Consider the following 60,948-nt stretch of genomic DNA (forward strand, 5'->3'; position numbering starts at 1 on the left):
TGTTAGCATTTCTCATTTATAAAAAACTAGACATGTCAGCGGTACCTTAGCGTACGAATTCAATCCGTTCAGGAGGCGAGCTCTTAAGGCGGAATTTTGTATTGCAAAATGCATTTTCCCATAGGATATAATGTGAACGCAGATAATTTGTTCCAGCCTTCCAAAAATATTACCAATATTACCAATTACCAACACCAGAATCATATTTTTGCATATAAAAACAATCAAAACATTTAGAAAAGACGTAATTAGTAAATGAAGTAAAATATGAAATAAATAGACATTAAACCTCACTTAACCTTAATTTATGATTCTTCTTGGCACCGACTGCTTTAAAAACCAAACCCGAAGTGGCTCCATAAACTTACTGCTACTATCCCTGTTAACATTCTTCATGGGTCCGGTGCTATGTCGTCACTAAATCTGGCACAAAATACAAAGAAACAAAAAGAAGTGAACTTTCCTCGCTTGGCTTCGACTGAGGAAAACAAGTATTGAACGGTTCCTGGATGTTCCTGGATGAGACCGGCTTGGTGGCTCGATGGTTAAAATGCTTCACATGCCTCTCACTTTACAATCACTAAATTTTTAGTTAGTTACCACTGCAACATGATTTTCCTTTGCTAAACGTGACAACTAGCTTCGATTAACAGCAGAGTGCTTCTTAACCAGTCTTAATAAAAGCTCATTTTAAATCAGTGTGTGTAAGAAAGGCTTGACTGTTCTTCCTAACATATTACACTTTAGCACAAAGCAAACCCTGCTAATGGCTCCATGTGCAAACTCCATGAAAATGTGTATTTTTTTTTGTTCTGCATTTCAGCGCTCAGTTCTGCTTGCCATTGTCGTTCCTCATGTAAAATTTAGACTGCACATTAAGGCCTTGTTAAAATTCACTTTCTCCCACGCACTCTCTTTCACTTCTCTCCCATTTTCACTTAAAATATTGCATGCTTTTGTGAAACGGTATCCATAACAGTAATAAATACTTCCATGCACACTTATCGCACATCTACTCCTGTCTCGCTCTTTAGATTATAAAACAAGGGGGAAAAAAAGAAAACTCGCCTCCTCCACACTTGAGAGAAATGTTCCCCTTAATGACAGCTGGCAAGGAATTTGATTGACAGATTTGAACAATGGGTAATCTGGACCGGTCTTGGCACACACAATGAACCCATAATGAGGTGTGTGTGTGCGCATGTGCAGGAGAGAAAGAGAGAGAGAGAGAGAGATAGGGATAGAAAGATCGGAAGAGAGATAGTGAGAAAGATATGCAGAGAAGGAAAAGGGAAAGAGAGAGATGTGATGAGGGTAAGATGGGTGAGACAGATAAAGAAAGGAGAGAAGGTAGAAAGGAGAAAGTAGAGAGATGGAGGAGACAGAAAGGTGGGAAATGTAGAGAAAGAGAAAAAGAGTTGGAGTGGAGAGAAGGAAGAGAGATATAAAGAGAGATAAAGAGACTAGAGCAAGAGAATAAAAGAGAAAAAGAAAGATATGAAAGCGATAAACAGGAGGAGGCAGAAAGATGAGAAGCATGACGAAGAGAGAGAGAGAGAGATGGAGGGGATGATAAATACAGAGAGCAACATGGGAAAAAGAGAGCGAAGAGAGACAGAGAGAGGGAAAAAGAAATAATAAGATAGAAAGGGAGATAAAGATGGAGAAAGGGGGACAAGAAGCTAGAGGACAGAAAGATGGAGAACGGGTTGAGGAGAAAGGGGGGACAAGTGATGGAGTCAATTAGAGTTTTAGTTTTTGAAACGTTCCACCGGAACTCCTAACCACGTAGCCCCTTGAGCTCCACAGTCACACGCCTCTCTGAGGCAGCCAGATGCTTCGTACCTGATGTCAAAACATCCCACAGCTCCAGTGCTGGTGAAGACTCCATGACAGTCTCTCCATGCTTCCATTTAAACTTCCTGTTTAGCGTAAACATGAAACTCGTCTCGGGTAGAACGTTTCATTTGTTCAGTTTTTGCAGTCGAGCGGAATCGTTGCAGTGGAGAGGCCAACGCCTTAATTATAATCTCATTTTGAGATAATGGAGACACGTTGAAGATGATGATTCACTCTGCAGGTGCACACAGGTGGAAAACCTCTACCATAACTACTTTTTAGCCATATTCCATTTTCAGTCAGGACTTTGAATGAAGCTTCTCAAAAACAACACAATGGCTTTGATTTGTACATGAGACAAGTAGAAAAGTACAACCAAGAAGCACCACCACCAGAGCTTCCACATCCCTCCTCTATTGTAGTTAAAAAGTCTCTCAAAGAAAGCGAACAAACTTGTAACTTTTTCACATCACTAATTAACGGAATTGAGTCTTGAAACTACTCTTAAGGATTTACTCTTTTTTCTCCTTTAGAGTCCCCAAGCAACTGTCTGATCTCTGATCTCTGATCTCTGACAGATCTAGCCAGCCTGAATCTAAAGGAATAACCATTAATCCCTCCTTCAAAACCCATCTCAGCTTCCATTGCCTGCTTAATTATCTTTTTTTCAGAACTTAAGTTAAAAAGCTTTTGCTTCCATTTTAATATCAGTCCTTCCATCTTTTCCTCTGTAGCTTTACTACTACAAACTTGGGAATGTCATAATGGGTTGTATCACACATCAGGGCATTTCCCAGAAGTCGTCCCAGTCATCGACACAAGGTCACCTACTGTGTGGGACTCAGCCTCGGGAAGACGGGCATCCTAGAGTAGAGGCTTTGCTTGTCAACAGGCAAGAACTTCAGGTCAGCCCAAGGCCAGTAGAGGCAGGAAAATGTGTGTATTATTTATAAGATAATGGTTATGAATGCTGGTTGGAAAGGCTGCCTGAAAACTTTTGCCTAGGGCATGGACAAACTCTAGAATCATCTCTGCCTAAGAGGGGCCGGGTGTGTTGAGAATGCCAGTTCCCTCTAACCTGAGGTGTGATGTGGGGCGTCAGCAGCTCTGAGATTAGTCTTTTGAATAGAGTTGAAACACTCAGCAAGAAGTTGTAGAATGTGTAAAAAGTTCAAGCTACCCTTTCTAAATTTCAAGTCAAAGCCATCAGACACAGAATTAATGATAACATGAATCCATTAGGGTTTTTTTTTTGTTGCAATTGTTCTTTCCTTAGAACTACTTTAGATATTAAGAACCTGTAGTACGGAGAGGAATCACAAGCATACATGTATCCTAAATCACAACTGCATTGTTTTAAGGATGTAACATTAAATAGTTACAGCATTTGATACAGGCAAACATGCACACACACACACAATGTACCTTTTTCATATTGGTTAATATTAATGTTGCATTACCCATAACGTCATGATGGTGGCGATGCATTCTGATTTAGCCCTTGGTTCAGTTGAGCCTCAACGTTTCTTCCTGATGTCTTCTCAGGGAGTGTTTCATTGCCACCATCACCCTTATCTTGCTCATCAAGGGACAAACCGAAAATTATAATTATAATTAATTTATGCTAAAACCATCATCCACACAATCTGGTCAGTTCACAAAACTCTAACTAGCCAAGCCAAGTGTCCGTCCTGCGCCTTATACAAAGTTACAGTAAAGTTATGCTTATGCTTAACTTCTTCATTTCTTCTAGTGAAGTGTTACCCCGTTAAAAAATTAATTCAAGGTAATTTTTTTCCCTCTAGAAAACATGAACCAAAGTCCAGGAGTAAACTCGTCCTAACATCAGAGGGACACAACTTTAAAAGACTTTAAACAGAATTAATTGAAATGCAACATAAATTAACAAATATGAGCCAGATTCATTAAACTTGTCACAATAAATGTTAACGTGGTTAATGTATTCAAGGGATTTTCATTTAAATACTCAAACACTTAATACAATTATCATTTGCTCACATTATAAAATATGATATTTTCAGTTACAGCACTTTAGGAGTTTACAAATATCACTGTTCTATGAGTGTCTTGAATCGTTTCAGGATCACATCTTTATTCCTCGACACATTAATCACTCATTCGTCGTCTACACCTCTGTGTCTTGTATACAGGGTTGCGGGGAGGCTGGAGCCAATCCCAGGAGACTTAGGGCACGAGGCAGGGTACACTCTGGATAAGGTACACTCTGGATAAGGTGCCAATCCATCGCACACACACACACGATCATAATCTGCATGTCTTTGGATTGTGGGAAGAAACCAAAGGATGAAACCCACAAATCTCTGATTACGTTCCTTGTAATGCTGTCTTTTAATCAAGCTTTTCTTTTGCTATCCTTTGGATCAGTTAAAATGTTTTAGCGTCACTCTGCGTTAAATTAGTGCAAAAGTCCATTAAAATTAAACAAAAAAAAGTCCTCCCTTTGACCATTTGATTTAATTCCTTATTTGTGTGCCAGGGGAAAAAGATCTACAGCACTATATTTCAGTGTACTTTTAGATTTCATCATGTACAGTACTCCTATCATTGTTCCTGATCTGCAACCCTGGCCTTGTGTTTTTTTTTTATTTTTTTATATCATATAAAATGCAAGCTATTTCTTTTGATCTTTACATCTTTGCATTTTAAACTTTCTCTAGTTCTACACTCTTGCACAATCTGGCTCATGATCTCTGTTTCACTCTGAATATTTTCTCTCTCCTTCTTTAAACCTTCGCTCAAAGCCTCGGTTCTTCTAAAGACACTCGACACTATCCTCCTCTCTCGTCTTGTCGGCTGTGTTTTTTGCCCTCTCATGTCTCTGTCCTGTAATTCAAAGCTAACCAGAGCCCCCTCCTGACGGAAATAGGTAGAAACATCTATATTAAAGCTTTGTGGAAAAAAAAAAAAGATATTTAATGAGAAATAAAATAATGATTAGCAAGTAAAAGTATAAATATCTTATAGATTCTTGATTAAAAAATAAAGAGAGGTGCGGAAGTGAGGAAGAAAATAATGCGTACTTACAACAGATGTTAATGTGAAGCAAACTTGGTTAATGTGTTGTTTTTTGATGCTACTGGTCATGATTATTATTCTGCTGCGAATTCTAATGTCTCTCTCTGATTAGATTTTTAAAATGTTTAAGTGTTTTTTTTTATTTATATGTTTGTTATTTGTATTAAGTAAATATTTATATTATTTAAATCGTACATGGATGTACATGGTTAGAGATAAGATAGAGACGGAGCCAGTGCTTGTATCTTATAGTAGTTAGAATATCCTGAACGTAAAGCGCATTTTTAATTTCATGTAAAACCAAATTTGTAAAACGTTTTGTCTAGATTTGAAACGGATTACAGGAAATCACAAAACCATGCAAAACTGCAGAATGGCGGGAACTCCTATAAAACTGACAGGGGCTGGAAATTAAGACTAAAGTGTCCATCCCAGTGCAATTATACAGCTCATTTCTCTACATGTTTTTTTTTTTTTTACTGGAGAGATTATTGACCGCTTTGCCCTCCATCTTTCCTGCTTAAATAATTCAGACGACTGAAATGAAGAGTTCTTTAATCCGACACTGATCCGTTGCCTCGGGAGAATAGCTGCAGATTAGCCCAGGACTCGGGAGTCGCTCAGCTCGTCTAAAAGATGTCAAGCTCACATATGCTATTGTCTGGCTTGTATTAAAGGTCAGGCATGTCCTTGTGAGTGAATAAGAGCTTCTAAATTTAAACACAGGAAAAAAAATAACCGGCTCTACTGCTGTTCTCATGATGCCCTTGTAGACTTTGCTATTAATCTTTCTGCTGAAATTATATCATCATCATCTTCAGGATCAATACAAGTAATTTCTAAAGGTCACTATAAGGAAAGGGTTTCTTTGTGTTCACTAATAATGATACTGAGAATATTATTATAGTACTGAGCAGTAATCGATTAGGAGTGTCGCATTGGAGAAGGGTGTGTTTTGTTACACGTCCAATCAACTGGAAGAACATTTTATTCAGCCCTGTTCCCTTAAAACACAAGATGAAAAAAACAATTTTATCACCTGTCCCTTATACACAAATCGCTTGTGGATATTTTAAAATATTATGTTTTTTTTTTTCTCTGTTTCACCGAAGTTCTTTCACCACAACATCCCTTATACAGTAACATGGTGTTTGACATTTAAATCACATAATGTAACCTTTTACAAAGTGTATTGTGAAGTGACACATGCTTAATTTTATTACTGCTGGGGTCCCTGCAATGGCAGTAACAGAGTGGACATGTCCCTGTCTAGGCTTCAACATTTCCTCAAAAACCCTTTTAAACACATTCACACCACTCGCAGCAGCTGCAGTATTGCATCCCTGCTTCACTGATCAGGACAGAAAGAGGCAACACGATTTGCTCTTCAATTTAATTCAATTCAATTCAATTTAGTTTTAATATGTAGAGCTTTGAACAATAGGGTGACGGCGGGAAGTAAAAAACTCGCAGAGATGGTAATAGGAAGAAACCTTGAGAGGAACCTTACTAAACAGGAAACCCATCCTCATCTGTATAATATATTTTATTGTTTTCTTTTTAAGTTAATTAGACAAAAATATTCATGCTGCAACATCTCATCATGTGCCTATAAAAGCCTTAACCAAAAAAAAATTTTTACCTCTGACATTGAAGACTCCTTACACAGTGGAACCTTGGATTGCGAGTACCGCGGTTTGCGAGTGCTCCGCAAGACGAGATAAGATTTTTAATAAATTTTGACTTAAAAATGCACAAGTCTTGGTTTACGAGTATCATGTATCATGCATGCGCTTCTTGTTTTGACGCCGAGCATCACATGATTACAACTAGAGGATGGGTTTTTCTCTCTCTTGCACAGCAGAATTGTGGGTAATCGTCTCCCATGCTGGGTCTTAGTGCTCGTCTCTTACTGGTATAATCAACATCCGCGCATGTACTGTTTACTTTACCACTGTGACCATGTGTGTGTGTGTGTGTGTAAGTAAAGGTAAAGTTCAGGTTCATTTGTTTGTTTGTTTTACTTTACAGCAGTGATTCCGTTAATATGCGCTCACACGAGTTTTATTAGCCATGTTCCTTGATAATTTTTCTGACAAAACAGTCTTTCACTTTAATGTATTTATGTATGTGTGTGTGTGTGTGGGTGTGTGTGAATGTGAAATTTAAATAATAGAGAAGAAAGGTTTACTGTGTCAGATGAGAAGGTGAAGTGCAGGTAAATTTTTTAATTATTTTTTTTATTTTTACTTAATTTTGTATTAATTATTTTTATGTATTCTTTTTTTTTTGGCTGTGGAACGAATACTTTGAGTTTCTATTATTTCTTATGGGAAATTCGATTTAATTTATGAGTGTTATGAACAGTACTACGAGCTTACTTCTGGAATGAATTATGCTCGCGTGTATATATATACAGTGGTGTGAAAAACTATTTGCCCCCTTCCTGATTTCTTATTCTTTTGCATGTTTGTCACACAAAATGTTTCTGATCATCAAACACATTTAACTATTAGTCAAAGATAACACAAGTAAACACAAAATGCAGTTTTAAATGATGGTTTTTATTATTTAGGGAGAAAAAAAAATCCAAACCTACATGGCCCTGTGTGAAAAAGTAATTGCCCCCTGAACCTAATAACTGGTTGGGCCACCCTTAGCAGCAATAAATGCAATCAAGCGTTTGCGATAACTTGCAACGAGTCTTTTACAGCGCTCTGGAGGAATTTTGGCCCACTCATCTTTGCAGAATTGTTGTAATTCAGCTTTATTTGAGGGTTTTTTAGCATGAATCGCCTTTTTAAGGTCATGCCACAACATCTCAATAGGATTCAGGTCAGGACTTTGACTAGGCCACTCCAAAGTCTTCATTTTGTTTTTCTTCAGCCATTCAGAGGTGGATTTGCTGGTGTGTTATGGGTCATTGTCCTGCTGCAGCACCCAAGATCGCTTCAGCTTGAGTTGACGAACAGATGGCCGGACATTCTCCTTCAGGATTTTTTGGTAGACAGTAGAATTCATGGTTCCATCTATCACAGCAAGCCTTCCAGGTCCTGAAGCAGCAAAACAACCCCAGACCATCACACTACCACCACCATATTTTACTGTTGGTATGATGTTCTTTTTCTGAAATGCTGTGTTACTTTTACGCCAGATGTAACAGGACACGCACCTTCCAAAAAGTTCAACTTTTGTCTCGTCGGTCCACAAGGTATTTTCCCAAAAGTCTTGGCAATCATTGAGATGTTTTTTAGCAAAATTGAGACGAGCCTTAATGTTCTTTTTGCTTAAGTGGTTTGCGCCTTGGAAATCTGCCATGCAGGCCGTTTTTGCCCAGTCTCTTTCTTATGGTGGAGTCATGAACACTGACCTTAATTGAGGCAAGTGAGGCCTGCAGTTCTTTAGATGTTGTCCTGGGGTCTTTTGTGGCCTCTCGGATGAGTTGTCTCTGCGCTCTTGCGGTAATTTTGGTCGGCCGGCCACTCCTGGGAAGGTTTACCACTGTTTCGTGTTTTTGCCATTTGTGGATAATGGCTCTCACTGTGGTTCGCTGGAGTCCCAAAGCTTTAGAAATGGCTTTATAACCTTTACCAGACTGATAGATCTCAATTACTTTTGTTCTTATTTGTTCCTGAATTTCTTTGGATCTTGGCATGATGTCTAGCTTTTGAGGTGCTTTTGGTCTACTTTCCTGTGTCGGGTAGCTCCTATTTAAGTGATTTCTTGATTGAAACAGGTGTGGCAGTAATCAGGCCTGGGGGTGACTACAGAAATTGAACTCAGGTATGATAAACCACAGTTAAGTTATTTTTTAAGAAGGGGGGCAATCACTTTTTCACACAGGGCCATGTAGGTTTGGATTTTTTTTCTCCCTAAATAATAAAAACCATCATTTAAAAACTGCATTTTTTGTTTATTAATATTATCTTTGACTAATAGTTAAATGTGTTTGATGATCAGAAACATTTTGTGTGACAAACATGCAAAAGAATAAGAAATCAGGAAGGGGGCAAATAGTTTTTCACACCACTGTATATATATATATATATATATATATATATATATATATATATATATATATATACACACGCTACCATTCAAAAGTTTGGGGTCACTTGCAAATTTCTTTGTTTTTGTTTAGTGATTTATTTTCTACATTCTACAACAATACTGTAGATTTCAAAACTATAAAATAACACATATGGAATTAGGTAATTACGTAACAACAAGAAAAACAACAGTTATTTGTTATTTTAAGACACAGAGGTCAGGCTTTCTGTAATAGTTCTTGCAAAAACAGTATTGTCAAGAACAGTATTGTCAAACTGGCTCTCATGAAGGCCGTCCCAGGAGGGCGAGACCAAAACCTACCTCTGCCACAGACGAGAAGTTCATTTACTGTAGAGTTATCAGCCTGAAAAATGACCAATTAACAGCACCTCAGATTAGAGGCGTTATGAAGTCTTTACAGAGCAGAAGTAGCAGAAACATCTCACCATTAACTGTTCAAAGGAGATTAATGCATTTTTTGGACGGGTTTTTTGTAGGGTGATTACTTTAGGGCAGTTACCTTTAAGAACTAGTGATGAGTAGATGCACAACTGTCAGAGATGATGCTGGAGAAAATAAATCAACATCTTCTGACCATAATTTAGGAGTGCTGTGGTATAAATCAAACATTTTAATTTTATACAAAATGACTTGACTCTTTCTTTGTATATAAAGAGAAGAATGTATAGAAGTTGTTACAGAGTAGATTATTTTTAAATGCATTATACCAAAGAGAAAGCCCTCATAACATAAAACAAATGTATTTAGAGACGATTGATGAGTGATTGTTAGACTGTGATAAACAATGTGAAGCTCTAAAGAGTAGAAGAGAAAAGAAAGAAGCAGGTTTTGATTGCAGATGTACACTATGTTTAAGAAAATAGCCAAACTATAATTTAAACTTTGTTGTAGGTAGCTAGAGATGATTCCTGTGGAGTCTGTGGATTGTAGAATGCAGGATTGTACATCGGCGGTGGATTCATCGGTGGCGGATTCATCGGCTGTGGATACATTGGCTGTGAATTTGTCGGCTGTGTATACATTGGCTGTGGATTCATTGGCTGTGGATTCATTGGCTGTGAATATATAACCTGTAAGGAAAAAATTTTGTAAAACACCATCAGAACACTTAAAACTTTGTTTAAACACCCTTTACATAATAAAGGTTGATTACTTCAGGCAGTTAGACTGCACTTTATCTTATTCAAAAATGGCTAATGAATACAGTATGCTTCAGCCAGTATTTTGGGCAACCTTTCCTTTTTTTAAATTAATAAAATAACACTCCTTAAGGTTGAAAGAAAAAAGAAACTACAGGTGAACTTGATAATGACACACTGCATGTGAAGATGTTGAACAAGAACTACATAACCACACATGTAGACAATTAAACTCAAAGTATTTAAGAGACATTGCAGCTCATCACATACTGTATATACAGTATCACCCTTTAAGACAAAGTGTGATGGTGCGCGGTGTGATGTGAATCCCTGCAGTGAGCACTGGGAATGGGCCAGGGTGTCCAGATGCAGCAGTGTTCAGGGTGAGAAGGAACCCCCGACCAAGTGTTAACGAGGGTTCTGAAAGCCTTGTGGAAGCCAACAGTAGTACTATTAGCCTTATAGAATGCATACTGTCGTATTCGTGTTCGCCACATTGAAGGCCATATAATATCTAAGAACCCTGTCGGTTCTGAAGGCCGTTCTGCTCAGAGAACCTTTCTGAGGACCCAGTCTTCACTGAGGCACCTGAGCCATGCCCTGCTCTTCTTCCCAGGCTTGACTCTGTGTATGCTCTGCCTACCATTTGGTGTGCATGCTTCGCCAATTATAGGTGGTGGTACGGCATATATTCTGTTGTCTAAGAGGGTCAAGCCTTACTAAGGACTTGGGGGGGTTACGTCAGGATTAGCATTGCATCCAGTCTATAGTTTCAGGATGGACCTGGACTCCCAGAGTGCACCTTGGTCACATGCCGAATGCACTTACCTGAACTTTGTTTGACAAATTTATGCTTTACCGAATTATAAATATTCTTAAGTTCAGTTTATAAATAAAAAAAATTATAATAAAAATAAAAATTGCTCGCTCATTTATCAAGTTGAATTTATTTAACAATTGTGCTTGTCCTGCAGGCATATACGTTCATACACATATACATATACATTCCACTGTATATGTATATTATATGCATATTGTAATGCTTAATATTAAATATTACTCACTGTGGTCTCAGTGCAGCAGGTGGCTTTACAGGCAAAACCAGAAGTGGAGATAGAGATGATAAACTCAAGAAGAAAGAAAACAAACAGCACTCCATAGATTCCATTCCACTGGCCCAGACAGTCAGACAGACAGACAGACAGTGAGACAATTACATTTAAAAGGTATGTAAGTAAGTATATATATAAGTATATAAAGATTTACATTTAAGTGGGATTGAGGATAATAATAATTATAAGAAGAAGAAGAAGAAGAATGTAAGTGGTTGGAAATTGCATAAAGAGCCGTAAAAATGGCACTGAATACATTCATTTTATTTTTTAGTTTACAAACACTTTAAAAAACACTTTAAAATATACAAACAAAATAAAAAGTCACCCTATCTGTAAATAGAAATGCAAGAGCAAAAAATTATCTAAAGATAGCTACCAATTAGAATTTAACTTTATGTGTCATCAGTGAAATGCGTACCAGATGCTCAGTGGAATAACCACAATGGTAGTTGCTGCCATAGTAATAGCGGCGGCATGGCATGAATGTTGACCCATATAACATGTCCATTACAAACAGACTGAGAGCTAGACCTGCAGCCACAGCGCTGACCACATTCATTCCCAGTGCAGCTTTCACCTAACAAAAGACGAAATATGAAACAGTAACGAATAACAGGATAAACACTTTTTTCATTAAACTTCACATTATAGCAGAGATCTTCTAGACTCTGCATTCTGATTGGTCAGGAGATTCATTATAACAGAAATATCACACTCAACATCATGCCACTGTACTGAATATTAGCACGGTTGTGATGGTCATAAGCATAAAGGCAAGTAGTGGAGGCATCACAGCAACGCTTATATTCAGTACAACAGCATGACCTTGAGTGTGATACTGCTTTCATCAAACAATTCCACAAACATCATTTATTATCCACAGGTTATGATTTGTTGATCTGCAAGAAGCAGATCCGTGAAGTGAAACTCTTCACCAATTAGAATGGGCAGATCTGCAGACAGTTATGGAGTCACCTCTGTGTGCGATCGCTAGGCGAAGCGGCCCAGTCAAGCCCAAGTCTACACAGGAAGTGGGCATTCTGGGGAGAGAGAGCGAGAGAGAGCGAGAGAGAGAGAGAGAGAGAGAGAGAGAGAGTGCAACACGCCATCTAATAACCATGCGCTCTATATTCAAAGAAGCTTTTGTTCTAAAAGCCCCCTCCAGTCTCAAGGAGACGGAAAAGATTTGTTTTGTGTTTTTAGTTATCTTTAATTTCTTTTAAGATCTCAATTAATAAACCCACACTATCTCAGAACGGGATGGTCTTCCTGTACGTGTCACAAGCAATCTCAAACATTCCTATTTCGCCGACCCACTCAGAAGCCCTGCATAAAGGCTCTTATAAACATTATTACATCTCGTAGTGAAGCTACTGAACCCGTTCCACATACCAATCAATGTTTCACTTCATTCTACTGCATTAAAACAAAAACAATGTTGTTAAAATTTAAATAAAAAATGGCTAAACAGCAGAAAGACAAACTGGAAATTATTAGTCCATGTTTACATACCACACAGGAATTAGACTTGTTCGCTGCAGCAACTGACAGAGCGCCAGAAGATATAAACTGTTTAAAACAAAAGCAACAACAGTGTTTATCAAATGCTAACAAATGAGCAATATTTTTCAAATATTATGCAAGTGACTTTAAAACCCTATTTATAATATTGCTTATTTGTTAGAATAAACATAGTAGATTTATTTTCTATTATTTTTTTTAGATGTACTGAAGGAAGCCAATGAGAATAAAGCCTGGTAGTGGTGTTCAGCAGGTTTGTTCAAATAATGTCATGTAACCTCAGCATAAATATACATAATCATCTAGTCCACTAAACTTTAAACAACGTTTGGAGCAACAGTGAAAAAAAACAATCAAACAAACAAACTAACTAATTAACTTACAAACATCCTAACAAAACACAGAATTTCCCCCCCCCAAAAAAAAAATATATATATATATATACACACACGCACGCACACACACACACACACACACACACACACACACACACACACACACATGTTGCACAAAAGTAAAGTTAAAAATGATTTGGGCTATGATTTGTAGAAGTGGAAAGATAACTTACGAAAAGTGATCCCAACAGAGTGATTCCACTGATGAACCCTGGCGAAATACTGGATGTGGATAAAACGATACCAAACAAAAAAGTCCAAATGCCAATCATAATCTGTACTGTCTATGGAAAAAAAAATACAAATAGATTTATTTACAGGTAAAATATTTACCTTTATTTAAAAACTACCATAAAGACATTTTGGAATAAATGTATCTTACCCCTAATGCTTTGGGCTCGCCTTTCATAAAAGCTGTGAGTTGGGAGAGTTGGTAATTAGGTGGAGCTGTTACAGGGTTCATGATGAGGAAGAGGAGTTGGATCTCTAGAAACAGACATAAGAATTTTAAGAAGTGTTTTCAAAGCCATAATGTACAGTGTATGAGAATACATACAATTAGTAGCATATTTATCCATTTCGTTAGTTAGTTCATTTTTTTCCCCTTCGTTTACCCCACTCAAATCTTAAAGCTGTGGGCTTGTTTTGTTTCGAACAAAATGCAACTTGAACATAAAGATTTTCTAGTAAGCAGTGTAACTTAATGTAAATATAGTTTATTTGACCTAAACATAACAACATGAATCTACAGTATGTGTAGAATTTTTTTTTAGATTTTTACCTGATGAGACACGTTGTTTGTTTTATGCTGCTTGGCTGTGTTTAAACCAGTGGAGGTTTCAAGTCATTTCTTTTTTTAACCTGCTCAAACATGTGTTTGTGGCTAACTGCCCTCATTTTGGTTAGACATGAGCCAGCCTATGATCTTTAATGTTGTCACAAATTCCGACACAACCTTTACCATTACAAAAGCACATCAACAAATCTTTCTGTTCATTTTAAACATTTCAGTTTAAAATTATGTCTATACTACGGTTATTCCCTGAATTTCTTCTAAAAAAAACACATAATATTTTATCTGATAAACAATGATGGTGGTCGATGACTTGTGGTCTTCCTGCAAAAATAATTCAAGGAAATTTTATCTTCATTAAATTAAGGTATTTTAGTGAATTTTGTGAATTAGAATTTAAGCTTATTTGTTAAATGACAACCATTTCATTCTATTTGCAGCATTCATATGTCATGGTACAAGGCAAAAAATATATTAGCCATCTGCTCACTGCCAAAACTAAAACACGGCTAACGACATGGAACGTCCGAACTCTTTAAAACTGGAAAGTTGGCACAATGCCGCATGGATATCCTCGGTGTCAGCGAGGCCCAATGGACAGACACTGAAAAGATGACTATTGACAACAAGACCTTTGTCTACTCTGACACGCCACCGACCACGTCTGCGGGGTTGGCATTATGCTTTCACGTCAAGCAGCGTCGTCCCTTCTCAGCTGGTGTCCCGTTTCCGACAGGATTGTCTCTGCGCGACTACAAGGGTTACACGCGAAGTTAACGTTTATCCAGGCTTATGCTCCAACGAAAGGTGCCACTGACGCGGATAAGGTCTCCTTCTACGACGACCTGGCAACCGAGCTTCGCCGTACCCCGCGGCATGACCTTGTCATCCTCGCTTGCGTTTTCAACGCTCAAAACGGCCCTGAGAGGCAAAAATTTGAGCACGTAATCGGCCCACATGCAATGCCGATATATACACGCGCAAAACAAGACTGGGACCAGGCGCGTGATGATGCAACTCGCCAAGCAACAGAGGTGAGATACAGCGACCTGGACCATCGAGTCAAACGAAGTTGCTGACGAAACAAACGCAAGTGGATAGGCCGCAAGGGCATTGAGGCACAAGAAGCAGCAAACCGAAACAACTTGCAGATTCTATACCGCATAGTTCGAGAGCTCGTCGGCTCCGTCACGGGACGAGGGGTGCCGATTAAAGACCAAGACGGCAAGCCACTTCTTATGCAAGAAGTGCAGGACCGACGTTGGGTTGAGCACTTTCAGCAAGTCCTCAACCAATCTGTGCCAACCACGGTCTTTGACCCTGGCATTCTCACCCCTGTGTCTGATCTACCCGTCAGCCTTGACCCCATTACTACAGCAGAAGCGGAACTGGCGATCCGTACCCTCAAGAATGGTAAAGTGGCCGGCATTGATGGGATTCCACCTGAACTCCTCAAGAACGGCGAACACACCAGTGTCAACGCTCTGACGAACCTTTTTAATACATGCTGGTCTGCGGTTGAAACGAGGCTTGAAACGAGGCGTTATCATCACCTTACCGAAGAAAGGCAATCTTTCCAAATGCGACAACTGGCGAGGTATCACCCTGCTGTCAGTGCCCGTCAAGGTACTTTCCATTGTCCTTTTAAATCGCCTGCGACGAGCAGTGGATGAGCGCCTCCGCGAGCAGCAGGCAGGCTTCCAAAGTAGCTGTTCCTGCATTGCAGCTTCTGGCCGATCTCGATTTCGCTGATGACATCGTTCAACTTGGTCCGACCCAAAACGCCCTCAATAACCTCACCGCGATCCTGGAACAACAGCTGGCCATCGCCGGGCTTAAAATAAGCGACCAGAAGACCAAGATTACGCAAGTTGGCTACGCACATGTGCGGGTCCCAATCATCCTCAATGCCCATTGCGTGGAAGAAGTGATGGAATTCACATACCTTGGTAGTGTAATCAGCTCGGGCGGGGACACGGTGCGCGACGTTACATGTCGCATCGGCAAAGCATCTGCCGCGTTTTAGTGCCTTCGCCCCATCTGGAACTCCCCATCGCTTTCTATGCAAGTCAAACTCCGTCTCCTTGACTCCATCGTAATGCCCACGGCGACAAATGCGAGTGAGACGTGGAAGATGACGGCGGCTGTTGCCCGGAAGCTAGACCATCAGCTAGCTTTTCCATCAGCGGTGCCTATGACGCATACTGAGGATCAGTTATCTGGACCATATTACAAACGAAGAGGTTTATCATCAAGCCAACACTCGACCACTCTCGGCAACTGTCAATGAACGCAGATTTCGCTTTGCCGTTCATGTCCTACGTCAACCTAACCACCGGCTACCCAAAATGGCGATGCACTGGTAGCCAACCCGGGGCAAACGCAAACAAGTGCGGCCAAGGACGAACTGGCGGCGAACCTTTGTAAACAACCTGAGAGTTGTTGACCTCACATGGGACGAAGCCGAAGCTGCGGCTGCCGACCGAACACAATGGAGAACACTCGTTGCCCTATGCACTGATCGGTGCGGGAGGCCTTAAGGTAAATAGGATAAATAGAAATAAAACGTTTAATGGTACCAATTAAATCAGACTTCGTAATTACTTTAAGTGTAATTCACAAATTTACTAAATATATTATGTTTTTATGTGTATACAGTATGTTTGTATGTAAATATCTTATATACAGTAAGTATGTGTTTGTGCGCGCGTCTTATATGTGACGTTTATCTAAAATACAATTCGTGATAAGTGTATGTTGTTAAAGTATTTGTGAATATGTTTGTAACGACGCGTCTCGCGCAAAGGGCAGAGCCGTGCATAAACTGTTCAAAACGGGCCGGGTCGTGATACAGCAACACTTTGGCCCTTATACCTTTTACTGGTGAATAATCACACAAAGACAAAGCGTGCTAAAGAAGACACAGGCAAAGCCCAAGCCTCTGTCTGTCTAAGACACGGGCGAGAGAGAGAGAGATAGAGAGAGAGAGAGAGACGCATCAGTTTAGCGCGCGCTCTCGGGTTAAACTGCAAAAAGCACAAACTCTACTCTCTCTCTTCCTATAAATCCTTGGTAAGGTCATAAGCCCCAAGAGCATCTTTAGTTTTATGTTTCAGTTTTCAGAATCCTGTCCGTTCTCGCGTAGACGGTGGAGCTCTGTTTATTTTGTGATTTCAGTTTTCTTTTGGTTTCCTTTTAAGTTTCTTAATAAATAATCCCACACTATCTCCAAACAGAAATTACTGTCTGTGTCTGTCATAACACTCACAACTCCTTTTTCACTGACCCCCCTCTAAAGCCCTATGTCAGGGCTCTTATCATCAGTAAAACATCTCTTAGTGCGGATCTCCACCCCGTACCCCCTAACAATATATTTAGGAGAAAAATGTAAATAAAAGATGTCTTGAAACATAATGCAGTAACTCTTTATTCATTGGAACATGGTAAAGGTGTTAATGTTCCGTACATTCCTTTATTCGTCCTTTCTGTTTGTGTTTAGGTTTCACTGTTTTCCATATATTGTACAGGTCCTTTTAAAAAAAAATTGCATATTGTGATAAAGTTCATTATTTTCTGTAATGTACTGATAAACATTAGACTTTCATATATTTTAGATTCATTACACACAACTGAAGTAGTTCAAGCCTTTTAGATATTTTAATATTGATGATTTTGGCATACAGCTCATGAAAACCCAAAATTCCTATCTCAAAAAATTTGCATATCATAAAAAGGCTGAATCAACTAATTAACTCCAAACACCTGCAAAAGATTCCTGAGGCTTTTAAAAACTCCCAGCCTGGTTCATTACTCAAAACCGCAATCATGGGTAAGACTGCCGACCTGACTGCTGTCCAGAAGGCCATCATTGACACCCTCAAGCAAGAGGGTAAGACACAGAAAGAAATTTCTGAATGAATAGGCTGTTCCCAGAGTGCTGTATCAAGGCACCTCAGTGGGAAGTCTGTGGGAAGGAAAAAGTGTGGCAGAAAATGCTGCACAACCAGAAGAGGTGACCGGACCCTGAGGAGGATTGTGGAGAAGGACCGATTCCAGACCTTGGGGGACCTGCGGAAGCAGTGGACTGACTTTGGAGTAGAGACATCCAGAGCCACCATGTACCAGCGTGTGCAGAAAATGGGCTACAGGTGCCGCATTCCCCAGGTCAAGCCACTTTTGAACCAGAAACAGCGGCAGAAGCGCCTGACCTGGGCTACAGAGAAACAGCACTGGACTGTTGCTCAGTGGTCCAAAGTACTTTTTTCGGATGAAAGCAAATTTTGTCATGTCATTCGGAAATCAAGGTGCCTTGAGGAAGACTGGGGAGAGGGAAATGCCAAAATGCCTGAAGTCCAGTGTCAAGTACCCCCAGTCAGTGATGGTCTGGAGTGCCATGTCAGCTGCTGGTGTTGGTCCACTGTGTTTTTATCAAGAACAGGGTCAATGCAGCTACTGTGGCTATCAGGAGATTTTGGAGCACTTCATGCTTCCTCTGCTGAAAAGCTTTATGGAGATTTTTCAGCACGACCTGGCACCTGCTCACAGTCCCAAAACCACTGGTAAATGGTTTACTGACCATGGTATCACTGTGCTCAGTTGGCCTGCCAACTCTCCTGACCTGAACCCCCAAAAAATCTGTGGGATATTGTAAAGAGAAAGTTGAGAGACGCAAGACCCAACACTCTGGATGAGCTTAAGGTCGCTATCGAAGCATTCTGGGCCTCCATAACACCTCAGCAGTGCCACAGGCTGATTGCCTCCATGCCACGCCGCATTGAAGCAGTCATTTCTGCAAAAGGATTCCCGACCAAGTATTGAGTGCATAACTGAACATAATTATTTGAAGGTTGACTTTTTTTGTATTAAAAACACTTTTCTTTTATTGGTCGGATGAAATATGCTAATTTTTTGAGATAGGAATTTTGGGTTTTCATGAGCTGTATGCCAAAATCATCAATATTAAAAACAATTAAAAGGCTTAAACTACTTCAGTTGTGTGTAATGAATCTAAAATATATAAAAGTCTAATGTTTATCAGTACATTACAGAAAATAATGAACTTTATCACAATATGCTAATTTTTTTGAAAAGGACCTGTACATATAACGTTTGTAAGGTTGGATGGATTATCTTGGCAAAGGAAAAGTGCTTATTAACACAGATTTAGACAGATTTAGATTGGGAGTAATGGGTCTTTTGTGTATGTAGAAAATGTTACAGATCTTTGAGTTCAGCTCATAAAAAATGGGAGCAAAAATAAAAGTGTTGCGTTTATATATTTTTGTTCAATAAATTAGAAAACAATAGATTGAAGAAGTGGACTTTTGATTTTGTTGTATGCAACACACAGTCAGAATAAACTGTTTAGAGATCTCAGTTTAGACCTAAGAGCAAAAGAAATCAAAAAGCAAATAATTAAAGCTTCAATTTTCCACTTTTCTTTAGAACAATGATCAGGTAAGTGGTTTGTGGCATCCTGGTGCTGCAGCTTGAGCAGTGCTTGTAGAACAATGTGGTTTTTCAGCAGAAGTTTCACTTTGTTTTAATAGCATCATTATAAAAAGTCAAAGGTGACAAATAAAAATCAGACTTCCTGCTTTAGTGCTGTTCAGATAATCTGTTTATTGCATATTTTCTTTTTCTAGATGAAGTAGAAACAACAATACAAAACAAACAAACAAACAAAAAAGAAACAGCTTTTTTGATGTAGAGGACCCCCACCCTCCAACCCAAACCCACCCAATCCAACTCCGGTAGACTCCAAAAATATAACATATGCGCTGTAATAAGGGATGAAATATAGAAAAAGAATAACTAAATCAGTTTTAAAGAAAAAATATAATAATAAAATAATAATAATAATAATTAGTAGTAGTAGTATTAGTAGTAGCATTATAAGCAATAATAAATAAATACATTTTGATAATGACTTGAGAAAAGCTGACAACATTAAAAGCAGCATGCCACAAGTTCACAGTTTTCAAAGTCCCATTGATATAATGTCCAACAAGTAGATAGCCCATGTCCCTCTGTCCATTGTGTGAGGAGGATTCCAGCAGTTGACTAACAGTTTTTTTTGCTTCTGTAATTGCAGATAATAGAAAACTTCTTTGTCCGAAGCACAAGGTGAGATTCCAGGAATCATTCAAGAACCACCGACGTGTAGTCAAACCTATGTTACTCATTACCAAATATAATGAAGTAAGTTGAGAAAGAAGAGTCCAGAATTGTGAGCGAGAGGGCCACTCCCCCAAAATAAATAAAAAATGTTCCCAAAGATCATTGAGAACAAAGATTACATCTTGGGAAAAGAGGACAGACTCGTATAAAAACGCCAAGTAGTTATTTAACAGTTTTCAGTGTAACATTTTATGATTAGAGTTTTTGGAAGACAATTTAAACATGCCTTACACTTGATCCAAAAATAGAACCCATCATCCATGCCCATCCGCATTAAGATTGTTTGCCCAGACAGTTTTAATGCATAAGGGTTAGTATAAATGATCAAGCAGAAACTGATAAATAACTGAAGGAGATGAGGGAGAATTCTCAGAAGAAAGCATTAATTCGCATAAAGGGTGTGTAGATAAATGAGAAACCCAGGGTACTTACAGATCTGGCCTTTAAAAACTCACGTTTTAAGAAAAGGGATCCCATGACTTGCCACGGCTGCGCGCGGCAAGCTGTGAAAATGCCCTTCATTACCTGTAGGGGGCAGTCGTGTTTCAGGCTAAAGTATTGTGTGTCTACTGAAGCCGAAAATGTGTTGTGTCTCTTAGGCGACCATTGACAGCAAGCGACAGAGCTCATAAACGTGTCAAGCTCAAACTGATATGTATTTATTCTTCATTTTCTTCTCTCCTTCAATGATGGTACTTTTTTGACTGCGTTTTCTCTATTCAGAATTATTATCATTAGTAGTAGTAGTAGTAGTAGTAGTTCTCCGAATTTATTATTATTATTATTATTATTATTGTAACGCAAGAGTACAAAGATGTATGATATGTTCGCCCATAACATTATTGTTTTATTGTTTTTATGCGCTCTGAATATATAAGGGTACTGGTGGCTCAGTGGTAGGTGATTCGCCTGTCATGCGGAAGACCCTGGTTTGATTCCCAGCCAGTGCTCAAAGTTCCCGTGTTATGCACTAAAATATCCCCCTGCCACGATATTGCTATTACATTATCAAGTTATGCTTCAGTACTAAATGCGTGTTTGCAATTGAGATTTTTTTCTTAAGCTATGAAACACATTAGCACTCACCTCACAGTTGCTATAATTTAATGATAATCATAAGCAAAAAGTGTAAAACGAAGGATTCGCATTTATTACATTTTCACCCAGAGCGGGATTCGAACCACAGTCTGGATGATTTTATACTATTATTTAAGCAACGCCACACCACGTGGAAAGCGGCAAAAATGCTTCAATTTCATTGGCTGTCACTGAGCGTCAGCTATTCGCGACTGGCCCCCGCGGAACGCAGAATCCCCGGGCTTTGACTGCGCTTTCTCTATTCGTTATTCAGAGGCGGACTGGGACCAAAAAGTGGCCCCGGACTTCCTGGCCCACAGCAGCCCACACCATAATACATTGGCTCATTAATGAAGAGATACATTTTTAACACCAGTTACTAGTATAAAAATATAACACAATACAGAAATCAATGATATTTAAACATATCATTTAAAGTGTCACTGAACATATATTGGGTCATATTAGTAAAAACAAAGAAACAAAGAAAAGAACATTAAGACAAACAACATATACATCCATAAAGACAATGCAAAATGTTCATGTTAACTCACAAAAAAAGGCCAATTGGTCTTTTCCTCATAAAATGTTTAGGTAAAATTCCACCCATACAAGGGTGACAAATATGCAAAGAAAAAATAATTCAGGAAGGGGCAAATGCTTTTTTTATGGCCCCGCACATGTAGTCAGATTGTTCCACTGGGATTAAACTGTGCCAGGTGGAGTTATAGCACTTTCAAAATCATACTAACCACACCGATATGAATAACTTTGAATGATGAATGCTTTTTAACATCCTTGTGACCCAATAAGAGACAATGCAAAGAATATTTTCTAACAGCATGTAAATGATACATTTTGGCAGTATTGTCTTGTATCCTTTAAAATACATAAATAAATAAAAAATCACAATACTGCAAAAATGTCTCATTTTGCTGTCAAACTGTTTATAAGCCTCCTGGGTCTCTGTGAGACTGGTGCTACTGGACACTGAAAATATTGTAGTTTTATATGTTGTTTGTCTTATTATTCTTTCCTTTGTTTTACAAATATGACCAAATATATGTTCGGTGAAACTTTGTTTTATGTTTTTGTATTGTGTTATATTTTTATACTAGTAAGTAGTTTAAAAAATTTATCTCCACTTCAATGAGCCAGTGTATTATGATGTGGGATGTGGTGCGCTGCTGGATCCAGCCTCACTGTCCCTGACCTGTTATAGGCAAAATCTGTTCATCTGAAGCATTTCACAGCATTTACCTCTAAAGCGTTTTCGCCTAACCTTTTCTTCTTCCTCCTTTCATTCATGGAAATTATTATTAATTTGCTCCGAAAATTAGCTGCATCGAGAAAGGATCAATATCTAAAAATTTTAAGATTCCCACGTGTGTGGACAAAGAATACAAAAGTGTATAATCTTTAATGAACTTAATACAATATTGTTTCCAATGCTGAAGCAAACATTATTTTGTTTTAGTCTATTCTTTAAATACACCGCGACAGCGCATGACAGCGCGAGGTGAAGCGCACCCACAGTTACTGTAATCCCTTATCTCACCTTTACGCAGTGGCGGACTGGCCATCTGGAGCACCGGGAGTTTTCCCAGGTGGGCCGCTGGCCAATGTGGGCCGGCCCAGTCAGTACGCAAATATATGTATATTAAAAGAAATGACGGAAACGAGATGCTGCGTGAAAACGCTATGGGAAACATCTTGTCATGTTGCCGGTTGTGAAGCATGTGTGTATCAAACACGCCAAATTTTGGCTTATATAACCTCGGTCGGGTGACGTCATCTGATGAGACGCACCTGCAGGTTATAAATAGGAGTGAACCGGAAACATTCCTCAGATTGATTTGTCTGAACGGACGTCCGGTCACGTAGGCAGTGCGGCATTGGGACGCAGCATCTCGTTCCCGCCTTTTCAGGGAACAGGGTTACAGCAAAGTAACCCGAGACGTTCCCTTTCAAAGGCTACACTCGATGCTGCGTGAAAACGCTATGGGAACGAGAATACCAACGCCGCCGCACTGCAAGTGTCTGGACCCCAAGGTTGTGTGGCGTGTGCGCACAAGGCCGAAAAGGTCTCAGAACTATATCTGGGAAGCTGACTCGAGGACCTGTGAGCCCGGAGTGGCATGATCATCCAGATTATAAAATCTAACAAATGTGTGCGGAAAGGACAACCCTCCGTGTCACACACTTGCTGCAGGGGAATACCTCTTGCTAGTGCAATAGATGAGGTGATCCCCCTGGTTGAATGAGCCCTGATTCCTAGAGGCGAAGTGAGCCCACGCGCCTCATAGGAGAGGGCAATAAGCCCAGTGTAGTGGGGGCCACCCCCCGTTGCGGCCCCAGACCATGTAAAAGCTGCTTTGACTTACGCCACTAGCTGATGCGGTGGACGTAAATCTAAAGAGCACGTACTGGACAAAGTAAGTGAAGTCTTGCTGCAAGGGAATACCTCTTGCTAGTGCAATTGATGAGGCGATTCCCCTGGTTGAATGAACCCTGATTCCTAGAGGCGAAGTGAGCCCACGCGCCTCATAGGAGAGGGCAATAGCATCTCTCACGCCGCTTGCGGCTTCAAAACATGTAAAAGCTGCTCTGACTTACGCCACTGGCTAATGCGGTGGACATAAATCTGAAGAGCACGTACTGGGCACAGTAAGTGAAGTCTCTCCTGCTCCGAAGCTGTAAAGGCGGAGGACAGAAGGCTTCAAACAATAGGATGCATATTGGCAAATGTGTGCGGAAAGGACCAACCCTCCGCATTACAGACTTGCTGCAAGGGAATACCTCTTGCTAATGCAATTGATGAGGCGATTCCCCTGGTTGAATGAGCCCTGATTCCTAGAGGCGAAGTGAGCCCACGCGCCTGCTAGGAGAGGGCAATAGTTGTCCGATCCTCTTAGAGAGGTAACACCACTTAGAATAGTCTTAATTACGCTGGCTGGAAGACCAGCTTGACTTAGAGTCAGAGAGTAGTAAAGGGGACATTTGCTGATCTTGCAAGGCAAAGAGGTCCACCTACGCTACATGAAATTTTCCAAGAATGTAAATCGCCCTGAGGGACAGGAATCTGGTGCGCTAGCTATTTAGCGGCGCGAGCACAGTCCGCCCTGGCGATTAATATACGAGACTGCCATAGTGTTGTCCACCCGCACTAGGACATGAGGCGATTCCCCTGGTTGAATGAACCCTGATTCCTAGAGGCAAAGTGAACCCACGCGCCTCATAGGAGAGGGCAATAGCATCTCTCACGTAGCTTGCGGCTTCAAAACATGTAAAAACTGCTCTGACTTACGCCACTGGCTAATGCGGTGGACGTAAATCTGAAGAGCACGTACTGGACACAGTAAGTGAAGTCTCTCCTGCTCCAAAGCTGTAAAGGCGGAGGACAGAAGGCTTCAAAACAATAGGATGCATATTGGCAAATGTGTGCGGAGAGGACCAACTCTCCGCATCACAGACTTGCTGCAAAGGAATACCTCTTGCTAGTGCAATTGATGAGGCGATTCCCGTGGTTGAATGAACCCTGATTCCTAGAGGCGAAGTGAACCCACGCGCCTCATAGGAGAGGGCAATAGCATCTCTCACGCAGCTTGCGGCTTCAAACATGTAAAAGCTGCTCTGACTTACGCCACTGGCTAATGCGGTGGATGTAAATCTGAAGAGCACGTACTGGACACAGTAAGTGATGTCTCTCCTGCTCCGAAGCTGTAAAGGCGGAGGACAGAAGGCTTAAAAACAATAGGATGCATGTTGGCAAATGTGTGTGGAGAGGACCAACCCTCCGTGTCACATACTTGCTGCAAGGGAATACCTCTTGCTAATGCAATTGATGAGGCGATTCCCCTGGTTGAATGAGCCCTGATTCCTAGAGGCGAAATGAGCCCACGCGCCTGCTAGGAGAGGGCAATAGTTGTCCGATCCTCTTAGAGGTAACACCACTTAGAATAGTCTTAATTACGCTGGCTGGAAGACCAGCTTGACTTAGAGTCAGAGAGTAGTAAAGGGGACATTTGCTGATCTTGCGAGGCAAAGAGGTCCACCTACGCTACATGAAATTTTCCAAGAATGTAAATCGCCCTGAGGGACAGGAATCTGGTGCGCTAGCTATTTAGCGGCGCGAGCACAGTCCGCCCTGGCGATTAATATACGAGACTGCCATAGTGTTGTCCACCCGCACTAGGACATGGTAGTCTCAACTGCTGGAGGAAGTGCTTTAGGGCCTGAAATAGAGCCATGATTTTGAGGCAATTGAGTGCCGCGCAAAAAGATGGCCTCTCCAGCTCCCTTGGGCTGGACGGTCATTTAAGACTGCACCCCAGCCCATGAGGGAAGCGTCTGTCGTTAGCATCTGCGACGACAAGACGAACTTAGAGTGGGACCCAGAAACCGGGGTCTGAACCACGTAGGAAGGGTACGAAGCACCTGGCGCGTAGCCCTTATTGGGGATTGGCCCTAGAGTAAAATCCCCTGGTTCTTAGCCACAACTGAAATGCTCTCATGTGCAGAAGGTCCAAAGGTGTCACCGTGGATACAGCTGCCATGAGAGCTAAGATCTCTGAAAGTGATGGTCACTTTCTGGTCTAGCTTGATTTCCTTGATGGTGTTGAGAATGGATTCGACACGAGCGGGAGACAGCTGTGCCCGCTTACGCTCAAATTCCATGTGACACCCAAAAATGTTGTCCTCTAAACAGGAAAGAGCATGCTTTCATGGCATTGGATCTCAATCCTAGGAAACAAAGATTAGCTAGAACGACATGCTGATGTCGAAGCGCTAGCTACTGAGACTGGGCCGGCCAGTCATGTAATTCAATACGGATGCTCTGGAGTCGTAAGAGCCAGAAATATATCCATGTATTTTGTGTATGTGCGGGTGAAAAAGCTAGACCAAATGGAAGGACCCGATACTGGTAAGCTTCGCCCCCGAAAGCGAACCTCAGGAACCTCCTGTGTTGTGGCAATATTTCCATTGATTTGTTTTTAGATAGCGGTAAAGCCCGCAAAATCTAAAAAATTGGACGCAGCCCCCCGTGCCTCTTGCACTTTCCGGTTTCATGGAAGTGGAGACCACGCCATTGAAACGCGGAGAGTGATGTGAGAACTGAATCCTGTAGTTTCTCTGTACAGTGCTTAGTGCCCAAGGAGATATACTTGGCAGTAGCTTCCACGCTGCCAGTTTCTCAGAAAGGGGCAAAGCTCAGCGGCTTGGTTAAACGGGGGGGGGGGGGGGCGATGTTAGATGTTCGGCATCCTAAAACACGGCAGGAAAAACCCGACAAACTAACATTTTATTGGAGACTGGAGTTGCCCGAAACACCAGTGGTGGCGGAGCAAGAACACCAACCTCCTGGGGGTGCCAGGGAGAACACTTTATTCTTTAAAAGGAATTCTGCGTGCCTCTCCCCATTGGGGGGCCACCCCCCACGATCCTGGGCACATGAACCTCAGGGCTTCTTTGTGAAGACAATATGCCAGTCTGACCTCTTTTGGGGCGGATTGCGTGACGCACCCCAATCTTGCGAGGGGGTGCCCAGCTCAAAAACACTCTCCTTGTGTGTTTCATGCCTCGCAACAGTCAGACCCGGTCGAGACTGGGTGGCCGACAGTCCCGACTCTTGAGCAAGGCGGGGAAGGAATTTCCCGAAGGCTTGTTATATAACTTCGCCTCATGAACCTAGTGGCGACCGAGTTAACGACATCGCCAAGTAGGCCGGGAGGCGAGATGGGGCATTGAGGAGGAATACACGATCCTTTTCCTTAATGCCCCTGAGATTCAACCACAAGTGCCTCTCCGCGGAAACCATAGCAGCCATAAAACGGCCGATAGCACGAGCCGTCTGCTTTGTTGCACGAAGAGACAAGTCTGTGGCCCGGCGTAAATCCAATACGCCTTACCTTGCAGAGCCCCGCCAGTACTCAAGTCTCTCAGCAGGTCAGCCTGGTAGGCGTGCAAAACCGCCATGGTGTGCAATGCGCCAACCTGACCTGCTGCCTGAAAAGCTTTTCCCTCCAGGTAAGATAAAAAGTCTACACAGCTTGAAAGGAAGTAATAGCTTTTCAGGAAGGATGATGTCCCAGAAGAGAGATAGCCTGGAAGCGTCTCTTCTATCTGGGTGTCATCATATAACTCCGCGTTTCTACCTCAATTATATTTAAATAAATAAATAAGTTGATGGCAGGAAAACACGGGATGAATACAGCTTACTCCATGAAAGGGTTAACTCATATGGAGATTGCTAAGAAAAGGGGAGAGAGCGTCGTTGAGGCTCCGCCCCCGGCCACCCGACAGAACCTGCCGTCTATGTTTTTTTTTTTTTTTTTTTTTTAAGTGCTTAGAGGCTATTATCATCTCCGCGAAAGCAAGAGAGGATGTTTATCCTTGCCCATTCACAAGAAGAGGGATTTCCCGATCCGATGAGAATGCGAAAGAAAGGAGTTTTAAATCCGTCTCTCACTGCTCTGCCGGATGCACTTAATCGAAGCAGTAAAGTGTAGAGATCGCCCTCCAATATGGATTATACACACGGAGGGACATCTCAATTAAAACTCTACCATATCGGTGAGTTAAACACTTTCTTATTTTGCTGGTTTAAACACACACGCAAACACAACAAGGTCAGTGAAGACAAAAGATCTGAGGAATGTTTCCGGTTCACTCCTATTTATAACCTGCAGGTGCGTCTCATCAGATGACGTCACCCGACCGAGGTTATATAAGCCAAAATTTGGCGTGTTTGATACACACATGCTTCACAACCGGCAACATGACAAGATGTTTCCCATAGCGTTTTCACGCAGCATCGAGTGTAGCCTTTGAAAGGGAACCAGGAGGCTTATAAACAGTTTGACAGCAAAATGAGACATTTTCGCAGTATTGTGATTTTTTATTTTATTTTTTTGAAAAGATGCAAGACAATACTGCTAAAATATATAATTTACAGGCTGTTAGAAAATATTCTGTGCATTGTCTATTATTGAGTCACAAGGTTGCTAAAAAGCATTTATCATTTAAAGTTATTCATATCAGTGTAAAGTTAGTGTGATTTTGAAAGTGCTATAACTCCACCTGGCACAGTTTCATCTCAGTGAAACAATCTGACTACATGTGAAGTGCCATGAAAAAGTATTTGCCCCTTCCTAATTTTTTTCTTTGCATATTTGTCACACTTGTATAAGTGGAATTTCACCTAAACACCTTATGAGGAAAAGACAAATTGGCCTTTTTTTTTGTGAGTTATCATGAACATTTTGCATTTCGGGGGTATCATCTTGATGCATTGTAAGATAAAAAACAATTTAATAACGGTAAAAAAAATAATAATAAAAACGTAACGATGTCAACTTTAGAATCTAAAATCCAGAAGATTAAATTTACACAAATTTGAAAATAGGCCTGAAAGTCTTCAGAAGATCCTCAGATTCAAGAGGTTTTTAGAAAGGTGCATTACAGTTCCTCTGAATGTATAGGTAAGAACAGCTGATTCACACTTGGGGAGAGTAAATAATTTGCATTTGAATGTTGTCTGGCATTGTAAGCACACGCAGTGACACTAAAAGAACAATAGGATTAATAGGAATAGGAGGCACTAAAGAGGAGGATTTTAATTTAGACTATAAAAAAATTAACCTGCGTCTATTTTTAGGCGTGCCAGCTGCCACTTTTTAGTTAGAAGATTTCAATACAAATCTTATGATGCCCACATGACATGCTGGTGAGCTATCCTTGCCAATGATCCAGGGTTTGCACCCCACGCTATAAAATACGAGTACAACGGCCATCAGCGGACAGCAGCTCCTGCCTCCGTCCGCTTGCGCTGGCTCTTCTTTGAAGTCCCTGGGGCGCGTTCCATTTGCCCCGCTTGCATGCCGCACTTCCGCATTGTTGTGCGCGCGCCTCACTCACACAGTGTAGTAAAATCCACTGTAAACCAACAAACCCCGAGTATTTTATAGCGCGGATTGCAAGCCCGGGATCATTAGCAAGGAGAGCTCAGCATCAGTGGCTAATTCCACAGCCCCGCTTCAGCGCATATCTGAAGTGAAGGCCACCTAACTAGTGAGCGAGGAGCGATATCGATTTGGGCGCACGTCCTGACAGGCTTAAAAAACTATTGTCCTAAAAAATGTAACAGATGAGGACTCAGATTAATGTGCAAAAACTATATAATAAAACTATATAAGACTACATGCCCTTATAAGACTTAACTTTTATTTAAGCGCACTCACAAGAACAAAAAAACGTTGAAAGCAAATAAGGTGCGATGTTCTGTATTGTTTTTGGTGAACTTGAGCGCATCAGAAAATTAATGCAAACGTTTTTTTAAATGGTCAGAGTCAGTCTACTTGCTGTTTTTTCGACGCGTTTCATAATCATTAGTCTACTTCTGCGCTCTGGAAAACTTTATGCATGCGGCTGAGCGCTGATTAAAACTATGGAGTAAATTAAAGAGGAGAATCACGATGCCGAATCAAAGTCCTGAGCCCAAACCTCATTTAAATTAAATTAACAAATATTATAAGTAAAAAAACAATAGCCCACGTTTAGAAACCGTTTATAAATTCTTTCCGACATGAGTTGGCCCGGTGTTATGCGCAGAGCGCCGGGAGATTTCCTGAAGCTCCAAAATCACTGGGGCATTTTTTCCAAATAGATGCTAACTTTAATAACTGATGGAGGTTTTGAGCTGTATATACACGCAGTTTTGAGGGGTTTAAAACGAATTAATAAGTCCGAGCAGACCTACATGAAAGGTGAGAAGTGAGTAACTGAGCGCTGTCGCGGTGTATATACTGTACAACACACGTTTATCAACCTTTTGATAAAAACGCTGCCTTTTGTAAAGTGAAAGTACTTGACAAAAGACAAACAGCTTCATTTCAGTCATAAATTCACAATCACATCACATTCCAGCTATTATTTCCAGCCGTGGTTAAATAATGGATTAAATAATTATTCAATGCTGGACACAAACAGCAAATATGATGATTATTATAAAAAGCCAGAAGAATTTAGGAAAATACATATATATTGTTCATTCATGTCTTCTGATGATGTCGACACATTTTTACGTTTTAAATAAGATATGTTGGCATATTCACGAATCAGGACATTCGCATAGTTAACACTATCAGATAGCCTACTATCAGGAAATTTAATTAATTTCAACACCATTTAAAAGAAAGGCATTGCCATGTCTTTCACTGTTTTGTCCCTGTTAAGACATTACAAAAACTATATAAGAAACTTATTAGGAATTTTAAAGCACGAATTTGGGCATCTCATTTCATCATTATGAAAATAATATGAAGCACATATACAGACATTCATCATAAAATATCTGTTGTAAAACAAAATAAAATTCATGTTTGCTTCAGCACTGGAAACAATACTGTTTTAGACTAAGTACCTGTAATTATACACAGTTCTTCGTTGTACAGTACCTGGTCCGGCTTTTAGATAAAGTCCCTCCATACGCCATCTGGCGGATATTCAGTGAAGCACAACACATTTATTTAAATTCCCGAATTTTGCTTATGGCAAGTCGCGGCACGCCGCGCGCTAAATTGCGGCATCTCGCGGGGAAAACACACACAGTCTTAATGGCCACATCTGTAAAGGGCCGATTTAAAACGCAAATACAGTAAAAGGGTTACCTGAAAGATTATATTGAGTTTTAATACTCTGAAAGGACTTTAGACTATTATCATCATACATATCTTCCAAAATGGTAACTTTACTTTTAGTTCATTGTAGAATAGAATATTGCCTGACAACATATTATTGTTGTTAAAAGTAGGTCAGGTTGCATTTTGTTGTAGACGCTTTTGTTGTAAACGCTTTTTAATATTATTCACGTAAAAAGATGCCCAGTAGAAAATAAACTAATCACTCTCCGAGACTACTCTAAGTGTACTACTACACTAAGAGTCACGTTAAAGATTCATTCGAAAAGAACGAATCGTTCATGAACGACCCATCACTAACACACACACACACACACACACACACACACACACACTCTGCTCTAGATAAAAAAACACTGCCCTGTTGTGATTCCTCTCAAAGGTAAAGTGCAGGTTCCTTTGTTTGTTTGTTTGTTTGTTAGTATGCGCTCACGCGAGTGTCATTAGCGATGTTCCTTGATAATTTTTCTGACAAAATGTGTGTGTTTGTGTAAAATTCAAATAAGAGAAAAGGAAGATTTACTGGGTAAGATGAGAAGGGGGAGACGGGACACACAGCACCTGCGCGCATAAAAGGAAACATATATTTTGTATGATTTTTTGTTTTTTGGGTGGGGGGGCTGTGGAACTTCTTATGGGAAAATTTGCTTCAATGTACGAATGTTTTGTAATATAAGCCCACTTCCAAAGCAAATTATGCTTGTAATCCAAGGTTCGACTGTGTGTGTGTATATATATATATATATATATATATATATATATATATATATATATAGGGTGATCACTTTAGGCATTTACCTATAAGAATCAGTGATAAGTAGATGTACAACTGTCAGAGATGATGCTGCAGAAAATAAATCAACATCTTCTGACCATAACTCAGGAGTGCTGTGGTATGAATCAAACATTTTAATTTTATACAAAATGACTTGACTCTTTCTTTGTATATAAAGAAAAGAATGTATAGAAGTTGTTACAGAGTAGATTATTTTTAAATGCATTATACCAAAGAGAAAGCGCCCATTACATAAAACAAATGTATTTAGAGACGATTGATAAGTGATTGTTAGACTGTGATAAACAATGTGAAGCTCGAAAGAGTAGAAGAGAAGAGATAGAAGCAGGTTTTGATTGCAGATGTACACTATGTTTAAGAAAATAGCCAGACTATGATTTAAACTTTGTTGTAGGTAACTAAAGATGATTCCTGTGGAGCCTGTGGATTGTAGAATGCAGGATTGTACATCGGCTGTGGATTCATCGGTGGTGGATTCATTGGCTGTGGATACATTGGCTGTGAATTTGTCGGCTGTGAATACATTGGCTGTGGATTCATTGGCTGTGAATATATAACCTGTAAGGAAAAGATTTTGTAAAACACCATCAGAACACTTAAAACTTTGTTTAAACACCCTTTACATAATAAAGGTTGATTACTTCAGGCAGTTAGACTGCATTTTATCTTATTCAAAAATGGCTAATGAATATGCTTCAGCCAGTATGTTGGGTAACTTTTTCTTTTTTTAAATTAATAAAATAACACTTCTCAAGGTTGAAAGAAAAAAGAAACTACAGGTGAACTTGATAATGACACACTGCATGTGAAGATGTTGAACAAGAACTACATAACCACACATGTAGACAATTAAACTCAAAGTATTTAAGAGACATTGCAGCTCATCACATACTGTATATACACTATCACCCTTTAAGACAAAGTGTGATGGTGCGCGGTGTGATGTGGATCCCTGCAGTGAGCACTGGCCACCTGAGCCACTCTTAAGGTTGCTCCACCTGCTGGGTTCAAGGCTCTCATTTGTGCCCCGCCTCCCAGGGTCGAGGATCTCATCTGTGCCTTGCCTCTTGGGATTGAGGACTTCATCTGTCCTGTGTTTTCCAGGCTTGAAGACTTAGTTTCAGCCCTACCTCCTGGTTTGGGAGACTTCCTGCCTGAGACGGTACAACTAAGGACTTTGTGGTCTTCTCCGGACACCCCGAAGTAGTGCCTTTTGTTGGGGGGGGGGCAAGCGCACAAGCGAAAAGAACCATTGACAGACAAAACATATATGTACAGTACTCGTACTGTATGTCAAGGCCTCGCACGTTTATGAAGTTGAATTTATTAAAAAATTGTTTGTCTTGCAAAATGCATGCAGTCTAAGTTACTCACAATCCAAAGTTCCACTCTATATGTATATCATATGCATATTGTAATGCTGTAATAATAAATATTACTTACTGTGGTCTCAGTGCAGCAGGTGGCTTTACAGGCAAAACTAGAAGTGCAGATAGAGATGATAAACTCAAGAAGAGAGAAAACAAACAGCACTCCATAGATTCCATTCCACTGGCCCAGACAGACATACAGGGAGAAAATAAAATGTAAAGGTATGTAAGTAAGCAAGTATATAAGTAAGTAGATTTACATTTAATGGGGATTGGGGATAATAATAAGAAAAAGAAGACGAAGAAGAATGTTAATGGTTGGAAATTCCATAAAGAGGCGTAAAAATGCCACTGAATACATTTCTTTTCTTTTTTAGTGTACAAACACTTTTAAAAGCACTTTAACATTTAAAGCTTGTTACCAATTAGAATTTAACATTATGTGTCATCAGTGAAATACGTACCAGATGCGCAGTGAAATAATCACAATGGTAGTTGCTGTCATAGTAATAGAGATGACACCATGACCTACTTATCATATCCGCTACAAACAGAATGAGAGCTATACCTGCAGCCACAGCGCTGACCACATTCATTCCCAGTGCAGCTTTCACCTAACAAAAGAGGAAATATGTAACAGTAACGTATAACAGAATAAACACTTATATATACTTATTTAAAACTCTGCATTCTAATTGGTCAGGAGATGTTAATTTAATATAACAGAAATATCACACTTAATGTCATGCCGCTGTACCTAATATCAGCACGGTTGTGATGGTCATAAGCATAAAGGCAAGTACTGAAGGCATTACAGCAACGCTTATATTCAGTAGAACAGCATGACCTTGAGTGTGATGCTGCTTTCATCAAACAATTCCACAAACATTATTTATTATCCACAGGTTATGATTTGTTAATTTGCAACATGCAGATCCGTGAAGTGAAACTCTTCACCATTCAGAATGGGCAGATCTGCAGATAGTCGTAATAGGGCCAAAGTAATGGCAACGACAAAAGCAAAGACAAAGACTGTCATGATTTATGCCCTGTCTGCCTCGTATTCCTTTTTTTTCTCCACGCTGTCACCTTACCCACGTGCCCATGTTTTCCCCCAGCCTGTCATGCATTCTTTCCCACGCCCCCGTTTCCGCCCCGTCCACACACCTGTTTCTCATCTCCTCCGCTGATTATCCCAGTGATTTAAGCACGCGCTGCGCGCTGCTCAGATCGCTGGATTATTGTGTGTAGTTATACCTCGATTCTCTCGCGTTTTCTTTCATTGCCTTTCACGTTACGACCTCGCTTTGTTTTCTCTCGTTTTTGATTTTTTGCCTGCCGATTTTGATTGTTCGCCTGCCTTTTGATCTCCCGGTTTCGACTCACGCTTCCCCCTTTGATTTACGGCCCCTGTCTCTCGTCCTTTTGGTTTCGCTTTGCCTCGCTGCTTGTCTTCCCGGTTTTGACCTCGCGCATTCCTTTTGACTACGGCTCTCGCTTTGTGTTTTGTTTTTGACGCTTCGCCGACGGACTCACGGCATTTCGACCCTCGCTCACGCCTCCGACCACGCCCCCCCACATCTCGATACAGTCATTATCCGCGCTTGGATTCATATCGTTCTGCCATTTCCCGCGTGACAAAGACCCAGTCAAGCCCAAGTCCACACAAGAAGTGGGCGTTCTGGGGAGAGAGAGAGGGGGCAACACGCCATCTAATAACCATGTGCTCTATATTCAAAGAAAAAGTTATAAAAAGATAAATAAGACATAAGTCCTTAGAAGGGCTAACTCATCCAGAATGCACAAGAGAACTTTAATTTTTGTTCTAAAATCCCCCTCCAGTCTCAAGAAGACAGAAGCTTTGTTTTGTGTTATCTTTAGTTTCTATTAAGGTCTCAATTAATAAACCCACACTATCTCAGAATGGGAAGGTCTTCCCAGACGTGTCACAAGAACTCTTAAACATTTCTATTTCGTCGACCCACTCAGAAGTCCTGCATAAAGGCTCTTATAAACATTATTACATCTCGTAGAGAAGCTACTGAACCCGTTCCACATAACAGTTTGTTTATATTACTGACAGTTTGGCTAGATAATGGGTGACATTAGTTATCTTACTTATAGTTTTACTTATATTACTTAGTAATTTTTACTATTACTATGTAGACAAAGGGTAAGGAGAATATAAACCATAGAGGTGGAGCACAGTCCTGAGAAACTCATGAGATTTATTTAATATTTTTTCACTTATTCTGCTTCAGAATACCAGCTAATTTACCAGTTCAGGGTTAAGTCCCAAATAGTGAAAAGCTAATAAGCTTAAATGAAAAGCTAGTGCACTATCTGTACAATCCCTTGTTTCACACACCATGCAATGCCCTTGATCAGGGGTTAGAGAGGAACTTTAATGTAATGAAACCAAATGTGCAGAGAGTATGATGTGTCTTTGTTTTAATTAATCAGTAGCAAATGTCTGCAATATGAGAGAAATAAAGCAATTTAGAAAATGGGATTTTGAAATGAAATATTTGATTGAGTTAATGAAACTAAAAATTTAACTATTTAAGATTTTTGAATTCTACAATGCCTCATTTTTGTAATTTTATATGTACAGTATATCGCTGTACTTCATGTAAGACAGTTCTCAGTAAGTTGTTGACCATTTCTTAATTGTACACCATAGGCAATAGTGCTCATTGCGTTTTCTTTCTTTTTTTTTTTTTTTTTTTGCAGGGAAATTTCCCACTGTGTACACAGAAATGCAAGAACTAATCACACCCCAAAAGTGTATTTATTTATTTATTTATTTTTTTTTTTTTTTTTTAACTGAGTTACACTTAACATGTTAAGTTTTTCAGTTTAGAAATTAAGAATTGTTTTGTTGTTATACAAATAATCAAGAGTAAATGGATATTCCCTTTCAAAAGCTACACTCGATGCTGCGCGAAAGCGCTATGGGAAACGATTCCTCGTGACCGGTTGTGAAGCATGTGTGTGTCAAACACGCCAAATATTTTGGCATGTATAACCTCAGGCAGGTGACGTCAACCAATGAGGTGCCCCTGGAGGTTATAAATAGGCATGAACCGGAAACACCCTCAGATCATTTTCTCTTCAGGATCCGTCTTGTGGTGTGTGCGGTGTGTAAGCAGACCTTCAGGGAAGTAATAAATTTATTTATTTACTTACCATGGCTGATTCTTGCAGGAAATGCGTTTATCCGTGTGTCTCCCGGACGGCGATTTCCACACATTGTGTTGAGTGTTTGGGGGAAAAGCACGCTGTCCTTGGGCTTGAGGGAGGATGTGAGCATTGCAATCTCCTCCCTATTAAAGTCCTTCGTGCTTGGCTCGCCTTCTTTAAAATGGAACTACGAGCCGCAGCTTATTCCTGGGGCTCGCGTGTTGATTTGGCGGAAGTACAGCAGAGCAATTTCTCTTTCTCTTTCGCCGAATCGTGTGCCGTTGCCGCTTACTTCTCAAGCGCGCCGGCTCCTCTTGTGAAGTAGCAGAAGAAATTTCCTCTCTCGCTTACGCAGACCTGGAAACTATCGCTTCGGAGCACCCCTCCAGAGAGGAGCAGGCGTTTCAGGAGCTATTAGAGGTAGTGACACGCGCTGTTGAGCGCTTACACCATGAATGGCCGTGGGAGCAAGACTTCCCTAAGCGGTCGAAACTAGGTGACAGGTTTCTGTCGGGTGGCCGGAGGGAGGAGCCTCATCGGCGCTCCCTCCCCTTTTTTGGTGATCTCCATGACGAGTTAACCCGTTCATGGGAGAGGCCATACTCATCCCGTGTGTTTGTGCCAACGACATTGATGTATTCTAATGTCGTGGGTGCAAATACACATAGTTATACGATGATGCCCCAGATAGAATGAGGAAGCCTTTGTGAGGTTCCTTTCCCGCCGTGCTCAACAGGCGGAGTTGTTGGCCACCCAGCTCCGACCAGCTCTGGCCTCCCCGAGGCGGCAGGTTCAGAGGGAGAGTGTGGCGAGCCGAGCGCCTCCGCGTGGAGATCGGGGTGGAGCTCGCCGCGCTTTATGAGCCGTCGCGAGGAGAATGGACCTGAGGACCATGTTAAATGAGAGGAGAAAGGCCTCAGGACCGTGACGGAGTGTCGAAGTTCATGCACCTTTTAGAGAGGCTGACGTTTTTCCCTTAGGGGCCGGAGCGCGGCCTTAGATGGTCGCCCGGCCCAAGGGATCTGGAGAGGTCATCTGCTCGTGTGGCACATCAATTGCCCCAAAACGATGACTCTATTTCTGGCCCCCTAAATACTCCCTCCAGCAGTCAGGAGGTTAACATGCCCTAGCGTGGAAAACTACAGCAGTCTTGTAAATATTGCCTGGGCAGACTAAGCTCGCGCCGCTAAGAAGACTAGTGCACTAGGTTCTGCTTTGAGGACAGGACAAATTCTGTCCCTCAGGATCATTTACATTCTAGGACATGGCGAAACATGCAGACCCAGTCCACTGCCGAACCGCTTCAGTGCTGGAGCTTCTGCAAGAAAGTTGACCTCAGGCTTTTGCCCTAGTACACTCAGAACATACGTAGGTGCTTCTCGCCTACGTCCTGACTGATGGGGCTGGTGGAAAGCACCCCCTAGTTGCAGGCTTATTCACGGGCCTCATCAGCCTTTCTATTGTGCTTAGGCTTTGCCATTGGCTAGCTAGAGCTATTCTGCATCCTTACCCAACTATCTTCCGCAGTTGTCTTCGAAGCTTCTGTCCTCCGCCGTTACAGCTACGGAGCAGTAAGACTTCATTAACTGTGTCTAGTTCATGCTCCTTAGGATTTACAGTACACCACCGCACTAGCCAATGGCGTAAATCAGAGCAGATTTCACATGTCTTGGGGCCGCAGCCGAAGGGCAGCCACCAATAGATGAGCCGGGTTAGAGATGCTAGTGCCCTAGCCTAGGAGGACAGGAGAAATTCTTTCCTTCGGGATTCTTTACATTCTAGCCCAACTATCCTCCACAGTCGAAGGCTTCTGTCCTCCGCTGTAAGCTCCGGAGCAGTAAAGACTTCATTCGCTGTGTCCAGCTCATGCTCTTCAATTTACAGCACACCTCTGCATTGAGCCAGGGCCGTAAATTAGAGCAGGGTTTCATACGTCATGGGGCCGCGGCCGAAGGGCAGCTGCTATTAGACGAGTCGGGCTAGAGATACTAGTGCCCAAGCCTATGAGGCGCGTCGCACACTTCGCTTGCCTCATCAACTGCTCTGGCAAGAGGGGCTTCCAGTACGTCATGCAGCAGGTTGCCTTTCCGCAAGACATCTGTCAGGCTTCATGGTTGGATGCCAGGCTTACTGGGCCTCGAGTCAGAATCCCAGAATTATGTCTAAGACTCCTTGGGGGTACTGTGCGCACACTACACAACCCTGGGGGTCCAGACACTTGCATTGCGGCGGAGTGGGTATTCTCGTTCCCATAGCGCTTTCGCGCAGCATCGAGTGTAGCTTTTGAAAGGGAACGTCTCGGGTTACTTTGCTGTAACCCTGTTCCCTGAAAAAGCGGGAACGAGATGCTGCGCTCCAATGCCGCACTGCATGCATGACTGGACATCCTTCAGACAAAATTGACCTGAGGGTGTTTCCGGTTCATGCCTATTTATAACCTCCAGGTGCACCTCATCGGTTGACGTAACCTGCCTGAGGTTATACATGCCAAAATAATAATTTGGCGTGGTTGACACACACGTGCTTCACAACCGGTCACGAGGAATCGTTTCCCATAGAGCTTTCGCGCAGCATCTCGTTCCCGCTTTTTCAGGGAACAGGGTTACAGCAAAGTAACCCAAGACCTTTTTTTTCATCCTACTGCAATAAAACATAAACAACGTTGTTAAAATTTTTATAAAAATGGCTAAATAGCAAAAAGACAAACTGGAAATTATAAGTACATGTTTACATACCACACAGGGATTAGACTTGTTTGCTGCAGCAACTGACAGAGCGCCAGAAGATATAAACTGTTTAAAACAAAAGAAACAACAGTGTTTATCAAATGCTAACAAATAAGCAATATTATAAATAGGGTTGCATAATATTCTTTAGTCTTACAATCAGGCATCAGGTGTATACATTATTATTATTATTATTATTATTAATAATAATAATAATAAAAAGAAGAAGAAGAGGAAGTATTAACTTTTATTAATAGTTGCATTTTTATGGGAATTCCTGTGAAGTTAAACTTTTAATTTAACAGTGAAGTATAAATCATCTTATCCACTAAACTTTAAACAATGTTTAAAGCAACAGTGATAAAACTAACTAATTAACTAACAGAATTTCCAAAATAAATAAAAAATGAAAAAAAATTTGCACAAAATAAAGGAAAAAAAAGTTCAGGCTAAAGAGGACATCAGTCACAGAATCAGTTGTCATCATAATGCTAATGCCACCATGCTTCAATATTATGGGCTATGATTTGTAGAAGTTAATGTGGAAAGATAACATACGAAAAGTGATCCCAACAGAGTGATTCCACTGATGAACCCTGGCGAAATACTGGATGTGGATAAAACGATACCAAACAAAAAAGTTCAAATGCCAATCATGATCTGTACTGTCTATGGAAAAAAAAAAAATACAAATAGATTTATTTACAGGTAAAATATTTACCTTTATTTAAAAACTACCATAAAGACATTTTGGAATAAATGTATCTTACCCCTAATGCTTTGGGCTCGCCTTTCATAAAAGCTGTGAGTTGGGAGAGTTGGTAATTAGGTGGAGCTGTTACAGGGTTCATGATGAGGAAGAGGTGTTGGATCTCTAGAAACAGACATAAGAATTTTAAGAAGTGTTTTCAAAGCCGTAATGTACAGTGTATAAGAATACATACAATTAGTACATACAATTTATCCATTAATTAATTAATTAATTAATTCATTCATTAATTATTTTATTTTTATTATTATTTATTTATTTAGTTAGTTTCCTTCTTTTACCCAACCATATCTTAAAGCTGTTGGCTTGTTTTGTTTCAAGCAAACTGCAACTCGAACATAAAAAAAATTCTATTAAGCAGTGTAACTTAATGTAAATGTAATTTATTTGACCTGAACATAACAACATGAATCTACAGTATGTGTAGAAAATGTATGATAATAACAACAACAAAAAAATAGAGATTTTCACCTGATGAGACACGTTGGTCGTTTTATGCTGCTTGGCTGCGTTTGAACCAGTGGAGGTTTTGAGTTTTCTCTTTAATTCACCTGCTCAAACATGTGTTTGTGGCTAACTGCCCTCATTTTGGTTAGACATGAGTCAGCCTATGATCTTTAATTTCACAAATTCGGACGCAGCCTTTACCATAACAAAAGCACATCAACAAATCTTTTTGTTCATTTTAAACATTTCAGTTTAAAATTAGGGCTATACTAGGGTTATTCCATAAGTAGGCAAAGTTAGAGGTTAACAATTTTAATGAAAAAAACATGATATTTTATGTGATAAACAACGATGGTGTTTGATTTGTAGATAAAGTGTTTCTGTGTTTCCTTTCAAAGGCTACACTCGATGCTGTGTGGAAACACTATGGGAACATCTTTTTGTGTTGCCGGTTGTGAAGCATGTGTGTATCAAACACGCCAAATTTTGGCTTTTATAACCTCGGTCAGGTGACGTTGTCTGATGAGACGTCCCTGCAGGTTATAAATAGGAGTAAACCGTTAACATTCCTCAGATCTTTTGTCTTCATGACCGCATTGTGCACGTTGGCCCTTGCATGAAGTCACAAACAAAGCAAATTAAAAATTAAAAAGCAAAGAAAAGGGTTAACCCACCGATATAATGGCGGAGTTTAAAACTAGATGTGTCCCTCCGTGTAAGAATTTTCTCGGGGAGGGCGATCTCCACACTTTTTGCTTTAAGTGTTTGGGGGCAAGTCACTCTCTCCAAGGGCTTAAAGGAGGCTGTGAACACTGATCTTTTTTCCATGAAAGTGCCTTGCGTTCTTTAGAGAGCCACAAGCCGCGCTGCATTCCTGGGGATTACAAACCAATCTGGCCGAGGCGCGCGAGACGGAGTCTCCCCTCCCTTCTCTCGCCCTCTCTTCCGATTGCGAAATCTCTCCTTCCACTTCACAAGCGCACTCCGGTGCTTCTCGTGAGTGTGTAAAAGAGGCTTGCTCTCTTGCTTCTGTGGAAATGGAAGTAGCTACCTCAGAACGCTCCTCTAAGGAAGATAGAGTATGAGGAGCTGCTTGAAGTCATAACGCCTGCAGTCAAGCGACTGCACATTGATTGGCCACAGGAGCTAACCTTCCCCCAACGCTCAAAATTAGATGACAGATTTTTGTCGGGTGGCCAGGAGATGGAGCCACAACGTTGCTCTCTTCCCTTTTTTGACGACCTCCACAACGAATTAACTCGTTCATGGAGCAAGCCTTATTCATCCCATATTTTTGTACCATCGACTTCTTTTCATGTGAATATCATTGATGCAAAAGCACATGGTTACATGATGATGCCTCAGATAGAAGAGACGCTCGCTGGCTCTCTCTCTCCTGGGACAAAATCCTCATTAAAGAAGCCAACACTTCCCTCCAAGCCGTGTAGAACTTCTTTTACCCTGGTAGGGAAGGCGTTTCAAGCAGCAGGTCAAGCTGGCGCTTCTTTGCACATATAGGAAGACGCCCTCCCTGGCACCCCCAGGGGGTTGGTGCTCAGTTTCCGCCGCCTTTAGTGTTTCGGACAACACCGGCCTCCAACAGTACGCTAAAACTTGTGCCCCTTTCGGAGAAGATGGCAGTGTGGAAGCTACTGCCAAGCATATCTCCCTGGGTGTTAAAGACTGTAGAAAAGGGCTACAGGATTCACTTTGCACATCGCCTTCGGTGTTTCAATGGCGTGGTTACCACCTCCGTGATACCGGAAAGGGCGCATCTGTTGACTCTCGAACTGCTGGCATTGCTGGAAAAAGGGGCCATAGGACAGGTTCTCCCTCCAGACATAGAGTCAGGTTACTACAGTCGTTATTTTCTGGTCCCCAAGAAAGGCGGGGGGCTGCGTCCAATCCTAGATCTTCGCGGACTAAACCGCTATCTCAAACAGTACAAATTCAAGATGTTGACTGTCAAAATCATTGTTTCACAAATTTAACCAAGGGATTGGTTTGTGACAATAGATCTGAAATATGCATATTTACACATAGAAATTTTGGCACAACACAGAAAGTTCCTGAGGTTCGCTTTCGGGGGAAAAGCTTACCAATATCGGGTCCTTCCATTTGGTCTAGCTCTATCACCACGCACATACACAAAGTGCATGCATGTGGATGGAGTCCTGGCTCCCTTGCGACTCCTGGGCATTTGTATTTTAAAATACATAGACGACACCCTCATTCTGGCCCAGTCTCAGGAGCTAGCGCTTCGACATCGGGATGTCGTCCTAGCTCATCTTCATTCATTAGGATTGAGACTCAATGCTGCGAAAAGCATTCTCTTTCCTTTTTTTTTGACAATTATTATTATTATAATTAATGATACAATAATAATAATTATAATAATAAATAAATTTGCAAACAAAAATTAACAATTGTTATATTTCATAGAGTCCACTTCTATAAAGAGAATGCATCCCACATAATAGAATCCCCCAATGTTTTGTTTATAGTCCTTTGTTTTTTCAGATGTATTTGAATACTTTTAACAACTTTTTCACTAGACACAAATTGTTGGTCAATTAACGCTTATTAGAGCGTGTTTTCCAAAGTTTTGATTTTGTTACACATATTATATACCAAAAAACATCATATTTATTTTGATTGAATTTTCCATTATAAATGCCATAAAACACAGATTTCATATTAATTAAAAAATTTTTGTACCAATGTCACTTATTTTGTCCCACACTTACTTAGAGCGATAACATTCGAGGAGAAAATGTTCAAGCGTTTCAATCTCTTCACATCCTGGCATGGGACACGTGGTCGTCTTAACAAAGCAGCTCCATTTGACTACTGCTCTTACTGGGAGTCTTCTTACAGCCACCAGCCAGGATGTCTCTCGAATGTTCTCAGAGAGGTTTTTATTTTGTAAGTTTTTTATGCATTCAGCATTTTGGTCGATTTCAAGGTTTTTAAATGCTTTTGTTTGTCCATGGATTTGGTCATTAATTAAAGTAAAGATTTTTTTATTAGAGTCATTTATCCAATCAATGTTTAAATCTTGATATTTATGTGTAAAATCTGAAAATATAAGTTTATAGTAGGGTACTGCAGTTCTGAGGCGGCCTTTTTTTTTGTTTCCAATTGGTGATGTTTCCGATCCATTTCGCGTTTCTGTTGATCCCGCTTGAGATTATTTTAATAGCAGAGATTTTGGTTTTGATGCCAAAATCTTTGCTATTAAAATAATCTCATTCTCTTTCCAGCTCTTGCCAGCTTTCCAGCTCAGAGGACAACATACTTGGGTGTTATTTGGGATTCGGTCGTTATGCGGGCACAAATGTCTCCTGCTCGAATTGAATCCATTCTCAACGCCCTGAAGGAAATCAGGCTAGACCGGAGTGTGACTGTACATCACTTTCAAAAATGTTTAGGCCTCATGGCAGCTGCATCCACAGTGATACCTTTGGGCCTTCTGCACATGAGAGCTTTTCAGTTGTGGCTAAGAGCCAGGGGACTTCATGCAAGGGCCAATCCTCGAAGGCAAATAAGGGTTACGCGCAAAGGACTTCGTACCCTTTCTATGCGGTTCAGACCCCGGTTCCTGACTTTGGGTCCCACTCTAGGCCCGTCTTGTCGTCGCAAGATACTAACGACAGACGCTTCCCTCACCGGCTGGGGTGCGGTCTTGGATGGCCGTCCAGCCCAAGAGAGCCAGATCTGGGATCTAGTCAGCCAGATCTGGGAAAAATTCTTTACAGCAGAAGTGGACCTCTTTGCCTCCCAAGAGACAGCACAATTTCCCCTCTACTACTCTCTGACTCGTCCAGCTCCCCTGGGTCTGGACGCCATGGCCCATACGTGGGACAAATTACGCCTTTATGCGTTTCCTTTAATAGCTCTGCTCCCGGGAGTCCTGGCGAGGGTCCATCAACAGCGTTTGCGCCTCTTATTGATAGCGCCCTGTTGGCTGACCAGAGTGTGGTTCTTGGACCTAATATCTCTCCTCGACGGCTCACCATGGGTGATTCCAGTGAGGAGGGATCTTCTGTCTCAGGCGCAGGGGACAATATTTCATCCCCCGGCCCAAGCTTTGGAACCTTCACGTTTGGCCCTTGAACCGGACCAACTAAGTCAAGCTGGTCTTTCAGTCAGCGTTATTGACACTATTTTAAATGCTAGGGCTCCCTTCACTAGAGAAGCCTACGCTTTCAAATGGAATGTATTTGTGCATGACGAAGCAGGTAGACCCAGTTCACTGCCGAATTGTTTCAGTACTGGAGTTTCTGCAGGAAAAGTTGTCCTTGGACTTGTGCCCTAGTACTTTCAGGACGTACGTAGCCGCTATTTTAGCCTGCCACGTTCCGACTGATGGGGTAACGGTGGGAAAGCCCCCTTAATTTCCCGTTTCATTGTTCCGTGGAGCTAAACGGTTGAGGCCACCCACTAGAGCCACTGTCCCATCATGGGATTTATCTGTCGTGCTCAAAGGTCTCCCTTTCGAACCTCTAGAGTCAGCGCCTGTCAGGTTTCTGACCCTTAAGATGTTTTTTCTGATGGCCATTACATCTCTAAAGAGAGTTGGAGATCTGCACGCCTTGTCAGTTTCCCCATCCTGCCTAGACTTTGCCCCTGGGCTAGTCAGGGCTGTTCTGCATCCTCACCAGAACTATCTTCCAAAAGTTCCATTCTCAACCATGCACCCTGTTGTTCTTGAGGCCTTCTGTCCACCGCCTTTTACAGCTCCGGAGCAGGAGAGACTTCACTTACTGTGTCCAGTACGTGGTCTTCAGATTTACGTCCACCGCACCGGCCAGTGGCTTAAGTCAGAGCAGCTCTTTATATGCTATGGGGGCCGCAACTGGGGGGTGGCCGCTACTACACAGACTCAGTCGCGGCGTTGGTATTCTCGTTCCCATAGCGTTTTCACGCAGCATCGAGTGTAGCCTTTGAAAGGGAACGTCTCAGGTTACTTTGCTGTAACCCTGTTCCCTGAAAAGGCGGGAACGAGATGCTGCGCTCCAATTCTGCACTGCCCACGTGACCGGACGTCCCTTCAGACAAAATCAATTTGAGGAATGTTTCCGGTTTACTCCTATTTATAACCTGCAGGTGCATCTCATCTGGTTCCTCTCAAGTTTCTTCCTATTACCATCTCCAGGAGTTTTTCCTTGTCACTGTCGCCCATGGCTTGCTCACCAGGGACAATCTGTTCATTTTGATTCATGCACACACACTTTCCATACAGACTTAAATAATTATTTTGATTGTGTAAAGCTGCTTTGCGACAATGACAATATATCAACTTCAGCTCTTGTAAAAAGTTTTAAAGTTTGCTTTTTGCTGTTTACATCCTGCAGACATTAGTGAGTGAAAGAGCGGGGAAGCCTCTATTGACGAGAGTGGAGGCAGGGCTATGACGTAAGAATGGAAGGTGGAATGCAGCGACGTGATTTTCTCAGTGAAAATGGAGTTCTGCTCGTGTCACAGGATGAAACCCAATTTGTGGAGAAGGAGAAGCAAAGAATAAAAACAATCATTTTTACCAGGCAGGGGTCTTTTGTGACAAAAGAGAAATCTGGGGAATAGGCAGAGCTGATAACAGGCCGGGGTAGACAAAAAAACACTTGCCTGAAAAGACGTGAGGCACATGAGTGTGCCTGAATGGTTCTCTCAGCGTGCCTATAAAGCCAGGGGTGTAATTAGTTGATCAGGTTCAGGTGTGCACTAGTGACAGGTAGGCATGCAGGGAGAAGAACTGGAGTGTAGTCTTAGGATCTGGAGGTGCTGGGTTGATCTAGCTGGCTCGTGACTGTACCCCACCTCATACGGATGCTACCTGGCGTTTTTGTTTGTTCATAGGGGTGTTGTTGGTGGAAGTCATCCATAAGGGATGGATTTAGAATGAATCTAAAAGGAATCCAGCTTCTCTTCTCTGGGTCATAGCCCTCTGAATGCCTCACCACCATTGACAATTTGGGGAGGTGGAGCTGGACAGGTGGGTTCACTTAGTGGGCAAGAGACCACAGGTTTGATCTGGGAGACGTGAAAGGAAGGTTTATCCAGTGCATGGTGGAAGGAAGACAAAGTCTGACAGTGCAGGCACTCTCGAAGACTTTAATGATCGTGAATGGGCCAAAGAACCTGGGGGACAGTTTGCGGTAGATGGTCTTGAGGGGGATATTCCAGACAGATAACCTGACCCTTTGGCCTACTTGACAGAGTGGTGCCCTGGAGCAGCGCTGTTCGGCTTGCAGCTTGAACCCAGAGACAGTCTGATGGATTCTGCAGCTTGAACCCAGAGACAGTCTGACGCATTCTGCCGCGTTCTTTGGTATTGACAAATGAAGGCATGAGCAGAAGGGACCGAGACCTCCTCCTTCTGCGAAAGGAACAGGGGAGGTGGGTATCCGAGGCAGCACTGAAAGGGAGAGAGGCCAGTAACTGCTGTGGGTAAAGAGTTGTGGGCGTATCCAATCCACGGAAGCATCCCTCACCAGGAATGGGGCTCCTTTGAAGTCATACACGAATGGCCATCTCCAGGTCCTGGTTAGCCCACTCCGACTGACCATTAGTCTGGGGAAGATAACCCGAATATAGGCTAGGCGCTGCATCGATCAATTTATAGAAGGCTGTCCAGAATTGCTTAGCAAACTGGGAGTCCGTGGAGCCGAAAAACATGGGTGATTAAATCAATTCAATTTAATTTTATTTGTATAGCGCTTTTAACAATAGTATAGAATTTGAATGTGTATAAATCAAAATGTCCCTGATGAGCAAGCCGAGGGCGACAGTGGCAAGGAGAAGCTCCCTGAGATGGTAGTAGGAAGAAACCTTAAGAGGAACCAGACTCAACAGGGAACCCATCCTCATTTGGGTAAAACAGAGAGGAGGAATTGATCTGCATTCATACTGTGTGTTAGTTGGCAGCCAGTTCAGCATAACAGTTTATGTTAATTGGTGTTAATATAAAGTCCAGTTAGTTATTGAAAACTCAGGTAAACTTGTATGAAGTTCCAGTCCTGAACTATCGAACAGTCAAGTCCTCAGAGAAACAGCTACCAACACCAGTCGAGGCCAGAACCTTTTTTTAGGTAGAGAGAACCATCCCCAGACACGAGACGCATCCCAAAAAGACACATGGGGCATCCATGTGATGAGATCTCCAACCAGAAGCGGGGCACCAGGATGGGTCAGACAGGTCTGGAGGGCAGAGGGAGTCTGGATCACTGGCACACAGGAACGACATGTGTAGCTGAACAGAGAGAGGGAAGGAGAGAGAGGGGGAGAGAGAAAAAGAGAAAGAGCGGGAAAGAGAGCAGAAGAGGAGAGATAACAGTTAGGTCAGGCAAACACAGACATGAGGGCTCCCTGCAATCACCTTACCGTCAACAAACCTGAGTGATCAATGAGAGTGGGGAGGACAGCATCTAAACATACCAGTTCACCATAATATTCTACGTCCATGAGTCCCCCAGATCTGCTCCTTTACCCATGGCAAATCATTTTTTTTAATGCTTAATTAAATAAATAGGCTTTTAGCCTGGACTTAAACACTGAGACTGTGTCTGAGTCCCGAACACTATTTGGAAGACTATTCCATAACTTTGGGGTTTTATAAGAAAAAGCTCTGCCCCCAGCTGTAGTTTTCATAATATGCGGTACTGATAAGCAGCCTGCATCCTTCGAAGTAAGCGTGGCGGATCATAAGACACTAGCAGTTCACTCAAATACTGCGGTGCGAGACCATTTAATGCTTTATATGTCAAAAGTAGTATTTTAAAATCAAGGCGGAATTTCACAGGGAGCCAATGAAGTGAAGATAAGATAGGTGTGATGTGCTCGTATCTTCTGGTTCTAGTGAGGACTCTCACTGCTGCATTCTGGACTAGCTGAAGCTTGTTTATGCACCTAGTTGAACAACCAGACAGTAGGGCATTACAACAGTCCAACCTAGAGGTTATAAAAGCATAAACTAGTTTTTCTGCATCGTTTAGCGATAATATATTTCTTATCTAGGCAATATTTCTAAGGTAAAAGAATGCTATTCTGTTAATATTATCTACATGAGCTCCAAATGAAAGGCTGGAATTTATAATCACACCAAGGTCTTTTACCGTTGCACTTGATGGAACAGAAAGGCCATCTAAAGTTACAGTGTGACCTAAAATCTTACTTTTACAGTAGCTGTATGCGGTCTTATGACTTGAACTTCTGTCTTATCTGGATTAAGCAAAAGAAAGTTAATTAGCATCCAATTTTATATGTCCTGCACACATTGCTTAACTTTAGTAAGCTGGTTTATCTCATCAGGTTTTGCTGAGACATAACTGTGTGTCATCAGCATAACAGTAAAAAACTAATACCATGCTTACAGATTATGTTGCCCAGAGGAAGCATGAAAAGGGAAAAAATCAGTGGGCCTAAAAATGATCTCATTCACTTCTAGCCAGTGCCTCCACTCCTCTTGCGCGAACTTCACTGACAATAGCTTTCGATCACCGATGTTGTAGTTCCTTTCCGCGGATTAGAGTCCGTGAGAGAAAAAGCAGCACGGGTGCAGCTTTTTGTCCTTCAGAACCTCTGTGATAGTATTGCTCCTAACCCAGAGTCTGAAGCATCCACCTCACTACGAACTGGAGGGAAGGGTTAGGCTGTTGGAGAAATAGGGCCCAGGTAAACCAGTTCTTTCACAAAATAGTTCGCAAAATGCTATGACTGTCTGATCAGTCCAGGGAAATGAAGTCTCAACTGAGGTCAAGTAGGTGAGTGAAGCGGCTATCGATCTATAGTCATGGATGAACCGTCTGTAGAAATTAGCTAAACCAAGGAAACACTGAAAGTTATTTTGGGTGGTTTGAACAGGCCAGTCAGTCACTGCTCGAAGCTTGGCGGGATCCATCTAGATCCTTGATAGGGCAACGACAAAACCCAGAAACAAAACTGTAGTTCTCTGCTTTGACGAAGAGCTTTTTCAAGAAGAAGAGTTTTCAAGAAGTCGCTGAAGTACCTGGCAGACATGTATTGCATGCTCTTCTAAGGAATGGGAGCAGATGAGCATGTCATCCAGGTAAACAAAGGCAAAGACGTTGATGAAGTCCCTGAGGACATGGTTGACCAGGGCCTTGAAAATTCCTGCCCTTTAGGCTAAATTAGTTAGCCTAAAGGGCATGACTAGATACTCAGTGACCAGAGGGTGTGTTGAAGGTGGTCTTCCACTCGTCCCACTCACTGATCCTAACTAGGTGTTAGACACTCCTATATATATTTATATATAAATATGGCTTTGGATATACACTACTTACAATAAGTTAGGGATATTGTTATTTACATGAGTGCTTTTCCTATTTGCTCTACATTTAAATTAAATAAGTAAAAGTTTGATTATTACTAATAATGTATGAGACGAAAGACCATTTAATGCTTTATATGTCTGCTTCAACTGGTCCCAGACGTGCTCTATGGGGCTCAGGTCAGGGGGCATTGATGGCCATACCATATGAGGCACTCCAACTTCCTGAAGTCGAGCTGTGACAATTCTGCCACGATGTGGTGGAGCATTATCATCCATGAACAGAAAGTTAGGGGTGTGCTGGCGGAATTGGTGAATGATGATGGGTTCTATGATGTCTCTGAGGTAAGAACATGCAGTGACTGAGCCATATACAAAAAACAAATCTGTTTTGCGCTGACTGGTGATGCCTGCCCAGACTGTTGCACCTCTGCATATCGCTCGCAGCAACGCTGATGACAATTATTTGTCAAACAAGACGGTAGACCACTGCTGTATTGTCCAGGTCACATAGTCTTATGCCCAATGCAAGCGTTCACGGCGGTGTCTTGGTGTCAGTGAAGTCACCTGCAACGGTCGTCTGGAATTGAAGCCAAAGTGGTGGAGTCGGTTGCAAATGGTTTGCAACCGTAGTACCCCTCGCATCTCGTAAATGGGCCTGCAGCTGTGTGGCAGTTGCATAACGATGTCTAAATGCGTAGGTCCCTAGGTACTGGTCATCGTTGTGCATCTGTCATGAACTCTGCCAGTAGTTTTGTCTTGAAGCAAGTTTGCTGATGACACTTTGAGACACACTAAGTTCACAAGCAACATCTGACTGCCTGCCAACGACCCGAAGGCGCGACATGGCCAGGTGGTGCTGCTCGTCCGCTTAGTGACATTGTGTGTTCATGGCTGTTTGAATGATGAACTTGAAAAGACTTACTGACAATAACAGCTTTTTATACCCACAGAATGTTGAAATTGATGCCACATTGAAAAAGGTTCTCTTTTTTTCGGATTGCCCCAAATACGAGGAACCTGTACACAATGAGACCATTACATGGAAAACACAAAATGAGGTTTGTCTATCACCCCAATATAATTGCCCTCCTGTCCCAAAAATGTCTGAAGTGAAACAAACACTGTATGTGTATATGCTATATATATATATATATATATATATATATATATATATATATATATACACACACTACATATATATATACACACACACACATATATACAGTATATATATATATATATATATATATATATATATATATATATATATATATACTGTATATATATATATACATATATATAGTATATGTGTGTGTGTCTGCTCAAGGACACCTGCATGTTGAGGTGTGGAAAAGAAGTGTAGAAATGTGCTTGAACTTTGTTAAATATACTAAATATAGTCTTACAGTACGTATTCATTTCCAGTGGCCAGTCTTTTTTTACTTGAACCACCATGAGTGTATGAAAGTTCCATAAAACACACAAAAGTTTCTTAAAATATTTAAAATGTATTTTGTGTTCAAATGCCATGTGTAAAAAAAGTAATTAAACCTCATGAGAAATGGATAAAATTATTACACATTTTAAAGAGGAAACTTGTAAATTGGCCAAATTTGACCAAAACACAACATGAGGGTTAAATAACAGTATTTTGAGAAAAAGCAATGTGCACAGCATTATTTTGGATAGTGTACTGTGCATATACACTCTTTAGCATAGTTTTTGTTTATTTGCTCTTGTTCTAGCTCTTGAACTAGTTCTGCTATTTTCTGATCTTGAACTAATGTCAGGATAATAAAGTAAAACTGGAAAATAAATATCATTTGGTACAACAAAATCTCTGAAAAAATATTCTGGAACATTTCCACAAGTGACAGACAAAATATTTTGGCGCCAGCCAAAGTGAAAACATATGCAGCATAAATATTATTTGGTACAAAGAAATCTCTGAAGTTAGTAAAACTAAATCTTTGAATCCCTGCTGATACTGCATAAATATCATTTAATACAACAAAATTAAAAAAAAATAAATTTGTAAGAAAGGAAATAAAAGACAATAAAAAATGTAAGATAATTTATTTTGTTTCAATGTCAGACAAAGTGCAAACGAATAACAAATTAAAATGGCCATGATTATACTGCATATTATTTGTATAGGTAAGATTTTCTCGCTTTTGATTTACACCTTTGAAACTCCAGCCACATTCCATGGCCTAGTAATTTAAAAATGGCACGTGGCATCTAACTTTATTTAGACTTGGAAAACGAACAAGTCTTGGTTTACAAGTACCGAGTATCATGTATCACACATGCGCTTCTTGTTTTGACGCTAAGCGTCACATGATCACAACTGAGCCAACAGTTTTTTTTCTCTCTTTTGCTGTGGAATTGTGGGTAATTGTCTCCCCTGCTGGGTCTTAGTGCGCATCTCTTACTGGTATAATCAACATCCGTGCACATGTTTACTGTTTACTATAACACTGTGACCACGTGTGTGTGCGTAAATCATGTTTTATTTTGTGTTTGTAAGTGCGTGTGAACAGTGCGCATGTAAAGCAAAAGAAAATCTTTAGTTTATGTGTGTAAGCGCGTGTAATTTGACACCGTGCTGGTTCACACATTCTCTCTCTATCTCGCCTTTAGTGTGTGTGTTTCTGTGTTCTGCCCTACACAGAAACATTGCTCTGTCGCAATCATTTCCAAAGGTAAAGTGCAGTTTCATTTGTTTGTTTGTTTTACTTTACAGCAATGATTTAGTTAGTATGCACTCATACGAGTATCAGCGATGTCCCTTGCCAATTTTTTTTGACAAAACAGTCTTTCCATTAATGTGTGTGTTTGTGTGAAACTCAAAAAAAGTAGAAAGGTTTACTATGTAAGATGAGAAGAGGAAGACGGTAGAGGCTGATTCCAAACACATACACAGCGTCTGCGCACATAAATGAAAACACTTATCTGTCGGGATTCATTTTTACTGTAAAGTGCAGGGTAATTTGTTTTATTTTTACTTTTGTGTTATTATTTTTATGTATTTATTTTTTGGGGGCTGTGGAACGATTAATTTGAGTTTCTATTATTTCTTATGGGAAAATTAAATTTGGTTTACAAGTGTTTTGGAATACGAGCCTGCTTCCGGAAAGAATTATGCTTGTAATCCAAGGTTCCACTGTACATGATATATTGTCTAACAAAGACTACATTAATTTGCTAGAGTGTGAAACTGAGAAAAAATACTTTAAAGATTTTCAGTTGTCCAGTTTGGAAATTACTATTAAATCCAAATCCATGTTCATGGTCAATTGTAGCCGTCCCCAGTCACCACAGTTATCCCAACCACGCAGGGCCATCCTCAGCAGCTCTTAACAATTTGTCAGCTTTTGTTCAAAATTAAGTACCATTTTTTGCTCAAAATGTGAACACTTAAAGCTTCAAAAATACAAAAATAAATTAACATAGTGCTTCTTTTTATTATTATTATTATTATTATTATTATTATTAACCATTTTGTTATAGATAACCTTTCGGGTATTAATAATATGCCAAAATGAGTAAAAATCTAAAAAAAAAAAAAATTTTGTCATTCTGCTGTCAAACTGTTCATTTTGATAAAAATGTTCAACATCTAACAGAAAAACAATATTTGAGATCCTTTCTTCTTCTTTGTATATTTCCAAAAGTTGTTCTTCACCAACCTCTTTTATTTATTTTTCTTGAAGTTAATTGGACACAAATCTTCACACTAACATTTTCTCACGCGGCCATAACAGCCTTAAGTTATAACTTTATAAACATTAAGCATCCCCTTACAATAAAACTTAATTTTATTAATTAAAAAAGGGCTTATATGTTAAGTGTTTATTTTAAGCCATATATGCAGCAATAACCAGTGATGAGTTGCTGCACTACTGTCAGAGATGCTGCCCCCAAAAATAAATTAGATCAGAACTCCATAGTGCTGTGGTATGAATATATATATTTTTTTTTTATACAAAAAGGCTTAAGTCTTTTATGTTATTACAGAGTATGCATTATACAAAAGAGAAACCCTCATTACATTAAACACAAACTTCACACTTGATTTCAGACATCATTGTTAGACAATGTGAAGATTTAAAGAACGTATAAAGTACCAGGTTTTAATTCCAGGTGTACACAACGTTTAAGAAAATAGCCACTACAATTAAACTATAATTTAAACCTTGTTGCAGGTGACTACAGATGATTGCTGTGGATCCTGTGAGTTGTAAAATGTAGGATTATACATCGGCTGTGGATTCATAGATTGAGGATACATTGGCTGTGTATTCATCGGCTGTGGATTCATAACCTGTGGATTTATCGGCTGTACATTTATTTGCTGTGCATTCATCAGCTGCGGACACATCGGCTGTGGATACATCGGCTGCGAATACATCGGATGTGAATACATAACCTGTAAGAGAAAGATTCTGTAAAAACCATCAGAACACAAACTTCACACTTTGTTTAAACACACTTAAAGTAATAAACGTTGATAGAGGAAGTTCTTTCCCACCAAACTCACACATCCATGTCTTTATGGACCTTGCTTTGTGCAATTTCGGTGTGCAGTCATGTTGGAACAGGAAGGGGCTGTCCCCAAACTGTTCCCATAAAGTTGGGAGCATAAAATTGTTCAAAATCTTTTAGTATGTTAAAACATTAAAAGGTTCATTTTACTAGAACTAAGGGGCTGAGCTCAACTCCTAAAAAAACAATCTCACATCATAAACTCCAACAAACTTTACACCTGGCACAATGCAGTCAAACAATTACTGTCCTCTTGGCAACTACGTCCTTTAGATTGAATGGATATATACGTATATAAAATATGCATATTATATATCGCACATATTGTTATAATAATGATAATAATAATAAATATTACTCACTGTGGTCTCAGTGTAGCAGGTGGCTTTACAGGCAAAAACAGAAGTGCAGATAGAAATGATCAACTCAAGCAGAGAGAAAATAAGTAGAACTCCATTGATTCCATTCCTCTGGCCCAGTCAGACAGACAGACAGACAGACAGACAGACAAAGAAACAATTAAAATAAAAAGTATTTAAGTTAGCAAGTATATAAGAAAGTAAAGTTAAAAAAATAATAAAAACAAAAAAATCATCCTATCTGTGAATGGAACTGCTAGAGCAAAAAATTATCAGATATTTGAAGTTAGTTACAGTAACAAATAGCTTTTTTTATTTAACATACCAATAACAAAAAAAAATTACTTTGTGTCATCACTGAGACACTTACCAGATGCCTGGTGTCACTGTACACAAATATCATGTCCGCTACAAGCAGAATTATGGCAAAACCTGCAACCACAGCACTCGCCACATTCAGTCCCAGTGCAGATTTAACCTAACAAAAGAGGAAATATGGAACAGTAAAGTATAACAGGATTAACACTTTTTTATTAAAGTTCACATTATAGCAGAGATCTTCTGAACTCTGTATTCTGATCATTTAGGAGGTTTTGATTAATTTAACAATACTGTATCACACTCAGTGTGACTGGATGTTTTTGCTTTATCCTACTGCATTAAAACAACCATAAGGTTGTTCAAATATAAATGAAAAACTGGCTGAACAGCAGAAAGACAAACTGGAAATGATTAACAGTCCATGGTTACATACCACACAGGAATAAGAGTTGTTTGCTGCAGCAACTGACAGAGCACCAGAAGATATAAACTGTTTAAAACAAAAGCAACATGAATGTTTATCATATTTTACAAATAGCGTATTTTTGCAAGTCACTTGCATTGTAGTCTTACAATCAGGTTTGAAAATAAATAAATAAAATACATATTATATATATATATAGTTATATTTTATGAGTAAAAATATTTGAGTTTTTTTTTTTTTAACAGATTTACTTTCTTCAAAACATTTACTTGTAAATTTAACAGTCAAGTCTAAAGTATGTATTTCACTAAACTTTAAGCAATGTTTAAAGTAACATTAAGGAAACCAAACCAACAAACAAACAAAAAAAACATTAACACAGAATTTTCAAAATGTAAAAAATGGAAAGAATATGGCACAAAAAAAGTTCAGAAGAAGACATTAATCACATAGTCAGTTCCCTTTCAAAGGCTACACTCGATGCTGCGTGAAAACGCTATGGGAAACATCTTGTCATGTTGCCGGTTGTGAAGCATGTGTGTATCAAACACGCTAAATTTTGGCTTATATAACCTCGGTCGGGTGACGTCATCTGATGAGACGCACCTGCAGGTTATAAATAGGAGTGAACCGGAAACATTCCTCAGATCTTTTGTCTTCACTGACCTTGTTGTTTATGCGTGTGTGTTTAAACCAGCAAAATAAGAAAGTGTTGATATGGCAGAGTTTTATTTGAGATATCCCTCCGTGTCTGATAAATACATATCGGAGGGCGATCTCTACACTTTACTGCTTCGAATAAAGTGCTCGCGCCGCCCCGCATTCCTTGAGAAGCACCGGGCCGCGGCGCATTTCTGGGGCTTAAAACACGTGTATCCAGCAGAGCTGTGAGAGACGGATTTAAAACTCCTATCTCTCACTTCCTCGTTGGATCGGGAAATCCTTCTGTCCGCTCGCAAGCGCGCGCTGCGCTTCTTGTGAATGGGCAAGGATAAATATTCTCTCTCGCTCCGCGGAGATGGAAATAGCACCCAAGCACTAAAAAAAAAACAAAAAACATTAGAGGGCAGGTTCTGTCGGGTGGCCGGGGGGGCGGAGCCTCAACAACGCTCTCTCCCTTTTTTTTTAGCAATCTCCATATGAGTTAACCCTTTCATGGAGTAAGCTGTATCTATTCTGTGTTTTCCTGCCATCTACTTTATTTATTTGTTTAAATATAGTTGAGGCGGAAGCGCAGGGTTATATGATGACGCCCAGATAGAAGAGACGCTTCCAGATCTCTCCTGGGACATCATCCTCCCTAAAAAGCTATTACTTCCTTTTAAGCTGTGTAGACTTTTATCTTCCCTGGAGGGAAAAGCTTTTCAGGCAGCAGGTCTGGTTGGTGCTCCATTGCACACCATGACAGTTTTGCAGGTCTACCAGGCTGACCTGCTGAGAGACTTGAGTACTGGCGGGGCTCTTCAAGATAGGGCGTTCCGGAATTACGCCGGGCCACAGACTTATGGCTAAATCCCAGCAGCATCAAGCATAGGATCGTGCATTCCTCCTTGATGCCCCTATTTCGCCTTCCGGCCTGTTTGGCGATGTCATTAACTCATTCGCCACTAGGTTCATGAGGCGAAGTTATATGAACAAGCCCTCGGAAATTCCTTCCCCTCAAGAGTCGGGACTGTCGGCCACCCAGTCTCGACCGGGTCTGACGCTTGCAAGGCGTGAAACACACAAGGAGAGTGTTTTTGAGCCGGGCACCCCCTCGCAAGATTGGGGTGCGTCGTGCCTGCACTTCACAATCTGCCTCAAAAGAGCTCAGACTGGCATATTGTCTTCTTCACAAAGAAGCCCTGAGGTTCATGTGCCCAGGACCATGGGGGTGGCCACCCAATGGGGAGAGGCACGCAGGATTCCTTTCGAGAATGAAGTGTTCTCCCTGGCACCCCAGGAGGTCAGTGTTTTGTTTCGGGCAACACCAGTCTCCAATAAAGTGTTAGCTCTTCCTTTTTTTTTCTGCCATGTTTCAGAATGACGAACATCTAACATTGCAAACCCCCCCCCTCCAACCACAACACAGGAGGTTCCTAAGGTCGCTTTCAGGGGCAAAGCTTACCAGTATCGGGTCCTTCTATTTGGTCTAGCTCTCTCACCCGCACATATATGAAATGCATGGATTCTAGTTCTGGCGCTTACGACTCCAGGGCATCCGTATTTAAATTATATAGACGACTGGCTGGCCCAGTCTCAGTACTGTAGCTAGCGCTTTGACATCAGCATGTCATCCTAGCTCATCTTTGTTTCTTAGGATTGAGACCCAACGCCATAAAAAGCGTGCTCTTTCCTGTTCAGAGGACAACATATTGGGTGTCACATGGGATTCGATCGTAAGCGGGCACAGCTGTCTCCCGCTCGTGTCGAATCCATTCTCAACACCCTCAAGGAAATCAAGCTAGACCGGAAAGTGACCATCACTTTCATAGATCTTAGCTCTTATGGCAGCTGTATCCACGGTGACACCTTTGGGCCTTCTGCACATGAGAGCATTTTAGTTGTGGCTAAGAACCTGGGGATTTCACTCTAGGGCCAATCCCCAATAAAGGTTACGCGCCAGGTGCTTTATACCCTTCCTATGTGGTTCAGACCCCGGTTTCTGACTTTGGGTCCCACTCTAAGTTTGTCTTGTCGTCGCAGATGCTAACGACAGATGCTTCCCTCATGGGCTGGGGTGCGGTCTTTGATGACCGTCCAGCCCAAGGGAGCTGGAGAGGCCATCTTCTCGCGCGGCACATCAATTGCCCCGAAATGATGGCTGTATTTCTGGCCCTAAAGCACTTCCTCCAGCAGTTGAGAGGTTACCATGTCCTAGTGCGGGTGGACAACACTATGGCAGTCTCATATATTAATCGCCAGGGCGGACTGTGCTCGCGCCGCTTAATAGCTAGCGCACCAGGTTTCTGTCCCTCAGGGCGAATTAAATTCCAGGAAATATGAATGTGAGAGCAGTTGTTCTGTCCAGTCAATCTCTGACACACGGGGAATGGAAACCCCACCCCAAAAATAGTCAGTCAATCTGGGAGAGATTTTAGGTAGAAGAGGTGGACCACTTTGCCTCGCAAGATCAGCAAATGTCCCCTTTACTACTCTCTGACTCTTCCAGCTACCCCGGGTCTGGACGCCGTGGCCCGTACATGGCCCTGGTTACGCCTTTATGCATATTTTCCTGATAGCTCTGCTCCTGGGAGTCTTGGCAAGGGTCCATCAACAGTGTTTGTGCCTCTTATTGATAGCGCCCTGTTGGCCGACCAGAGTGTGGTTCTAGTATCCCTCTTCAACGGCTCACCATGGGTGATTCCAATGAGGTGGGATCTTCTGTCTCAGGCGCAGGGGACAATATTTCATCCCCGGCCCGAGTTTTGGAACCTTCACGTTCGGTCCCTGAACGGGACCAACTAAGTCAAGCTGGTCTTTCTGCCAGCGTAATTAAGACTATCCTAAGTGCTAGGGCTCCCTCCCCTAGAAGAGCTTATGCCCTCAAATGGAATGTATTTGAAAGTTGGTGCATGACGAAGCAGGTAGACCCAGTCCACTGCCGAAATGTTTCAGTGCTGGAGTCTCTGCAGGAAAAGTTGTCCTCGGGCTAACTGCTATTTCAGCCTGCTACGTCCTGATTGGTGGGGTTACTGTGACATGGTCCCTTTTGTGGGTTTCATCTATCGTGCTTGAAGAGCCAATTGACACCCTTTTTTGAACCACTAGAGTCAGCGCCTCAGGTTTCTGAACTTTAAGATGGTTTTTCTAAGGGCCGTTACCTCTCTGAGGTCACTACACTCGGTGAGAGATGCTATTGCCCTCTCCTATGAGGCGCGTGGGCTCACTTCGCCTCTAGGAACCAGGGCTCATTTAACCAGGGAGATCGCCTCATCTACTGCACTAGCAGGAGGTATTCCCCTGCAGCAAGTGTGTGACGCGGTGGCGTGGTCCTTTCCGTACACATTTGTTAGATTTTATAATCTGGATGTTCATGCCACTCCGGGCTCACAGGTCCTCGAGTCAGCTTCCCAGATATAGTTCTGAGACCTTTTCGGCCTTGTGCGCACACGCTACACAACCTTGGGGTCCAGACACTTGCAGTGCGGCAGCGTTGCTATTCTCGTTCCCATAGCGTTTTCACGCAGCATCGAGTGTAGCCTTTGAAAGGGAACGTCTCGGGTTACTTTGCTGTAACCCTGTTCCTTGAAAAGGCGGGAACGAGATGCTGCGTCCCAATGCCGCACCGTCAGACAAATCAATCTGAGGAATGTTTCTGGTTCACTCCTATTTATAACCTGCAGGTGCGTCTCATCAGATGACGTCACCCGACCGAGGTTATATAAGCCAAAATTTAGCGTGTTTGATACACACATGCTTTACAACCGGCAACATGACAAGATGTTTCCCATAGCGTTTTCACGCAGCATCTCGTTCCCGCCTTTTCAGGAAACAGGGTTACAGCAAAGTAACCCGAGACGTTCTCATCATCATGCTACTGCTTCAATATTATGGGCTATGATTTGTAGAAGTTAATGTGAAAAGATAACATACAAGAAGTGATCCCCACAGAGTGATTCCACTGAGGACCAATGGCGAAAGATAATCTGTGGATAAAACTATACCAAGCAAAAAAGTCCAAATGCCAATCATGATCTGTACAGTCTGTGGACAAAAAAAAGACTAACAGAATTAATTACAGATAAAATATGAAATTTTATTTAAGCTCTGCTATGAAGACATTTTGGAATTAATGTATTTTACCCCTAATGTTTTGGTCTCAGCTTTCATAAAAGCTGTGAATTGAGAAGTTGGAAGTTGGTAATTAGGTGGAGCTGTTACAGGGTTCATGATGAGGAAGAAGAGTTGGATCTCTAGAAACAGACATTTAAAAAGCGTTTTCAAACTGTAATATACAGTGTTTTAGAATACATACAATAAGAGCAATTTACATAGTAAAAACCTAGTACCTTGTGATTGCTCTAATTGATTGTACATATATTTTTTTGCTTTTTTTCTAAAATGTAATAAATATGAAAAATATGCAAGTAGAACAACACAATACGATATTTAGTGAACTTAGATTTAGTAAAGATATTTAAAAGGTTCATTGATCTATCTCAGCCTGATGTCAGAAAAAAAATTCTAAACGTTTTCTAAACCTGGGCTATTGTTTTTTACCTATAATATTTGTTAATTTAATTTAAATGAGGTTTGGGTTTGGGATTTTGATTCGCCATCGTGATCCTTCTCTTTAATTTCCTACATAGTCTAATCAGCGCTTAGCCGCTTGCATAACGTTTTATATACAGTTATAAGGAGTGCACTGGCAGAAGTAGACTAATGATTATGAAAGTGGCAGGAGGAAAAACAGCAAGGAGACTGACTTTACCATTTTAAAATTTTTATTAAATGTATTTTTACAAAATCATAAAGTTTTTTATTATTGTGAGTGTGCTTAAATAAAAAAAAGAGTCTTATAAAGGCAGTTTAGCTCACTGTATATAGTTTTATTATGTAAGTTTTTCACATTAATTTGGCAAACTTTTTCTGATACACACCCAGAGTCAATTTTCTGAAAGACTAGACATAAGGGTGTACATTTAATTTGCTTAAATTTGATGCAAATAAGTAACTTATATTTAATTTAAATTATAAATTTGTACTGTAATTTTAGTACTGTGACTGTAAATTTGTTTAATGTTTCACTTGTATTTCGTAAGGTTTTGCAGCGGTGGTACAGCGCAACAGGGGGTGCTACTAGGATGTAAAAAAATTTAATTTGTTAAAATGTTTTTGTTATTTAA

At 41.0% G+C, this 60,948-nt stretch overlaps 3 protein-coding genes across 3 annotated transcripts; all 3 read right to left on the reverse strand.

The window, feature by feature from the left end:
* Positions 1-9,842: 9,842 nt before the first annotated feature.
* On the reverse strand, positions 9,843-13,965 carry LOC128526100 (membrane-spanning 4-domains subfamily A member 4A-like). Its single transcript, XM_053497681.1, has 7 exons — positions 13,919-13,965; positions 13,520-13,623; positions 13,311-13,421; positions 12,734-12,790; positions 11,640-11,798; positions 11,171-11,278; positions 9,843-10,037 (listed from the first exon to the last, which is right to left on the reverse strand). Exons 2-7 carry the CDS (start codon positions 13,598-13,600, stop codon positions 9,843-9,845), a joined length of 711 nt encoding a protein of 236 aa, XP_053353656.1. The 5' UTR covers positions 13,601-13,623; positions 13,919-13,965.
* Positions 13,966-31,910: 17,945 nt separating this feature from the next.
* LOC128526454 (membrane-spanning 4-domains subfamily A member 4D-like) lies at positions 31,911-39,811 on the reverse strand. The gene is given in 6 exon segments (XM_053498312.1): positions 31,911-32,239; positions 33,125-33,232; positions 33,516-33,665; positions 38,970-39,026; positions 39,519-39,629; positions 39,731-39,811. Coding segments are annotated over 6 exon segments (687 nt in total). The 3' UTR covers positions 31,911-32,059.
* Positions 39,812-53,541: 13,730 nt separating this feature from the next.
* Positions 53,542-59,992, reverse strand: LOC128526455 (membrane-spanning 4-domains subfamily A member 8-like). The gene is made up of 6 exons (XM_053498313.1): positions 59,906-59,992; positions 59,696-59,806; positions 55,130-55,186; positions 54,746-54,853; positions 54,379-54,486; positions 53,542-53,900 (listed from the first exon to the last, which is right to left on the reverse strand). Exons 1-6 carry the CDS (start codon positions 59,990-59,992, stop codon positions 53,661-53,663), a joined length of 711 nt encoding a protein of 236 aa, XP_053354288.1. The 3' UTR covers positions 53,542-53,660.
* Between the last annotated feature and the right edge of the window lie 956 nt (positions 59,993-60,948).

This window comes from Clarias gariepinus, chromosome 6 (genome assembly GCF_024256425.1).
Source record: "Clarias gariepinus isolate MV-2021 ecotype Netherlands chromosome 6, CGAR_prim_01v2, whole genome shotgun sequence".
NCBI lineage: Eukaryota > Metazoa > Chordata > Actinopteri > Siluriformes > Clariidae > Clarias > Clarias gariepinus.

Excerpts from the sequence above, each read along its gene's own strand:
- LOC128526100 (XM_053497681.1), bottom strand. The coding sequence starts at position 13,600 with ATGAACCCTGTAACAGCTCCACCTAATTACCAACTCTCCCAACTCACA. Across the intron at positions 11,799-12,733 it reads ACAAGTCTAATTCCTGTGTG|GTGAAAGCTGCACTGGGAAT; the intron begins GTATGTAAACAT and ends GTCTTTTGTTAG. Across the intron at positions 11,279-11,639 it reads GTTATTCCACTGAGCATCTG|TGGAATGGAATCTATGGAGT; the intron begins GTACGCATTTCA and ends TGTCTGGGCCAG.
- LOC128526455 (XM_053498313.1), bottom strand. The coding sequence starts at position 59,992 with ATGAACCCTGTAACAGCTCCACCTAATTACCAACTTCCAACTTCTCAA. Across the intron at positions 54,854-55,129 it reads ACAACTCTTATTCCTGTGTG|GTTAAATCTGCACTGGGACT; the intron begins GTATGTAACCAT and ends CTCTTTTGTTAG. Across the intron at positions 53,901-54,378 it reads CCTGCTACACTGAGACCACA|GTTATGTATTCACATCCGAT; the intron begins GTGAGTAATATT and ends TTTCTCTTACAG.